We start from the raw sequence: 59,298 nt of genomic DNA on the forward strand, positions 1-59,298 counted from the left end.
TACCCTCCTCTTCCTAGGTTTAGGTAGTCTAGGGTTAAGTTTGGCCATGTTTCCGGAGCGGCGTGGCTCTGTCGACCTGGGCTGCTGCGGCTACTGCAAGCAACAACGGCGTGGATGCGGCCTTTTGTGCGAGTGGTGGATTCCCCGTCCTTGTGAGTGGCGGCAGCTTGTCGGTTTGTTGGTCTGTACCCATGGTGTGGTCGCATGGCTTCTTTTGTGCCTCGGCGGCGGCAAATGCTTGCTGTTCGGCGAGATATCTGTACTCCGAGGCGGCTCTGGCGATTGCAACGGCGACGGAACAGGTGCTGCAGGTCGGAGGTTAGTGGTTACCACTATCCTAAGAAATCGGGTCGGTGGTTTGCTTTCCCACCTTTCTGGTGGTTTGCATCCCCTTTTGGATGTTCTTCTCGTCGGCGTGTTGGAGTTGATGCGGCGTGGCGTTAGACCCCTGCTTCACCGGTGAAGCGATGGCCGTCGGCCATCTTTCTTGGTCTGTACGTTCAGCGACTTATTGGCATGTTGGTCTTTCCGGCATGCTTCTCTTGGGGCCACTTCAAACTTTGTTGCTGCTTCGTGGGATGGTGGTCGGCTGCAGGACGTCTCCTCTGGCCGCCGACGAGCAGAACGACCGGGATCTTCTTACAAGGACGTGTGTGTGTTTTTTCTTTCATCAAAGGGTGCCTTTGTAAGATGTACGATGCAAACTTCTTGAAATGAAATATAGACCCGGTTCTCTCTCAAAAAAATTCTAAGCTTGGACAAAAGTTGACCAAATGTATATATATTGCAACCAAATAGCATACTCCAGTATAAAGGGAACAATATTACAGATTTCTTTGTGGAAAATATGCAGCAACTCAGGTGTTTCCAATATAGCACTTGACTCTGTTATTGACCATGTGTATGCTATAGTTAGCGTGGCAAACTGATTGAGGATACAAATTCTTTCTCTAGACTGTAGCCGCGAGAGGTCTCTTCAGAAGGCAAAGGGGTAGTAGCATTTACAAGATGAAGCTGTGCATCAGAGTTTCTATCTTGTGGGCACAAAGAATGCTCAATCTCACCATTATTTCTTGGTAAATGATGTATTTTCCTGAGCCTCTTAGTTCTTATGAACTGCAATCTCATCTCAACTTCTTTCATAGTTGGTCTCTCTGCTCCTTTGGTCTTCAGGCATGCTTGTGCGAGTGAAGCAATATCATCAATTTCTCCTTTCTCTGCTTCTTCCACAATTTGTGGATCTATTATTTCCATAAGAGCGCCTTCCTGAAGTCCTTCAACGAACTAATGGGACAAGCTTTGTTTCATACCAGAATCATTGATGAAAATTGGCTTCTTTCTTGTTAGAAGCTCCACAAGTGTCACCCCAAAACTATACACATCACTCTTCTCAGTTAGTTGGCTTGTGTAGTAATATTCTGGATCTAAGTAGCCAAATGTTCCTTGGACAATGGTCACCACATGAGTCTCGTCAAGGGAAATAGATCTTGAAGCACCAAAGTCAGAAACCTTTGTGGTGAAGGTGGCATCTAAGAGTATGTTGGAAGATTTCACATCTCTATGATAAATTGGTATTGCAGCAGCTGAATGCAAATAAGCAAGTGCCCCTGATGCCTCTATAGCTACCCTAATGCGATCATCCCATGACAATAAGCATTTAGCATTGACATTGTCACGAAGGAGGTCATATAGCGTGCCATTGGATATGAACTCATATACGAGCAAGGGCACCTCTGTTTCCAAGCAGCAACCAAAAAGTTTCACCACATTGCGGTGGATTATTTGAGACAAAATAGCAACCTCATTGATAAATTGGTCTATCTCACTCTGCTCCACAAGTTTGGATCTTTTAATTGCTACCACATTTTGATCTGATAAAATTCCTTTATAAACTGTACCATGTCCTCCACGACCAAGCACACAGGTAGCATCGAAGTTGTTGGTCGCTTTCTCTAGTTCCTCTAAGGAGAATATCTTTGTTTTGTTTGTGGCGCTTTCATCTGAGATTAGTTGCTCCAACAAGAGGCCTTGATTTTTCCTGAAGTATGCTCTTCGAATTCTCTTCTGTTTGTGTTGCTCCCACTTGCGAGCGAGTATAGTTGCACTTCCACACAGTGCAAAAATTATGGTGCCAAAGCCAATACCAATTCCAATTCCAATACCTACACATAGAACATTGCATCAAGTATCCAATGCCATTAATTTTCTACAGCTAGATCATTTTGCATTTGGATATCTGAAACATAGATATGTAGGGTATAAAGTCACCTAAAACAAGATTGTGCCTCTAAGTTGGTCTGAAACATTTTCTCATATTTGTTGGCTCAAACACTTCACCATGGGGACAACTCGTGCAACTGTATCCTCCTGGGGTATTATGACATACCCCTTTGCAATCATTTGGCTCTAAGCACTCGTCAATGTCTGCAAATTAAATAAACGTGAATGAAGAGAACCATCGTCAGGTATTGAAATCACGGCAATGGGGCTCTGCAAATAGTACTAGTTAGTTAGAGATACATTCCTATGTTAATTGCTCAACGAATACTTCTTATCTAGAATTTTCTTGTTTCTCTAGCATTTGGTAAGGAGCTAAACAACGGATAAGGCAGACATATATCAGTACGAGAAAGCTAGAAAAGGCAGGTAAGGTATTCATGGTGAAAGACCGAAGGTTCTGAATTAAAAAAAATACAATAGCAAAAATAGACTACAGTTAATGGCAGAGAGAGACCTGTACAGCCATCTTGTACGTATGGATTCCCAGCAAAGCCGCTCAAGCACTTGCAACGGTACCCTAGATATAGTGTACCATGGGTGACTTTAACACATTGGCTGTGGGCGCTGATACATGCATAAGTTGTGGTCCTATGCGAGGCTGTTCTGCATGTTAAGTTGGCAACAGCCCACCTCATCCTGATGTCGAATTCTTGGGAGAACTCGATAAGATTTCTCATGGCTTCTCTTGGGATCCTGTAATCAAAGTCACCATTGGTGGTATGAACTACTACCACCTCGTCGTCATTGCTGCTTGAATCATTCAGCATGCTGGTTACACCCAGGTATCCATCATCTACTAACAATGTGGTCACCTGATACTTTGTGCCATCTCCTCGGTCAAGAACAAGGAACTTATCCGACACGCAACTAAGTTAAAATTTCTGGTGTGCAAAGCAACCTTCTTCTAATCCAAAAGGGAAAGGGATGGACATGTTTCCACATGACCTCTTACAATTTCCTTTAGGATGGGGGTTGTAACATGCTCCAGAAAAGAGTGATACGGGAAAATTATGAATGCATCAGAAAGAAGTACAACAATTAGATGGTGTCACTGATAATTAAGGTATGTTCATACTTATAGTGAAATAAAGAGGGGGGAAAGTTTTTTTTTGCTAAATTCAATACAGACGTAGTGTTTTTATGAATTGAAGGATTAAGGTATTCAGAATGCAACATTATCGTTTCCTTACTTGCAACTGCAATTTTGCAAAATCGTAGTTGTGCCACTGACAATTAATAAGAAGAGTGCAATTATTTTAGTTTTTTCAGATGGATCATTGGTGTCATGGAATGACATCTATGCCCCCATTTATCGAGCGCATGGAATTAACTACACTTCCTAAAAAATCATAGATAGAAGCTAATTTGAATATTCAAATCAAATCTGACAACTTAATTAGACAATAGGTTGTCCAATTCTTAGCATTTTCTCCTTTATATAATTTTTTCCAAATGCCAGAATTACACTTTTCTGGGGGGGAGTGTATAGTATAATTGCTAACTAAAGTATATCACAATGGAATAAACATATATTACGAAGTACGTATCTTTATGAGTATTCTATTAGAATTTTTAACAAACGAGAGAGTGAAAAGCAAGCAATTTTGATTATTAGCTATATGCGCCCTAGTTTCTTATAAATTGACAATATTTATATCCCTTAAAAACTATCAGAGCATGGGTTGATGCACGAGTAAATAAATATATAAAGACCAACGACCTTTAAAAGTTCTAATCCTTGTAATATAATAATCTAATAGGATGTCAACGACCTCCCACCGGCGCGGCCTCGGCCACCTGCTCGCCTCCCTGCCAGCCACACTGCGCGCCCTCGGCGGCCGGCTTGTCTTCCCACGCGGGCACCCGTGCTCTCCCACCGCCCTCCTCTGCTCCTTCCCCCTCTCCAGGCGCGCAGACGAGGTCGCGACTGTTGGCACGCGGGCCTCGCGCCACGCTGGCCGATGGCGGACATCCTGGAAGCCCGCTATTCCTATCGGAAGCGAGCTCGTCCGCTTGGGTTGCGGACACTTTCTAGGACGCTGCTGCAGGCGATTTTTCGCTATACGGCTCCTACCGGATCCTTTATAGGATACCAGTGCGTATAGCCTTAGTATGGCGGGAACATATCAGATGCAAACCAACCTCTTCGTGCAAACTATGGAAACTTCAATCTGGGCCATCGGATCAGCTCCAAAATGAGATCTTTTTACTATACAGAGGGAGTATGTTTTCATAGGGGTGTGAGTGTGCGTGCGTTGTGAATGTCTGAGTTGTTCCGTGTAATCTAAAAAAAACTTACACGGTGACAGGTAATCTCAAAAAAAAAAAAACTTACACGGTGATAGGCAAGGTGGCAATCTAGCATTCGGGAGTAGCAGCAAATAGTAGCAGAGGCTCCTGTAGGCTTTGAAATCTTCAAGCGATATATAGATTTTCATATAAACGCTCAATTCTGAATGGCCATGGTTTCTGGTCATTGGTCAACAACGCTTGTTTTCATCTCATGAATGGGCACTTGCTGGCTGCTGCGTTACATCCTCGATAGCTTAGTTTTGTAAGCACTAGCGGACAGTGCTGGTGCGATCAAGCTACGCCTAGACTCCGGTGGATAGATGCGAAGAAAGATATTGCATTGCATATGGGTTCTAATGGCTGTTCGGTTCAATCTAGATGCTCTTATATCAAACCAATTCCAGTTTCTGTGGACGAGTGCACGGCACGTGTGCAGTGTACTCTTATCTAGAATAAAAAGGACACACGTGTGTGGACAAATCGCAGCGTGCAAACTCCTTTTAAGCGGGGATCGCCCGCCACGGTCTGCACACGGCACTGCAACTGCACACCACATTCGCTGAGCGAGGTAGGCGCCACCTAGCAGACATACCTGGGTTCGCTAGCAGCAAGGCTGCTGCCTGCTGGCCGCGATCGATTCCACGCCCGACCATCAGGTCTGTCATGATCTGCGTATGGCATGTCTTGCTTGTTCAATACAGTAGTACCCTACTTGTTCCCCGTTCGTTTCTTTTCTCCTGTTTCTGTGCTGATGATGTGTTTGCACTGGACGTCTCGCAGGTATTGAGATCGTCTCGTTAAATTGTGCAAGGGCCGAGGCGCTGCTTGAGCGCAGGTAGCGTGTGAATGAAGTGTGGCGATTCACATGCATAATCACATTCGCAATGCTTCTATCGCTTGCCCTCCTGTTGCTGTGCCAAGGAACCGGCCACCTCTACGGCCACGGCCACAGCAGCCGTGACATGCTCGCGCTACTCGATTTCAAGAAGGCCATCTCCGGCAATAAGCCGAACAGAGCCTTGAGCTCCTGGAACACGAGCACCCCTTTCTTCCAGTGGAAGGGAGTCCTATGCTCGACGGAGCACCCAGGGCGTGTCGTCAAGCTACACCTTCACCACCAAGGCCTGTCGGGGCCTATTTCCCCGTACCTCGGAAACCTGACGCTGCTCAGGGAACTGAACCTCTCCCGCAACAACTTGTCTGGCCGGTTGCCTCCTCTCAACCGTCTTCACGCCTTGGAGGTCATTGATCTGGCAGAAAACTCGCTGCGTGGCACAATCCCGGGTAAGCTTAATCCCGGGTACGCTCGCAAACTGTTCCAACCTGCGAAGGCTAAACCTTGCCGGGAATCTTCTAGCTGGCGAGGTTCCTCGAGAGCTGGGTCTCCTCGCCAACCTAGTGCTTAGGGCATATACAACGCCCATAAATGAGTCGTCTTTACCTGGTTAATTACGATTATCGAGGTAAATGAGTCGTCTTTACCTGGTTAATTACGATTATCGAGGCTCTTAACTCCGGTTTTTTCCGCAACGACCCCGTGCCGTCGTCTCGCGAGACGACGGCAGCGGCCCGTGTCCCGAGCCAATGCAGACGGCTCGCTCCGCGTTGTAGGCAGCCGATGTGAGAAGGCGACGGCAGCTTCGATCCCATGCTCCGGCCGCGAAACAAAGGTTGAGGCAAGGATAAAGAAAGCGGAGACCGGCGGCATCTCTGTCCCTCTCGCACACCACTCTGTTTCACAGGCTCAGCACTGTCGCGCTGCGCACACCCTGCTAGCTCTGTACGCCAGAGCATCCCAAGGCACAGCACTGGGAGAGGAGGAGGACGACGGAGAAGCTGGGCCATGATCTCTTTTACCATTCGGCCCTTGCAATTTAGTAATACAATCACCGTAGAAGATAATTATCTCATATAAGTCTTTTTTGCAAGCAAAATGTCATGGAATAAAGTAAGACATTGTATAACAATCCTTCTAATTTACTTGTATTCTCTCCATCGGCCCGAACTGTGTATTATGTTTAAGAAACAACAAGATGGTATACAAAGATCAATTACATACTTAATCACCATATTTTATGTGCCCGTACATAAATTAAATAGCTAACAGACACACTAATAGACACCCCATTGTATAAGTTGTATATTTTGTTGTCTGTATACGGTGTTCGAAACACTCACAGACAGCAACTGTCGACACCATTGTACATGCCCTTAAAGGGAACAATTTCAGAGGAGCCATCCCCACAACCATCAGCAACATCACTGGTCTAAAACTGATAGTCCTGTCCTACAATCAGCTCAGGGGGAGCATCCCCAATGAGCTAGGGACGAAGCTACCGGGCTTGTTGGGATTGTACCTTACCTTTAACAACCTACGAGGCCATGTACCACCGTCCCTCTTCAACCGTTCCTCCCTTCATGCGCTAACCGCGTATGGCAACATGCTAGCGGGAGTGCTGCCACCAAACATTGGCAATGCCCTACCGAATCTTGAAGAACTTCTCTTTGGTGGCAACATGTTCGGAGGCCACATCCCAGCTTCGCTGGGCAATGCTTCGAAGCTAACGTGGATAGATTTCATGGACAACAGTTTCGCTGGTGTAATTGGCGAATGGATTGGAAAGTTGACTAACCTAGAATATATATATATATATGTATATATATATATGTATATATATATATGTATATATATATATATATATATGTATATATATATATGTATATATATATATATATATATATATATATGTATATATATATATATATATATATATATATATATATATATATATATATATATATATATATCTTGAAGGCAACAGCTTCAGCGGCCCAATCCCCTACTCTATTAGCAATCTAAGCCAGTTGAAAGTATTGGAGTTGTCATCTAACAATTTCTCTGGTACAATTGGAGAAGGGATTGGATAGCTGACGAAACTAGATTACTTGAAACTCGAAGAGAACAACTTCATCGACCACTGCCATCCTCTATTAGCAATCTTGTACTCAAATGCAGTCACTATCTCTAGCCAACGACAACTTTCGTGGTATCTTGCCTTAGCAAACAACTACTTCCGAGGTATCATACCGTAAGTCTTTTACAGGTTGAGTCCCTTTGGGATGTTACTCTGCCGGGACCTCCGATCCATTGCCCATCGATGAAGGTCAAGTCGACAGTTCTTACTGCCCTTCTTTGGAACTTGTGGAAATGTCGCAATGCTCTGGTCATCATCTAAACAAATGTCGCAATGCTCTGGTATTCTCTCATATTCAAGAATCCAATGAGGAGGTTTTCCGCCGTTGCGCGTCTGATTTGCGCTGTTGGGAAGGCAAACTTCGTTCTCCTGATGATAAAGTTTGTTTAGAGGACTGGAGTGTTTTTCTTCCTTTTAATCCCATGTATGTAATTTGTTTTTTTTTTTGCTCTTCCCGTCCCTTGGGCGGCCAGAACTCTCTTGTACCTCTGCTTGGTTAATATATGGTTCGGGCTGGTCCAATGGGCCCGCCGTAGTTCGCCTAAAAAAAATCATACTGTAAGTCCAAACCTACAATTTTTACACATGGAATAAAGTTTCTGCCAACCTTTTCCTGATGGGACGTTAATACATTATACATCTTAGTATCATATTATCTTGGTCTATGATGAAGCGGTCCCTTTCTTTTTCCTTCTTTTGAGCGTAGCACATGTTTTTTTTTTGCGAAGGGGAATTATATCCCGGTTTGTTACAGAACACCCCCTGGAAGGCGCAGTACGAGGTTGGTTCCCAGATCCAGGCCGCCCTCGACCGCGCCTTACAGCTCCATAAGACGAGGGATTTCCAAATCAGCAATGTAAGTGCCCTTCCCCAGAACTCGTCTGTTTCCGCTCACATTTATATATCTTCCGCTCACACCCTCGGCTGAAGGAAATCTCGCGCGACAAGAGCGCCGAGCTGGCCCAGCAGTACTCCAAGGTGCAATGGCTCGAGCAGTAGAACACCAATTTGATCGCGTGGCTGGGCGAGGCCAACACCTTGGTGTCCGATCTGGGGGCACAAGATCGTGCGCGGAAGGAGGAGCTGGCCCGAGCCATCGAGGAGCGCGACGCCCAGAGGGCCGCGGGGGAGCAGAAGGCCCAAGAGGTCGAGCTGCTCAATGCTGCACTGCGGCAGAAGGATGAGGCTCTCGAAGCGAGGGCGGCTCAGTGCGAGCAGCTGCAGAAGACTCTCGAAGCGCAGGCCGTCTCCCTTACGGAGAAGGATGCCCTCATTGAGATGCAGGGAAACGCCATCCTTACCAACGAGATTACCCTCACCGCTGCGAACGCGGAGCTAGAAGAGGGGAGAAAATGTATCGCGGGTAAGTACCACGGTTAAGCTTAGTGTACTTGATTTTGCCGAGACTTATCTTTTGCTTCTGCTCAGAGCTGCGGAAGAAGGTGTCGGAGGAGACCGCGGCGAAGGAGGCCCTCCAGGCCGCGTACGCGTCCGCGCAGAGGGACTACGATGACTTGGAGGAAGCCGCCATAGCCGCGTGCCAGGGTGCCGAGGGTGAAGGCGGCCAGTCGGGCAGCTCGCTGGTCAGTTGCCTGAGATCTTAGGGTGACCGGGTGACTGAGCGGCTCAAGGGCGCCCTCCGCCCTGGCGTCCAGATGACCCTCGGCGTTGTCTCGACACACTACGTCGTCGACTTCGAGCACTTGGCCATGGGCTACATCGTCCATGACGGCGATGATGATGCCAAGGTCGAGGCTATGGAGCAGGCTGACGCAGGTGCTGAGGGCGCTGCCACCACCTTGGCCGGGCTCTTCGAGGGCGACCTCTTCCCCGACGCCGCGGATGATGGAGACGGGGGCGAGCGCGGCGAGGGGGCTGGCGGCAACCTGTAGATGGCCTGGGCCTTGAAGCCCAAGTAGATAAGTTAGGATTTTGTCTTCTGTGTAGCGAACAAAAGTACAATCTTGACAATATGGCCGCTTGAGGCCTTTGTGTATATTCGTGTGTTGTTTTCTCCTACTTATTTCTTCGTGCTCTCGCGTGCTCGCGTGTGACTTAGATAAACTTCGGCAAGGATGATCGTGTTCATAAACTACTTAGGCGCAGGGAGGTGAGGGGGGATGCCGTATCTCGGAGGCGTAGGCAGTCCCTCGGCTCGGCCGATCCCACGCCCGAGTCGTTTATGCCTTGCGTCCATTTTTCTAAGTGTTCGAGAGACTTCGATGCGAAAATTTTTCGGAAAAAACGTGACATTTTGGGGGTTCCCCCCATTGTAGCCCCCGAGGAAGGCTCGGTTTTGCCGAGGGCAAAGCCGAGGCTCACTCAGTGTCGTGCGCGCGTGTTCGAGCCCCCGAGGGTTCGGGCGACTCCCGAGGAATTTAAAGGTAAAGCGTACTTCTTTATTTCCCCGAGAAATTTAAGATACAAGTACAAAGCATGTACAAACGACTTGGAATTTCAAGGATAGAAGCGACATAGCTGCTGGATGTTCCAAGCGTTGGTGAAGACTTCGCCTTTTTCGTTAGCTAGCTTGTAGGTGCCGGGCTTTAGGCCTTCCGTGATGATGTACGGGCCTTCCCATGGTGGCGTGAGCTTGTGGCGCCCTCGGCTGTCTTGTCGCAGTCTCAACACGAGGTTTCTCTTGCTGAGGTCACGACGTCGAACCCTCTACGCCTGGTATCATCGTAGAGACTGCTGGAAGCGCGCCGAGTGTAGAAGCGCCACATCTCGAGCCTCGTCCACCTGGTCCAGCGAGTCCTCACGGGCCTGCTGGTTTTGGTGCTCTTGGTAGGCTTTGAGCCTCGAGGATCCGTACTCCAGGTCGGTGGGGAGGATGGCCTTGGTGCCATAGACCAGGAAGAACGGGCTGAAACCCGTGGCTCGACTCGGGGTTGTTCTTAGGCTCCAGATGGCCGAGGGCAGCTCCGTGAGCCACCTTCGGCCAAACTTGTTCAGTTTGTTGAAGATTTTTGGTTAGAGGCCTTGTAGGATCATGCCATTGGCACGCTCCACTTGGCCATTCGTCTGTGGGTACGCCACGGACGACCAGTCCACACGTATGTGGAAGTCATCGCAGAACCTTAAGAACTTCTTGCCTGTGAACTGGGTGCCGTTGTCTTTAATGATTGAATTTGGAACCCCAAACCTGTAGACTATATTGGTGAAAAACTGCACGGCTTGCTCGGATTTGATCTTGGCGATGGGTCGAGCCTCGATCCGCTTGGAGAACTTGTCCACCGCCACCAGCAAGTGGGTGAAGCCCCCGGGTGCTCTCTACAGCAGTCCGACGAGATCCAGTCCCCACACGGCAAAGGGCCATGTGATGGGGGTGGTCTGCAGAGCATGAGCCGGGAGGTGCGTCTGACGGGCGTAGAACTGGTAGCCTTCGCATGTTCGCACGATCTCTGTGGCATCGGCGACCGCGGTTGGCCAGTAGAAACCCTATCGGAACGCGTTGCCCACGAGGGTACGTGGCGCCGCATGATGGTCACATACTCCGGCGTGGATGTCTCGAAGCAGCTCCCTACCCTCAGGGATAGGGATGCATCGTTGCAGGACCCCCGAGGGGCTGCGCTTGTAGAGCTCTCTGTCAATCACGACGAAAGACTTGGCTCTCCTTTCGACGCGCCGCGCTTGAGCACGATCCTCTGGTAGCACCCCTCGGTTGATCCAGTCGAGGTACTGGTCGCGCCAGTCTTGCGAAAGTGGAGCCTCGTCAATCTGCATTGCCTCACCCTCGTCCTCCGAGGATGCTTCGGTTTCTGTTTCCATGGGCTCGACCTCGTCTGCCGAGGGGTTACCGTCAGAGGGCTCGGCAGCCGAGGGGCCCGGTTCCTCTGGATCCTTGAAATTGACTGAGGGTTTGGCGATGTCGCGAACAAAGATGTTCGGGGGAACGGTGGTCCGCCCCGATGCGATCTTAGCTAGTTCGTCCGCATCCTCGTTGTACTTGCGCGGGACATGGTTGAGTTCCAGGCCGTCGAACCTATCTTCGAGGCGGCGCACTGCGTTGCAGTATGCCTCCATCTTCGGATCGTGACAGCTGGACTCCTTCATCACTTGGTCGATGACAAGCTGTGAGTCACCACGCACGTCGAGGCGTTTGACGCCGAGTTCGATAGCGATGCGGAGGCCACTGAGGAGTGCCTCGTACTCCGCCATGTTATTGGACGCTAGGAAGTGTAAGCGAATCACGTAACGCATGTGCACTCTGAGGGCGAGATGAAAAGGAGGCCAGCACCTGCGCCAGTTTTCATCACTGACCCATCAAAGTACATGGTCCAGCATTCCGCTTAGATTTGCGGTGGGGGCAGCTGGGTGTCGGTCCACTCAGCAACGAAGTCAGCTAGGATTTGGGATTTGACCGCTTTGCGGGGCGCGTACGTGAGGGTTTCTCCCATGAGTTCCACTGACCACTTGGCAATCCTACCCTCGGCTTCCCTATTGCAGACCATCTCTCCCAGGGGGAAAGACGAGACCACGGTGACGGGATGAGCCTCGAAATAGTGGCGCAGCTTGTGCCGAGCCAAGACTATTGCGTATAGCAGTTTTTGGATCGGCGGATACCGCGTCTTGGTCTCGGACAGTACTTCGCTGGTGTAGTACACCGGCTATTGGACGGGCAGAGCATGGCCCTCCTCTTGTCTTTCCACAACAATCACCGCGCTGACCACTTGGGTCGTCACGGCTACGTATAGGTAGAGGGGCTCGCCGTCCGTTGGTGGCGTTAAAAATGGGGGCATGGGTGAGAGACGCCTTCAGCCTGTCGAGGGCTTCTTGAGCCTCGGGGGTCCATGTAAAGCATTCGGTTTTCCTCAGGAGTTGGTACATAGGCAAGCCCTTCTCACCGAGGCGTGAGATGAACCGACTGAGGGCTTCAAGGCAACCCATGACCTTCTGCACCCCCTTCAGGTCTCGGATTGGTCCCATCCGTCTGATGGCCTTGACCTTTTCAAGGTTGGGCTTGATGCCTCGTTGGGAGACAATGAAAGCCAAGAGCATACCTCGAGGCACCCCGAACACGCATTTCTCTGGGTTGAGTTTTACCCCTTTGGCCCTTAGGCAATCGAACGTGATTTTGAGATCGGCTACTAGGTCGCCCGTTTTTTCTGGATTTTACAACAATGTCGTCGACATATGCCTCTACATTCCGCCCGATATGGTCCCCGAACACGTGGAGCATACACCGCTGGTATGTAGCTCCGGCGTTTCTGAGGCCAAAGGGCATCATGACATAGTAGTACATGCCGAAAGGTGTGATAAAAGAAGTCGCGAGCTGGTCGGACTCTTTCATCTTGATTTGGTGGTAACCAGAGTAAGCATCAAGAAAGGACAAAAGTTCGCATCCCGCAGTCGAATCAATGATTTGATCAATACGCAGCAAAGGAAAGGGAACCTTTGGACATGATTTATTTAAACTAGTGTAATCTATACACACCATCCAGCTTCCGTTCTTTTTCTTGAATAATACAGGATTAGCTAGCCACTCGAGATGGAATACCTCCTTGATGAATCCGGCCACCAGAAGTTTCTGCAGCTCCTCGCCGATCGCCCGTCGCTTGAGCTCGTCGAAGCGCCGCAGGCGTAGCTTTATCGGCTTGGAGTTGGGTCGGATGTCAAGGGAGTGCTCGGCGGCCTCCCTCGGTATGCCCGGCATGTCCGAGGGGCTCCACGCGAAGATGTCAGCGTTGGCGCGGAGAAAGTCGACGAGCACCACTTCCTATTTGTTGTCGAGGGTGGCGCTGATTTTCAACACCTTGTCATTGGGTTGGCTCGGGTCGAGGTGCACTACCTTGATACCCTCGGCTGGCTCGAAGCTGCCTGCGTGTCGGTGCGTGGAGTCCATGGCTTCGCTTGCCATCTTGTCGAGGGTGGCTGCGAGGGCCTCGTCGTCCGCCTGAGCTTCAGCGCGCTCGACGCACTCGACGTCGCACTCATAGGCGTGCTCAAACGTCGGGCTAACTATGATGACGCCCTTCGGACCCGGCATCTTCATCTTGAGGTAGGTATAGTTGGGGACCGCCATGAACTTGGCGTAGCATGGTCGTCCCAGTATGGCGTGGTATGCCCCACGGAACCCAACCACCTCGAAGGTGAATACTTCCTTGCGGAAATTTGAAGGCGTGCCGAAGCAGACGGGTAAGTCGATCTGCCCGAGAGGTTGAACTCTCTTTCCCGGCGCGATGCCATGAAACGGCGACACGCTGGGATGCAGCTTGTCCAGGCCGATCCCCATAAGCTCGAGAGTGTGGGCGTACAAGATGTTGAGGCTGCTGTCCCCGTCCATGAGCACCTTAGAGAATTGGGTGTTGCCGATGATGGGGTCGACAACGAGTGGGTACAGACCCAGATTTGGGATGTAGTCCGACCAGTCGAGGTAGGCTGGCATAGCCCTTGTGACAGAGAAGACCTCTCGGCGCTCTCGCTTGCGCTGCCGAGCAGTCATGTTTGTCGTAGGACCGCCGAAGATGAAGAAAACATTCTCCACCGAGGGGTAGCCATCGCCGCCCTTGTCCTCCTCGTCCTTTTCCTTCTTGGCCTCGTCCTTGCGGCCGAGACAGTTGAAGTACTTGCGGAGCATGTCACACTCTTTGAGGGTGTGATTGACCCTGCCCTTTTCATAAGGGCATGGCTTCTTGAGCATGTCGTCGAATAGGCCGCCGCCGCCGCCTCGAGGGGGGCCTCGAGGACCTTTGCCATCGGGGGTGACGATGAGGGCCTCATTGGAGTCCTCCTCTTGCCCCTGACTGCGTTGGTTAGACGGGCCTTTCTTCTTGCCCCGCTTGGGCTTCTTCGAGTTGTTCTTGGAATTGCTACCCTCAGCGGGCGCGTCCACCTTGCGCTTGACTTTGTCGCCGTCGAAGATGGCACCGACCTACTCTTCGCCAGAGGCAAAGTTGGTCACCACGTCGAACAGCTCGTTTGCGCTAGAAGGTGGGTTTCGCCCTAGCTCGCGCACAAGGTCCCTGCACGTTGTGCCCAGATGAAAGGCACTAATGACTTCAGAGTCCTTGACGCTGGGGAGCTTGGTGCATTGCTTGGAGAAGCGATGGATGTAGTCCCGCAGAGGCTCATTGGGTTGTTGTCGGCACCCTCGGAGATCCCAGGAGTTCCCAGGGCGCACATACATGCCCTAGAAGTTTCCCACGAAAATCTTGACCAGATCAGCCCAGTCGTGGATCTGGTTGGCAGGAAGATGTTCGAGCCAGGTGCGTGCAGAGTCTGCGAGATGCAGGGGATAGTTGCGAATGATGACCATGTCATCATTTGCGCCACCCAGCTGGCATGCCAGGTGGTAGTCGTTGAGCCAGAGCCCGGGATCCGTCTCCCCCGAGTACTTGGTGAGTGTGGTGGGATGCCAAAAGAGTGGGGGAAAGGAGCGGCGCGGATTTCCCGGCTGAACACACGGGTGCCCGGAGGCTCCGGTGATGGGCTCCTATCCTCCTTGCGATCATAGCGTCCACCACGTCGAGGGTGGTAGCCGTGAGCGGCACCATCCTCCCTTTTCAGGTTCAGGACATTGCGGGCGTCGCCGTCGTGGGCGTTGCCGCGCGTGTCCCGAAGTCGGTCCTTCACAGGAGTCAGCTTGACACGATTGTGCACCAAGGGTGCCTTTGCCCTATTCGCCGGTGGGGTATGCACCGAGGCTTCATGGTCCTGCTGCGCCACCCCATCAGCTCTTGCCGAGGCCACTGAGTGCAGTCGAGACGCGGAACTCTCGGCCTGCTGTACTGCAGCTTCCTCGAGGAGCGCATGCGCCTCTTTACGCAGGTTGCAGCACTCGGGCGTAGACGGCTCGGGCATTGCGCGGATCTGGAGTGCTGCCGCTGTAATCTTCTGGCTGGCCCTGGGTAACGCCAGGGGGCTTCCTGTGGCAGTACCGCCCTAATTAATCTGGCTCAAGTGCGCTAACCATCATCTTAAAGATAATCCCGGCTAACACGCACTTCAAACGGAGTAATTCGGCAGTGCTGTCGGGTAAAGTCCCGAAGAATCCACCTGAGCGTCACTGCAGCGGAAATAAAACGAGTTCTAAACGACGATACACGATGTCATGATGAAGCCCGTACATGACATCACTCGGCATTGTCATCGTTGGCAGCGGACCTGGAATCGCCGCCGAATATTCACTCCACCCCCTATTTGTGTCCGTCCTTATCCAATCCACCCACCCGTCAGCCCCTCACTAGTCACGCTCCCCTCCCCGCCCCGCCTGCCGTGCGGGAATAAGCGAAGGGAAGATTCGCCCCCGACGCGACGCCCCGACCCCGATTCCATTCCATTCCCCACTCTAGCCTCCGTGTCCTCTCCTCTTCATCTTCCTCTTCCTCCGCCCCCACAACTTTGTTTCACTGCTGAGTCGTATCCCACTCCACTGACCAACCAGGAGGGAGAGTACACGGCCAAGTCAAACTAGCAATCAGGTCCTCAAAAGTATCACCTGAAACAAAATTGAGCCACAAGCAAGGCTGAGTATACTAATACTCAGCAAGGCTTACCCGACTAGGATATAACTAGCCCTCTAACTAGACATGCAAGGCTTTTGGCTTGAGGGGTTTGTCTTTGCCGAAAAGCAATAAAGAGTAAGTCCTTATTTTCCGATTTTAGCTTTCAAGTTCTAGTTTGATTAACCATTCTACATTAGCATCTACCCTAAAGCATACATGGTGAAAAACAATTATTTTTCATCATTCAGTAATATTTCTCATCATCATTGTTCCACTTCTTACTCTATGTGGCAAAAGGGTTAAGCAGTCTCAATATCCGTGAGAGACGGACGATTCGAATCAAATTTGTTAACCTGGCCAGGCAGACCTAAACACACGCATGGGGAATGCAATCACGCACGCGACTTTTCCCCTTTTTCCCCGGGCATGAAACAGGCCCACCGCCCTAGGGTGCCCTGCACCCGTGCGTGACCAAAGACCAGACAGTGGGGAGTATGTTCCACGGCCGGTTCCATCAGGTACTTCAGCTTACCGATTACCATATTCTCGGCATGTGGTTAGTACGTTCAAACGCTTAACCACCACTACCACACACCGCGGCCTTATCCATTTTCACTAAACAGACGGGGTACCACAAGTACAACAACCCTGCCCGTAAATCTTATATTGCAGTGTGTAGTAAGCATTCAACTCCTATGAGCTCGCGAGTGACAGGAAATCACTCGACTTCTACCGAACCATTAGCATAGCCAACTAGCGACCTACACATACTAGTGTTCAAGTATAGGTACCTAGGATCATGCAACTAAGGTTCCAAACAATTCCTGCAACTTAAATGCACAAAAAAATTAGGAATATAAATAGTTGCATAAATTTAAAATAGGTAGGACATGCTCCGGGGCTTGCCTTCCTGAGCGTAACTAGCCTTAGGCTCTTCCGAAACTTGGTTCGGGTCTTCAGTGGCTTCAGTTAGATTCACTTGAGCTTCACGCTGCTCACTCTCGGACTCCGGCACCAACTCGTACGTACCGTCTGGGAGAGTAGTCGAATCTATATGAAATGCATAAGCGTGAGTTACTTTAGTGATAACGATTTATTCAATTCTTCATTATAGAGTTGTAATCCAACGCAACTCAAGATGATTTACAAAATATTCTGTTACATCATTTTGGGCAATCAATTATAGAGTAATAATCGTTATATCTGACTTCACAAAGTAACTAGGGTGGATTTTACCTTTTCTCCCTATGCAGCAAAAGAATGATTTTTCTCATTTATTACTAGGTTAAGCATGTCCTTATCATAATTAAAGTTACACAAAGATTCTGGGTTTGAAATTTTTATGCAAGGTACATATCTGAGTAACTTGCCTACTGTGAAATTTTCAGCCCATTTCATGCAGCCTATTAACCATGAAAAATAAAACAAACAGCTACTGCTAAAAACAAAACTGAATTTTACAGGTCAAACTATGCAAGTAATGGTAATGAAAAATAGAGCAAAGTACAACTGCCATAAAGAAAATTAATTTCCACAGGTAGTTCTAATGAGTTTCAGAGGTCAAAATTTTTCTAGCAAGATACAGCACTAAAATAGCAGCTCTTCTAAAAACATCAGATATTTCTAGGCAGAGGAACTATTTTTCTTAGTTTAGTGCATTTATTCATTGCATAAAACAATTGAGCATGTTCTGCTTGGGTAAAAAGTCCCTACATTTTTCTAGAGCATCCAGGTAACATCTCAGAGGCACTGAAAAAGTTTCATCTTGTGGTTCAAGGTGGAACAACTTGGAAAAACAAAACTATTTATACTAGGCATACATCAAGATTTAAATAAACTGATAGCTAGGAATGTCAACTGTCCACGAAACTTTTACACAAGGTTATACATCTAACATGTACCCCACTGACCAAAAATGGCTAACAACTCATGCTTGTAACTTGAGATCTAATATAAAGTACATTTTCTTTGTATTTTAAATGAAGTAAAAACTATTGAGAAAATGAAAAAGTGCATGTATAAAAAGTTGTAGATCTCTTTGCAAAGATTCCAGAACAGTTGAGTTTGAATTTTTCCGATTTTTCTACGAATTTACATCGATTTTACAAGTTCACTGGAAAAATTAGAAAACACAAACACAGATTCGCAAAGGGGCCCCTGGAACTTTCACAAAACCCCTGGAAATCTAAAACTAATCGCGCCGGGGTCCCTGGCCGGAGGTAGGAGACAGAGGAGGCGGCGGCGGCCCGTTTCCCGGCGAGGGAGCTCGCTGGAGGTGGGGGAGATGGGGGGAAAAGGGAGAGGGGACCGAGAGCTACCCCGTGGTGGGTCGAATCGGGGTCGGGGTGGCTGGTGGAGGGCCGGCCACGGCGAACAGGGAGCGGCGGCGGCGGCTGTAGTGGGCGGCGGCGCTCCGGTGGTCCGGGGCGGAGGCGAGCGGGCCTGGGAGCTTCACGGAGGCGAGTAGAAGCTAACTAGGGGGTCCATTGGAGGCGAGGAAGAGCGGGGAAGGGGGCTCCGTGGTGAGGGGGGTGCTCGGCGGTGGCAATGGCGTGGGCGGCGGCGTTCCAGGGCGCGGGGAGCGGAGTGGGGGCTGGGCTTGGGGTGGAATGGAGAGGGAAGGAGCGGGAACGCGGGGTGGCGAAGCAAAATGGGGAGGAGAGGGCTGCAGAGGGGAGCTCGGCAGGGGAGGAGTTAAGGGCGGGCGGCACTAGCGGCCGTCGGCTCATCGCGTCGCCGTCGTCGCGGAGTGCCAGCACTCTAGCAGGGGCATAGCGAGGGCGGGCGGGCACGTGAATGCGGGCGCGGGGTCAACGACGGGGACGGGAGCGTGGTGGCGTGGCCGGGCGGCGGGGCAGTAAATGGCGCCGCGGCAGGCGCAGCGAGCCCTGGTGGCGAGGGTGCCGTGCGGGCGGGTGGCAGCGAGCGGAGTCCGGGCGCGTAAGCACTCGAGCGGGGGTGGGGAGGTCAGCGGCGCGGCGAGGTAGTGTGGTGGCAGCAGGAGCAGCGAGCTCGCGGCAGTGGCGCAGCGAGCACACGCGCGGCACGCTCAAGTGCCTGCGCGCGCAGAGAGGGGAGGGCCAGCGAGGGAGAGAGAGAGGAGAGAGGGAAAAGGAGTGGAGAGAGAAAATAAAAGTCAGTGGTTTGACTCAGTCCAAACTCAAGATTTTCAATTGAAACTCGAAAAATTTTGAACACGAAAGTTGTTCAAAATTAAATTTCCTACAACTTTCCTTTCAGGCAAAATTCGTTTGAGCGATGATTTGAAAGTTTAGAATTTGAATTCAAGTTTAATGATCCCGCTAGTTTTTCGGGGTTAACTCCAAATTTCATGTTGTAACTTGAAAAACTTTGAACATGAAAGTTGTTTATCTTGTCAAACTCTACAACTTTCGTTTTGGGCAAAAGTTTATTTGAGCAAAGGTGCGAGAGTTGACTTTTTGGTGTATTTAAACGGAACTCGGTTTTTAAGTAATCACCAAAATAGGGTTTACTGTGTCATTTGATGTTAATGGCATGTTTAAATAGTGCTAAACACCGGAGGTGTTACACTTCCTTCGCGGCCTTCCGCCAGGATCCGCTCCCGGGCAACACGTCCTGACTCCCGACCTCCCGTTCAGTGGCCAGTGCATCCTTGCTCGAGCGTGTGGCACAGCTTCTGCGTTTGCCGACGCTCCTCGTCAAGCTTGGCTTCAAGCTCTCGGAGTTGCGACAGCTGTGCCTGCTGCTCTGCCATGTTTGCTGGGGTGGATGGGCCAGGCGCTGCAGTCGGTCCCGCCGCGGCCGTCGCGGCGCGGGCCGCGTCAGCCGCAATGTTGTCATCGTCGCCGGGCTCTCTTATCACAGCGACGAAGCACTCCCGAGTTGGATCGTAGTCCTCCTCGCTGGAGTCGTCGGAACAGGCGAGGCAATAGTCCGCCGCATCCTGAAATGATAAGAAAGCTTCAAGATCACAGATCCCGGAGTAATCCCTCTCCGGGTTCATGCGACCTTACACGGGGATAGACTCTTCGTCTGAGGAGTCAGGGTATGAGCTGTCAGGTGTTGATGCGATGAGGTTGCGGATCGAGAGTAGATGATGCCCAGGAAAATCCTCGTACGTGCTCATGTCGGTGCTGACAGATGACGCGTAGGTCATGGCAGGGGACCGCATCCCGTAAGGGAAGAGCGGTGGCCTTGTCGCGCCTCCTGTCAGCGTCACTGTCGGTGTTGATGGCGAAGGGGCGGTGTCTCCCCCTGTGGCGCCAGTTCGTGGCACGCTCGCCTCGACCCGCGCGGGGGGGGGGGGGCCAGGGGGTGCCACTCTACTCCGTTCGATGTGCACTTGCTGTGCGCGCCGACCTGTGCACCTCTGGTGTCGTGGTGGTGGTGGTGCCGGGACGTCGGAGCTGACTCTGGGTGGGAGGCGCTCCATGAGGTAACCGTTGCCGGTTGCCCGAAACTCGAGGCTCCCGAACCAGATCACATACCCAGCTGGGAACGGATCCGACACGCCCATCGGAAACGGGTTTGGTCTGCCCGCCATCTGGAGATCAACTGGGAAACAGAAAAGAGTTGTCACGCAGCGCCCCCTACCTGGCGCGCCAACTGTCGATGTCCGGACCCGCGGTCTAGCACCAACTAGTGAATATGCTGCGTGTCCCGGTCTCCAGATGGTTGATGCAAGAAGAAACACAATGACACTGGATTTATCCTGGTTCTGGCCGATGAGACCGTACATCCAGCAGAGGAGTGTGCACTGTATTACTTGCACCGAAGTACTCGTAGTAGGGGGTACAAGCTGAGGCGAGAGAGGGAGAGAAGCTCCCAGGTCTCTAGGTGTACTAGGAGTGATTGATGCGAGTGCCAATATCGGTGGAGCGAGTACGTGTGTTCTCGTTGTTCTATCCGTTCCCCCCTCCCCTTTTTATAGGCTCAAGGAGGAAGGGTTACATGCATGGAGGATCAGTGAGGCCGTCTACTTCTCCCCCCTCCCCCCCTCGTGGTCCGGGAGAGAATAGTTGGTCTTCCCTGTCGCCGAGCGCTGTGGGGCATAGCGCAAGTCATGGTCATCGTCCTTACGAATCCTTCCGCCTATGCCCGGAGCGCATCCTTGTCTTGTGGCGCCAGTCAAAGGTGTGGCGATAGCTGTAGAAGTGCGTAGAGCCCCGCGTCAGATGAGGTGGGGCGTCGAGGGTGTTGAAGGCGCCGGCCTTGCTTCGGTCGAGGCTCATACTGTGTTCGAGGGTCATTGCCCATGCCCTCCGAGGGTCCTGCAAGGGAGAAAGGTACAAGGGGTAGGTAGCACAGTGGTGGGAGGTGTCAGGCAAGTCCGCACAGGGCTGTGCAGACCCGCCCTGCGCTGGGAACAGCGGCACAGTAGCGGGCGCAGGCTGATGAGTCGCCGGTCATGTCCGCTGTGTGGCATGGTGGCCGACGCCAGCTGACGCCTCCTGACACCGCCTGATTCCCGCCCCATGCCATGGAGTAGTTGGCGAGTAAATGTGCTCGTCCTGTCGGGTGGTTGGGCCGCCGCTCCAGTCCGCGGAGGGCGGTCTCGAACGAGGCGGAGATTTCTCCTGCGCCGAGGCCCCATAGAGGGCTCGGCTGAGGGAGCCTCGAGTGAGACGGAGTCCGTCCTCGCATCGAGGGGCCCCGACGGGCGACCCTTGAGCGAGTCGGAGATTGCCTTTGCTTCGAGGGTTCTCGGGAGGAAGCCCTCGAGCGAGGCGGAGATTGCTTCCGTGGTCAGCGAGGCCTTTGGGGTCCGTATCGTGGTGCTGGGCCGTGGGCCGAGCGTGACTTGGGCTTAACGTATCTGAAGAGGCTTCGGGCATCCGAGTTTGGGAAGGATCCGGCCCGGGTGCCGAATCCTGTTTTGCGCGTGTTGAGGGTATTTTAGCCCAGAGTTAGGGTGCCCCATAGTTATGGTACCCGACAAATACCGACTTTCGAGAAGCGGTACTAAAATAGTGTGATACCACTTCTTCTGTGGATCAAGAAAATCTTTATCTAGATACTAATACAAGAGACCAACTCTATATGGGAACTCAACATAGTACGACAAAGACTCTTATACTTTTTTGTGGCTACCCTACCATGACACTACTAAGCTACATGGCAACCTTGTCATCTCCTAATTGAGATCTCTTATGCCATGGTATGGCAAGAGGGGAGGGGAGCACCACTATTTATAAGATTCCATGACTCATATGATTTTTTCATATATCCATTTTATACAAACTTTTTACAAAATAGTTAACTTTAAAATTTTCCTCATACTTATCTAACCATACAAATATCTAATCTCTAGAGTATTCCATATTTTCACAGTGGCATAAATCTCTAATTTTCTAGAAGCTTCTCATAATTATGTATTTCTACTTGAACACCATGCATAAATCTATAAGTAATTTTGCATATAAATATGAAATCAAGAAAATTTCATGTACTGAAGTATGTCCTGGGCTTTATTCCCTCGTTACATCGTCGACAAAATACTAGGCTAGTTTTGTAAATGATGAAGTTTAATACTAACTAACAATAAATAAAAACTAATTATATAGTTTAACTGGCTAAATAATCTTTAATTTAGCGGCTATAGTGGAATATAGCCGGCTATTAGTATTTTAGAGGGAAGAGATGGATATCATAGCATTTTTCTCTCCCAAAAGCTATAGCAGACTATAGTGGTGGCTATAGTTGGCTATTTAGAACTTTGTTCTGGAGGAGTTTTGGAGGGGGAAGAAACTTGCAGATGCATAAGAGGCCTAGATCACCTCCACCTGGACATGGGCCTCGGCGCCCGCTTCTGTGCGTCTCAGTTGTACCTGGACGACGCCGAGATCATGCTACAGAAGCTTGAAGCTGCAAAGAAGGCGCTTCATTACTACATGTTCGGCAATATGGATCTTGTCAAGAGGGCCAGTTGTCTCAGGAGCACTTTGGTTGCCTCCGCCCAGCTCCTTCAGGCTATTGTCGATGGTCTGAAGGATGACCTGATGAACCGGGATGCACTCAGATCCCTTGAAAAGGAAAAAAAAACTTGATCGGTGGGGAAAGCCTACCCCACAACTTTCTATTAAGAAGATGTCAGTTTGACCCAACCAGCACCCCCCCCCCCTCCCCCTCCCCTCCTGAAACCCCAGCTCTTTCAGGACTTGGGCCTGGTGACACTATTGCAGCCAGGCCGGGTCTGCATACCCAGCCAACCGTAACCCAGCACTGGGTCGCATAGCCTAAGCACCTCGGGCGCAGCGAGGGCGAGGGGAGGGGGCGTTCCCACAAGCGGGGTAAATCTTCCTAAGGATGGAATCGGATCGGATACGCATGGAATCGGATTCGGATATCATTTTTTACCACATTTTAACTCGTATACGGATACAGATTCGGATGTTGTCGGATACGATGCAAAACGGATGTCTCGAATTCGAATACGGATTCGGATATTTACTTGATTTGGAACATAGTTATACTATTTGTTTGTTTCATTCATTATAAACATATTTCGAAGGTATCGCTAAGTCATTATACAATAAGAATTAAAGTATGTAACCGTTGTAGTTAAGAAAAAGACATCTCATCAAAACATATTTATCCATAAATATTTAAATAGTTAATAATATAAAGATATAAAATGCAAATGAATAAATATTTTAAAGGAAATATCAATAGTTATAAAGAATAAATGGAATAAAGTATATTTATAATTTTATCAATAAGTGGATAACCCAAAGTAAATTAAAATCAATATGATTATCCATATCAAAATATAGTTAATTAAATTGAAATTAATTAAACTTAATCTTTATATATCATTAGTAATATTAAACCTAGTAGCACATGTCATTTATTCATGATCACTCTTAAATAGTTCCACTAAATACATTATTATTAATACTAAAATTAATATATCACTAGTCATTAGTTATATATATAATTTTTTAATAGTTTTCTATGTGCTCATTCTTATTCGAATACCGATGTTGCAGATATTATCGAATACGGATGTGGAATCGGATAGAGAAAAATGAGGAAAAACAGATTCAGATATATCCACTTTAGTACCACATTTCAATCAGATACGGATATTCATATTAGGTGCGGATACGGATACAGATGCAAAAAATTCGGATAACAATTTCCACATTCCCACCCTTAAATCTGCCCCATCGGGTCTCGAACTCCCACCTGTAGGGTGCCGCCGGATGCTTCAGACCACTCAGTCTAAGACTGACTCCAACAACGTAAAGGAAAATGCGACAGGCATTCGCGAGTTTGCATTGCTCACAGTGTTTGCCTCACGCACACAAAAACTCCAGTCTCCAACAGCGCGGAGGCAAAATCCCGTCGCCACCCCATCCCTCTCCTGCAGCTGCCGCCGGCGGTGGGTCGTAGGAGGCACACGGTGTCCGCCCCCTCCCCTCCTCCCGCCGGTGTACGCGGCTGCGCGGCCGACATGGTGGCGGTGCCGCCGCCCCCTCCCCTTCTCCCGCCGATGTCCGCGGGCTGCGTACACCTCGATGAGCCGCCGGCGCGACGCCGTAGAGGAGGAGGCAAGGTCGGCGCCGCCGGTGTGGGATACCGAGGGGCAGAGCAGGCCCGCGAGGCGGCACTGCTCGCGCGCGGAGCTGGCCCGCCCAAGGCCGCGGCGGCGCTGCCCGTGCGCGAAGCTCGCCTGCGGATCACGGCTAGCAGCGCTCCGTGCACGGGACGGCAGCCGAGCGGCGTGCCATGGCCGTCGCGCCGAAGGAGGAGGCGGCCGGCGGCCGAGGGAGCAGCGAAGGGTCCTGCATGGCCGCCGCCTGGCTTGCACGTCGTGCGGGGAAGAGGTAAGCCCCAGGGAAGGAGGAAGGCCCCCGGAGCGGATCCGCCATGGCCGCCGCGAGCTTTGCCATGCCGGCCGCCACGAGCTGCTCCGCCGAGGGAGGGGGCGGCGCGGCCCTGCTCACCATGGCTCGATCTGCCGCCGGCATGAGGCTCGATCTGCCGCCGGCATGAGGGTCCATCTGCTCGCCATGGCCGGATCCGCGCGCCATAGCCGCCGCCGGCCGTATCCGCGCGCCATGGCTGCCGCCGGCCCGCACCCATGGCCATCGTTCCGCGCGCGCTCGAGGCCGTTCCGTGCACGCTCGTTGTCGTCCCGCGCGCGCTCGGCCGCCTTCCTGCGCACGCCTAGGGATGAGGAGGGCGGCTCGGCGGTGGGTGAGGAGAGCTGTGGCTGGGGGCTAGAGAGAAGCGGCGGCAGGCAGGCGAGGCGAGGCGTAGAGGAGAGTCCCGCAGCAAGAATGTGTCGGAGGAGAGAGGGAGCGCATTTTTCCATCGCCTCTCTCCTCCGAGGCAGTTTGCCTCTCCGTTTGCGTTTCTTTGCTGGAGACGGTTCCCCACGCTACAGTAGCCCTGGGTGAGGCAAAAATGGAATTGCCTCTCCCGATGCCTCACCTGTTGGCCTCAGTCTAACATCGTTACGCAGATCCCGGACAAGTTTCTGAGTTTGGCAGTGGGACAAGGTGCGGCCTTCAGCCACGTAAGGAAGGAAGTTGTTCCAAGCCTCATGGAGCTTGTGGACTAACCTGGGGCGTTGCAGGACCTGCCTATGCCTCTGTGCCTCCTGGCGATGCGGAGCACAGCCTTGTCTCCGCCCTCAACCCTCTGGTCAAAAATGCTATGCGGAGTGTGGAGGCTTGCTGGGGCATCAGCATTCAGTATCCAGATGATCCGATGGAGGTCTTCGTGCCGAAGGAAAGGACCACCGGCATCTTCAATTAGTACTACTTGGGCGTGGAACTGCTGTCGTTTTGGATGTCTGTCTTCAGGTCCTATCCCTAAGTCGTCTGGTTGTGCTCATGAAACAATGTTGTAGTCACCTGGTTTAATCGAATGTGATGATTGTTGAACAGTGAATGTCATTTTAAACCTGTTCGTTATGGCTTTGGATATTTCTTATGTGGTATTGCCAGTATTTCTAGAGTGGAAGCACCATTCTTTGGTTGTGCATTTGTTTCTGCATTTTTCTTGTGATGTGATGATGCTCAGTTTTTATGTGAATTGGTTATGCGATTCGTGTATAACGATTTGGTCTGGTATTTTGATTCATCGGTCTGTGGTTGTTTGTAGGGTTATCAGTTTTTTTTTTCAGTAACTTTGGGGTCTCCGATGAAGGGATTGGCACTGCAGGTTAAGATTGGCAAGCAGCTTTGCCTTATCAATCTAGATTTGTTGAAAATCTAATTCATAGATTAAGGAATTTGGAACACCAATCTGGCGGTGTGGCATCCGCGGCGGTTGCAGCAGTTTGTACTCTTTCTGCTGCTTTCTTTGATAGTACGTTATATGTACTGTGGAGCCAGATTATCTTACTGCTCCCATTAATTACAACGGCCCTGGGACGCGTCCGACGATGCCCGAGCGGTGTTGTGACTAGGGCTGGACAAAAAACTCGTGGCTCCATAACTCGCTCGAACTCGCTCATTAGTGGCTCGGCTCGGCTCGTTTGAATTTTGTTGCGAGCTGAGCCGGTGTTCTAGCTCGGTAACCAAACGAGCCAGCTCGAGCCAACTTGCGAGCTGGCTCACGAGCCAGGCGAGCCAAAGCAGCAGCCCAGGCGGCAGGCGCCTAGCCACCAACCCACCACAACAACGGCCCATATAAAAGCCCACAAAGGAACCCTAAGTAAAACTGGACACCGCCCGGCCGCCCTCATCCAACAGTCCAGCACTACCACGAGAGACCCCATCGTCCTCACGCCGCCGCCCCAAACTCCTCCCGCCTGCCATGTCCGTCCTCTACTCCGCCGGCCTTCGCTCCGCCCCCATCCTCGACGCTCACATGCCCCACGGCTCCGCCCTCCGCCCCCGCGGTGGCTCCGGCCGCCGCTGCAGCTCTGCCCTCTGCCACGTGCCGCTGCGGCTCCGCTCTCCGCCCTCCGCCCGCATGGAGGGAGTTGTTGTAGAGGAGGGAGCTCGCCGGTGCAGATCTGAGCAGGGGCGGCGGGCCTCTGCTCCTGGCGGCGGGAGAAGGCAGGGGCGGCTCGAGCGGCGAGGAGAAGGCAGGGGCGGCCCGCCTCCGTCCTCCATGGCTCCGTCGTCCATGGGAGGTGAGAAGGAAGAGGTCGGGGAGTCCGTCGGGGAGCCCGAGCGCGCCTGTATTTTTTTTTGTGCTGTGGCTCGTGAGCTAAACGAGCTGGCTCGAGCTCGTAAACGAGCCGAGCCGAGCCGGCACTCTAGCTCGGTATGTTAACGAGCCGAGCCGAGCCAGCTCGAGCTGCACCGAGCCGAGCCGAGCTGGCTCGATATCCAGCCCTAGTTGTGACTGTAAGCACCTGTGCCCAGCGTACATTCAGGCCTTGTTTAGTTTCCCACATTTGAAGTATTAAATATAAATTAATTACAAAACTAATTATAGAACTGTCTGTAAACTATGGGACTAGTTTATTAAGACTAATTAATCCATCATTAACACATATTTACTGTAGTTTTATTGTAGCAATTTATTATCTAATCATGATCTAATTAGGCTCATTAGATTCATAATTTACAAGCAAACTGTGCAATTAGTTTTTTTTAAAAATTTAATACTTCATGCATGTGCCGCACATATTCGCTGTGATAGTTTTGAAATTTTGAATTTTACATTTAAACCAGACCTTGCTCAAAACCTGGCTCTCCCCACCGTCGACAGTTTCGTCGGCACCGAGCGTCGCCCCGGCCCACGCCTCAACGGCAGCTGCTGAAATTGTCATCGCATAGATGGTTTCTGCTATTGTCTGATGTAAATGTTCTGACCGGATTACTTCCATATGGATTTTCCCAGTCGTCGTTGATTTAGATAGCTATTTGATGTGGCCGCTTTAAGTTCCACAGCAGATGCAAAATACTCCCTCCGCTCCAAATTATAGGTCATTTGACTTTTTTAACTGAAGTTTGACCAGCTGTCTAATTAAAAAATTTGTGCAAAATATTACTTCTTCTGTTGTGGCTTGTTTTATCAATACAAGTTCTTCAAGAATAACTTAAATTTAACTATATTTGCACAAATTTTTTGAATAAAATGAGTGGTTAAATTTGATATAAAAAATCAAACGACTTCTAATTTGAAACGGAGGGAGCCGTAAACATATTAACCACTTCTCCCATTTTTCTCTTTACGCAGACATTTTGAAGATCAGAGAAAAATCTTGACGGCAATGGGGCAGTAGATTCTTGAGGTCTTCAAGATTGTAAGCTTCATTCTTACTGACTCTGTTCCAAATTATAGTTTGTTTGACCATTTTGACGCTAAGTTTGACCACTCATCTTATTCCAAAAAAAAAATGTGTAAATATTGTTAAATTTAAGTCATTTTTGAAGATCTTGTATATAAAACAACCCACAACAAAAGAAGTGATATTTTGCACAAATTTTTAAATAAGACGAGTGGTCAAACTTGAGATCAAAAAAATCAAACGACGTACAATTTGAAACGAAAGGGGTATTAAATAGTGTGTTATGAGTGTATTTGATGATGTGGTAAAGATTTAATGGAGAGAAAAGAAATAAGTTCCATAAGGATGAAATCATGTATAGTTAGCTCTGCAACACCCAGCAACGAGTACTGGAAGAGAACAGAAAAGAACACCCCATCAGTTATGAGAGAAAAGTGTTTGGCTGGCTGGTGCAGATTTGCTAGAAGAGAAAAGTACTAGCCGGTGCTGATTTGTTAAGAGAGAAAAGTACTGCTAGCTAGCTGGTAGCTGATGGCTGGTGCTGATTTGGTGTGAAAGAAAAGCACTGCTAGCTCGTTGGCTAACAAACAAGCCAATCAGAGTAGTTTCAGCCTCAAGTACTTTTCAAAGTAAAATTTTAGACGCCATGAGACCCTAGTTTTGATTATATACAATAATACACCATATTAGTTGACCTCTAATATCACAATGAACTTGACCAAATGATCATAGGTTAAGCAAGTAAACATCAGAACAAGCCACCAAAACAACCAAAATGATAAGAGCAAGTCTCCGATGCTTGGAGACTAATGCAGGTAAGCAGCATGTTACTTCTCCATCAAGGCAAGGTAGCTAAATTAATCTCACGCGGCAGCTTCGACCTTATGGGCCTTGTTAGAATTCTTCTCAGAATCGGGGTTTCTACCACGCTTCCCACTGAACTGCTTTCCTCTGTAGTTCTTTGCGGCCCTACAAAATTTAAAAAGAAGAAAGTTAAGCCCAGATACCTTCTTCTGCAGAAGAACACCTGATAAGGAAGACTTCTTTCAACATAATTAAATGCCGTGTAACTGAGCATTGACAGGTTGATTATCAAAAAACCATCAGATTGCATCATTTTGTAGGAAAAAATTGCTGTCTAATTTGTACTCCTTGTAGGGAGTTTTCCCTTAAAATGTGGTGCCAGTAGTTTCACATCAACAGGACTGCAATTTACTCTAAACTAATTTTACTAAGTAAAAATTCCATTAGAAGAGGATTTTTGCTTAAGAAAATACATAGCAGATAACACATGGTGGATTTTTATTTTTATTTTTTGTAAACTTTCTGAGCTAATGGGGGGCAGAACAGGACATATACAGATAAAATAAAACCGAGTCAACCAAGAACAAAATAATACCTTCCTTTGTAGCTTCTATTGTCCTTGTATTTCTCTTGACTGCCACGAATTGTGCTCCAATAATCCTTCTCAGCTTCACCTGCAGAAACAGATGAGTAAGAACCAGTTTATGGTTGCTGTGCGCTGTGGCGTGAAGCCCTATGGAATATGTTATGGAATATTAGTTAGTGCCCCCCTTTGTTTTTAAATATCCTAAACATCATATATTTAAAAACAGAGGGAGTAAGATTTTCGTTACGGATCTTAAAAGATGCCCCCTAAAGTAACTCTCATCCAAATCTACAAAGAATAAATGCTTTTGATAAGGCACCACAATGGACAACAGAGCCTGAGATCAGCAAATATAAATATATAATTCCTATCTGGTGCATTCAGTTACACTGCAAAAATGAACAAAAACTGATCCCTCCCAGAATTGCACCATCCAATGGAACTACAACTTCTACAGCATGTGAGCTATGGATTAATTAGCTATGCAAAGAAAATCACCAAACAAAATTATTAAAAATTATCTCTGCCCAAGTCAATAAGTGTGTATATGCAGACAAATTACTTGGACTTTTACCAATGATGTCTTTATGGATATCAAGATCAGCCATACAATAAAAATACAATAGAACAGAAACTGCTGTTAAAGTTGACTTTTCGAGCCTCATCAATGACCAAAGGGACACTCATCTTATACTAAAGTAAGCAACAGTAAAAACCAGATTCAAGCTTCACAAAATCAATGAGTGATAAAAGAAAGCTGAAATTCTTACCGGTCACAGGCTCCAAAGTAATAATGTGGTCTTTTATTATCAAGCCACCTTCATCGGCTAGTACAGCAGCCATCCGAGCCTTTTCAGCTGCCTTAGAATCTTCAAAACGAAGGAATCCTGAATCATCCCCGATGCTGAAGTCCACATACTTCAAGAGGAAAAATATTGTAAGAAAATATTCTATATTGATAGGTCTCAGACAGTAAATAAGAAAAACAATCAACCATGCAGGAATCTTTGCTCGTTGCAAGATAGAGTACCTTGAAATATAAATTTTCATCTTGTAGTGGTGCGGCCATAAATTATCAGGTTAACAAAATTTCAGAAGCAAATTTCCCAGTAAATAGTCAATTGGTCCTAAGTACTTTACATCTTGAAAGGAAAAAGAAAGTACATGGAAAATAATAAAAAAAAGATCCTCATATGGCACCAAATAACTAGGTTCCATAACCTGCCAGTGAAAAAAGTGCCTACACGTCGCATTACATCCATTTTCAAATTTTGTTCCTTCATACAGGCGTGCAGCTACTAAAGATTATCCTGAATGGCCACCAGCCACTAACATGATTATCAAACAACAGTCAACAGCAACAGCAATGGTGACCTAGCCAGTACCACCCCTACCAATCACCTGGAGCTACCACTCCGAGAATGAGAGAAATGTGAGAGGGAAGGAATACAGGGAGGGAAAATACATTCTAGCAGCACCAAGACGAGAGTCATAGATTGGGTAAGATGCTTCATCTAATTACTTGTGGTCTTGTGGAGCATTCATGGGAACCAACAAATATAGATAGAGCTGAATGAAAGAATGGCATGAACAGAGTTTGTTAATGAATGGTACTGGATGATTAAGCATTTTAAGGGTGGATCACAATCGCATAAGCAGGAACCAACCCGCAAGCTGAAATTTGAGCTCCCTGCTTAATTTGTGGAGCATATATGAATTCAGATAGGTGGCATACTTGCAAGTTATATCTACATGAAAGCAAAACGAGACCCAAACTTCAAAGCTGATAAAATAGAACTATAACTGATGTTATACCTACAAAAGCGAAATCCAGAAAGTAGGGTGAATTATTATTACCCGAACAGTTCCAAATTTCTTGAGTGCTTCTTTTAGATCCTCCCTCGAGATTCCATTCTTCAAATTGCCAGACTCACTATCTCCACGCTTTTCGCTTTCTACCAAAGCATCACCAATGCACTTCTCAGATTCCGTAGCTTCACTAATGTTTACCTCCTTCTCTTTGGTCATGTTCTCCGAGGACTTCTCTTCCTTTGAATCACTGCTCTCAGCAATCCTCTCTTCCGATGCCTCGCCTGATGGATTCACCGTTGAATTAGAAGTTTCTAATTTGGTGGCAGAGTCATCCACTTTGTCTACGCTATTTTGTTGAACCACAGGATCAACCTTAGTCTTCTCCAGTTTGAAGGCCACAATTAGGCCTTTTGGATAGCTGCAATAAAATTTCCAAGACTCTTAATTTATATTTGAACTAAATATACACAATATCAATAATCCAGATAGGCTGTGAGAAACCAACCCTTCATCCCGACTATCCTTGACAGGGTGTGCCTTTTTGTGTTCTTCTTTTTTATATTCCTGTTCAGCATCAAATTCCTTCCTTCATAATTCAAGCAAAGGATTTATAAGTTACAATATTAAAGGCATCGATTAATTTACATACATCAAGACGTGTAAAAAATTAGTACGAACCTGTGGAAAAATGTTTGTTTGAATTATAAATAGGTAATAAATTGTGTATCAAAATACTGTGGCTTATTTAGCACAATCCATTTGGAAATTTCCACTAATCAATTTTAGATAGACAGCAGCATTATATTTATGGCTGTTGCGGCAATTCTTCTGGTACATCACAATATACTCTGCAAATGCCCAAAAGGATGTTTTCCTTAAGATTGACCAACACTGCTAATTTTTCTCTCTTGCATACTCGAATAACTCCCAATATTAAAGCCGGCTTCTAGTTGGCAGGTCTTTAACTTTACTTATACTGCAGCAACCAACTATTTCACTCAATCAGCATAAATTAACCTGTTTTGCACAGGCTTTTGTCATTAGAAAGAACCAAGAGACCACTTAGTAGTTTGTACTTTAGGTACAGTAAACATCAAGGTGCCTTAAGCCTACAACTAAAAAAGTACAAGTGAGTACAGCTGAATTTCACATATTTTCATCCCAGTAGCACTCAAAAGAAAGAAAGGTGAGTTCATAACAGCAGCTAGCAGGAGGTTTGATCATTAGCCAACAGCTTCCCAGTCAACAGAGGGGACATTGATCAAAACTTCATTCAACCTGATGAAGGTATTGACTGATAAAACATGCATTTTGTGCACATACAGGAAACCATGCACTATGCTAAGCTAGTGGGCTTACTTTGGTCTTATTTCCAGGTTTGCCCCAGCAAAAACCAAACTATTCTCGAAAACCTTTTTTGCTTCCTCTTCTTCAGAAAACTCAACTAGAGCAGTGCCACAGAAGTGCTTTTTGTTTGCAATATGACGTGGTAGTCTCACACTGTTCACCTGTAAATTTAAACAGAAGTACATAAAAGAAATGTTACCATAATTGTTATTTGCATGATATAATTCATGTATTGCACTACAATAACTATTTTTCATGACATCTAAGAAACACCAGATAACTATTTTACTACATAACCTAACAATAGAGAAAAATGAATCCCAATAGAACAGAATATATAATATATTCACTCCCATTTGAGGATCTGAACACAAAATAACACAACAGCAGTCTGACCAGATATTTATATTGTGGTATGCCAAGACAGTTAGTCGTGAAGCTCAAAATTTATCTATAGAAGTTATTAATTGTGTGATGTTAAACATACTAACTGAACCAATGAAACTTGGCTATGCCATTCTCCACATTGTATTTCAGTACTTCTTTTAACCAATCGCTAGAACACTGGCTGCATGATTGGATGAAAAAAGACTCACACCTTTGCATATTGGGCGAAGAATGATTGGACGTCTTCTAGCTTTACATTGTAAGGCAGTGGTGACGCAGCCACTGTCCTAGAATCCACTTGCGCTATTATCTCATCTGGCTCCAGCAGCTCACTTGCTCTACCAATCTTCTTTCCTGCATTTAAAAATATGAAAACAAAGTTGCCATACATTTTACATCAATGGAAGTGATCGAGTGTAGCTCTATCCCAGTTCAAACGTCAAAGCAAATTATCCACTCTGTAGCATCATCATGTCTCATGACATCTTGTCTCGTGGCATAATAGAATATCACAAGCAACTTGGCGCCTAACAGTATGTTTGATAGAATGGGCTATTCCATTAGCACTATGATGGGTACTTACAGAATAAATGGCATGGTTGTCCGCACTGAATAGCTGATATTTATAGGTGCAACAACATGTGCAGACTACAAATACAGCTATAAATTTTGCATTACCTAATTTGAATTGAAGCTACAAATTAAACAGCAAACAAAGGAGTGATGATCACAATCAAGTGCAGAGCCCATCCCTTCCTTACCACTGTTTATCAGGAGTATGAAGAGAAAGCACCACCATTGAATTGAGAAGCTGAACGTCTAAGAAAAAAGGGAAGAGATTGAATTACCATCCTCTGATACACGGAGCACCGAAGAACGCCGAAGCACCTCAGCCACCGCGAGCACAGTCTCCTCCGGCACAGTCTCAGGCTTGACAGCGGCGTCGAGCCCCAGGTGGGACTTCATCCGCGAGAAGGAACATATCAAGGCCAAGCTCACCACTGCACAGTTCCCAAAAAATAAAAATCAGCAGATTGCTGACAAAAACAAATAAAATACAGTACTCATCGACGAGTAGATGGAACGGCGTGATAGATCGTTACGGCCATCGTCGCTCTGCTCGACAGTCTCCCGCAGGAACTTGTCGCGGGGGAGGTTGCTGTCGCTGAAGTAGAACTCCACCTGCGCCAACGAACCAAATAATTTCTTCAGAAGAATCGCTCAAAAAACAAAAGACGACCAAAGTCCAAAAAGAGGATTAGAAAAAACGCAGCGGGGTAGACAAGGCGGGATCGCGGACCTGGCGAAGGACGCTCTTCGCCTTGGCCTCGTCGAGCGGCGCGGCGGCGGGGGCGGCCATGGATGCCTGCGCTCCGGTTGCGATCGAGCTGGAGATCGGAGTCCGGAGAGGAATCGGGCGGTTAGGGTTTAGGTGGTTTTTTTTTTATAGCGGTTTAGGTGGTTTTAGGAGCGGCGTTGGCGAGGAGGCGTGCTGTGGGCTGTGGCGTCGGCTTGTTTCATTTCACTCCTCTCGAAGGTGTTTTGTACCGGCCCGGCCCACATTTCCAACCAATGCTTACAAAACTGGCCTGCTTTCTCTATGAGTCCAAGACCAAAGCCACTTGGGCTGTAAGAGGCCTCCAAGCCTAATTCAATCAGCGCAACCCTCGCCCCTCGCTTCTCTTCCGCCTTCGTCACAGTCGCAGAGCCGTGGCAAAACTGTACTACTGAAGTCGCCGCGCACCGTTCCCCGACGTCGATGCGCCAAATTGTCCTGACTCCTGACCTCCTTATCCGTGCGTGTATTTTCTCGTGGTGTCTCTTTGATTTGGATGGAGTCCGGATAGCGATAGCGTCTCCACTTACGTGCCGGGCCGTCTCCACTTGCGCACGCACACGCCTCGCTCTAATCGCTGGGTGGATGGACCTCTACATATTAGTCGTCTTATAAATTATCTTATAATAGTGATGCAGAGGATGATAGAAAAAAATGACAGAAAGTGGTGATTGTTTCACCACAGGAACCGCTCCTTGAGCTAAAATTTATGATTATAAGATTAGTCTCTAATTGTTGTATGAATTATTGATATCATGCAACATGTAATAGTTTTTTCTATGAATTAAGTTTATTATGAGACGATACAAAGATAATTAATTGTAAAGATTATTTATTAAATCATCCTAAGATTACATATTAGTACTTGAGATAGTCTTCACGATGACTTGAAAAAGCTGCAACTGGTCCGTGGGCTCCCACTCAGCAATCACTCGCTATGCCGACTGGCTGTTGCTTGGGACCTGTTTGGTTTGTTTGCGATAGGACAAAGGCACCTCCTCTCTTCCCTGTTCATTCGCATTCCAGTTTCCAGGCGCTTCCTAGTACTCTCCTTCCTTCTTTGAAGAGAAAACCTGTTCCAGATTTTTTTATCGCCCTAAAAAAATTATTCATCACTTTTAATTAAAAGGTAGTAGCAAACTAGCATCAAGCCATCAACATCAAGCTTCTTCCTCATGATCCCACAATAGAGCCCTGATATCAGTTATTTGTCTGTCCCTAGATCCAACACTTTTTTAATTAAAAGTGTTTTGATATCTCTTCGGATAAGCATGTTCTCCTTGGCATCTCTCAATTCTGCACTGGGCTTGGTCCATCCCGGAGCCGAGATCTGTCACACTCCAACGGTTCAAGTCATTAGTTTATCGGCTTCGGTTATTGCTTAGTATTTAGTATATTCGACCTGCTTTACGTCTCTTGTTTCCCCGCACCCGACGGTCGTTATCTGTTTCTTGGAAATCCGAAAGCTGCCCTTCTGTTGGGATGATAGCGGTATGCAGTTGCATTAGTACCAGAATTTCAAGTAGTTCGATTTTCTAGACTTTCCGAGATTGGACACCTCATGTGCTGCTAGTGGCACACTTGTGTCTCGTGCAAACAACAATTTTCTATGTTTGTGTTCGCTTGGTCAAGTCTAGTGGCACATACATTGGCATTTCTTTTTTCTTTTTTTAAAGTATAAACACATTATTTGCGTTTCGTGGAGCCATTTTCAAAGCACCTTTTTGTGCTACCGTAGAGAGACAGACGGGCCAAGAAAGAAAGAGACGGGGTGCCGTGGGCCCGCCAGACAGCGTTGCGCGGCGAGACCAATGAGGGCCCGGGCCTAGCTGAAGGATCTAGATCTCGCCTGCGATTCGTCCGCCGGGGTAGGGGGCCGCCGGCTCACCTGGCGCCCCCGCGTATCCGCAGGCGATAAGCGCCATCGCCCCGGCGGCCAACCGGGTCGCGCCAGCTGGCACGGGGCAGACGGCCACGGGGACTGTCCCCGTCGGCCGCAGCTTGCCTGTCTCCTTGACGTGTACCCATCCGTATCCCCGCGCATTTGGAACCCATCTCGCTCCCCTCCAAAGCTCAGCCAATATGATTTTTTTTACAGTCTCTAATCCCACGCCACGAGATTGTGGAGTCGCACTCCGTCATCCCGTCGGGCTATCCAGATCAATTTTGGTTTCCTTGTCGCCTTCGTCGAGCCGAGATCACCGATCGAGGTGGGATAGAGAGCTGGGCGGTATATCGATTAAGGCATCATGATATTCAACCTTGCTGGGTTCGAATTGGTGATGCAGGAGCTTGGGACATCAACTGCTGCGAATAAAGATCACGGTCTAGCCTTCATGGACCTATTAATTATCAAGATTTGGAGCTTTGCCCCTCCATTAATTTCTGCTATCCTGTGGTGGTAAAAGAAAAGAAAAAACAAGTTGACGGTTCCGTTATCTTGTCGTGTGGGATTAGCTACTGTAAAAAAACGGACGGCTAGCTCTGGAGGGGAGCGAACGGATCTGTTCCACTGCACGGGGATACGGATGGGTACATGCGAAGGGGACAGGCAAGCTGCAGCCGTCCCCGTCGCGGTCGCATCCGTCGTCGCCCGTTCTCCCGTGTCGCCCGATGGCGAGACGACGAGGGACGGTGTGTGACACCAACCGCCTCTTTTTCCGGCGCATCCAAAGCTTTTTCTTCCAGACGAGGGGAAAGGGACGTGCAGTGTGAAGGGGATCTGCGGGCACGGGTAGCGTGAGCGCGCTGGACTCATCACAATCTACCGCGCATGAAAATTTGTGCCGAGTGGTAGGAATGTAAGTGGATATCTATTGTTATTTTAAGATTTATTTATTATTTTAGTTTTTTTCTCAAACTAATTACGTAGCATATTATTTTAGTTCATTTTATTAAATTTTGGGTCAACCCAATGATAAAAAATGATGAGATTTGCATCCTACTCACTAGGCAACAACTATTTCTTAAACTTTACCGTCGGTACCCTGTAGCAGAGATACCCACTCCTACTGCAGCAAGGCAGGACTCGCGAAGTCATCCGTAACTACGCCATAAGGGGCGGAGCAGCCGGGCCCCATGGGTCAGGCTCCTACCTCACCGGGCCAACGGCCCCGGACCCGCTCCCCGCTCTGGGACGGGTCCGGAAACGCCACGCGTCCCTGAGGAGGGGAAGCTCCGAGCCAACAGCCGAGGCCACGGACCCCCCATAGGGGTCCGGGTCCTCCCGCATCCATCCGGACCTCCCACGTGTCCCGCAGGCGTGGGCGCGGGTGCGGGTCTTCCGCTGGAAGACTCGCCCACCCACCGCATTCAATGCGGGTGGTTGAGGCGTGCTCTGCAGCCGCGGCACGCGAGGCGGCCTTTGTCAGGTCTCACTGTAGACTGCATATTACCGAGGTACACAGTGCAGCCGCATCCGCGCAGAGCCCGTCTGCCGCATTAAATGGATACGACGGCACGACACTTTTCCATCATGTTGCCTACGCCGCAAGCTACACAGCACATTCAGCTACGCTGCAGGCAACGCCGCAACCTACACCCTGGCGCCGTTTCGACAAGACAGCGCATGGGTATGCTGGACGGAGGATCTTCACGGGCAGAGCAAGGAAATCCAGGAACGAGATCTCCTTCGCCTGCAACGCCATAATGTATGAACAGTATGTTATTTTATACTACATCAATTGGGCCCACCTGTCGGGGACCCAACGGCCATGTACGCGCCTTCCTTGAGATATAAAAGGGAGGCGCTCGCTACAGATGGACGGACTCACACTGGACTCAGCACTAGACACTCCAAGCTCTCACGCTCTCTCAGATCCTCAGACTCAGCTTCACAGCACAAGCAATACAACACACAGTGGACGTAGGGAATTACGCTCCGGCGGCCCGAACCACTCTAAACCCGCTGTGTTCATCGTGTTTTTCCAGCGAGATCGAACTAGTCCTAGCTAACCCCCGAGTACTCACCCTCTGGGCTTAGGCGGGTGCACTACGCCATCCGGTTGTGGGTTTCCACTCCACAACATTTGGCACGCCAGGTAGGGGCATTTAGCTGGTTTCAGTTCTTCTCTTGCTCGTCTCCATGGTTCGGGTGGCTGACCACTCCCACCACGACGACGACGTGGAGATGACGGAGGGTGTGGCGTCATCCGCGCCACACGCCTCTCGCCTTCCTACTCCAGGGGGCAACCGTGCCCGCGGAGCAGCCACCGTCGGCGGCGGCGCGCGCTGCACGTCGGCAAGAGTCAGGGCGCCCGTCAAGGGCCCCCTCACAAGCTGCGAGCGGCGGAGCATTGGCGGCAGCTAGGGAGTTGCTTCGCAACCCTCCGGCTGCTGCAGCCTCGCCAGACGCCCAGAGGTAGTGGCGGGATGACGTTGACCGTCTCCTCCATCTGGCTCAGGCCTCCCCCAGTTCTGCAAGGACTGGGCAACGACCTCCGCCTGGCAATGCGGTGGTACCCTACCACCGGCGCCAGGGCGGTGCGTCGGCGTCAGTGCGCTCCCCCACCATGAGGGGTGCACGAACAGAAGACCTGCGGGCGGAGCTCAACCGCAGGCGTGCGGGTGAGGACGCCCGCATCTCCGTGGAGAGGGCGCGAGAGCGCCGCCTCAACATTGAGGGCCGCAACCTCAATGCCGACTTGGACGCAGCAGTACCCAAGTCTCCGGTGAATGCCCGGATACAGGCGGATCACCTCCGCGCGGTGGCATGGCCGTCCAAGTTCCGCCCGCACCTGCCGGAGAAGTACGACGGTACCACTAACCCATCGGAATTCCTGCAGGTGTAAGTTACCGCCATCATAGCGGCTGGTGGTAACGACGCTGTCATGACGAGCTACTTTTATGTAGCCTTGACTGGGCCAGCCCGGACTTGTCTCATGAACCTCACTCCTGGGACGATTCAGTCCTGCGAGGAGCTCTGTGCGAGGTTCACAGCGAACTTCGCTAGCGCGTAGCAGTAGCATGGTGTGGAGGCTCACCTCCACGCCGTGAGGCAGAAACCCGGAGAGACACTCCGGGCATTCATCTCACACTTCACCAAGGTACGGGGTACCATTCCTCGTATCTCTGATGCATCTATTATCCCTACTTTCCGTCAGGGGGTACGTGATGAGAAGATGCTCGAGAAGCTGGCGACGCACGAGGTGGAAAGCGTTACCACAGTTTTCTCCCTGGCAGACAAGTGTGCCAGGACCGCTGAGGGCCGTGCATGGCACTCAGTCCCCCAAGACGGAGACGCCAAGGCTGGTGGCTCCGGGGCTACCGCCCAGGGCGGTGGCAAGAAAAAGAAGAACAAGAACCGGAGTCGCGGGGAGCCACATCCCGGCGCGCCAGTCACTGCAGCGGCGGCACCAGCTGCTGCAGCAGCGGCTGGGGGTCAGAATGCGCATGGCAAATGCCCGCGCCCGCAAGGTGGCAGCGGAGGTTCATGCCCAGTGCATCCGACCGCTCGCCACAGCGCCGCTGACTGCCGCGAGATCCAGAAGCTCGCGAAGCGGGTCAGTGGGCGGCGTGAGTAGTCCTCCAAGGATGGCTCACCCCCTCCTCGCCAATGGTCTGGCAAGGAGAAAGCCTCCGACAGCGAGACCGCTGCCGGGGAGAAGGAGCTGGGGTACCAATCCCCGGCTAAGGAGCTGAAGGGCGTTTACCGCCACGACAACTCCGACTTCAACAACGAGCAGCGCTGCAAGAAGCTGTACGTAATGTACGGCAGAAGCTAGGAGCTTGTCTCCCGGCGGGACGTGAATACCCTTTGCCGAGAGGTCCTTTCGGTGAAGCCGGGGGTCCCGAAGGCGGCGCCGCACCACAGGTGGATGAACACCACCATCTCTTTCGGGCCATCTGACTGCCCGGAGAACATGGCCGGGGCCTGTGTACTACCTCTAGTCACCGCCCCTGTCATAGCCAACATCAGGCTCTATCACGTGCTGATAGACGGTGGGGCTGGCTTCAACGTCATCAGCTATGCAGCGTTCAAGCAGCTGCAGATCCCGGAGTCCAAGCTGACTCCCTCTCGCCCATTCTCCGAAGTGGGCCCACATCCGGTGTTCCCTCTGGGGAGCATCACTCTACCGGTCACGTTCGGGACCGAGGAGAACTTCCGCACAGAGAGCATTCAGGTCGATGTTGCGGAGGTGAACCTCCCATTCAATGCCATCATTGGCCGGCCGGCACTCTACCGCTTCATGTCCATTGCCCATTACGGCTATTTGGTCCTGAAGATGCCTTCCCCTGCCGGTGTCCTCACCGTGCGGGGTGACCGCACCGCTGCCGTCGCTTCAGTTGAGAGACTGCATGCTCTGGCGGCAGAGGCTGCACGTTCCAAGGAGGACCCATCCACCTCGCAACCCAGGGCGCCTGCAAAGGCACCTAAGGTTCAGCCGTCTGATCCGGACAATGTTCCCGTGAAGACGGTGAAGATCGGAGCAGACTCCTCCAGGACCACTCGCATCGCGGGAAACCTGGAGGAGAAATAGGAAGACGCGCTCATCACTTTCCTCCGGGCAAATGTAGACGTGTTCGCCTGGGAACCGTCACAGATGCTCGGGATCCCCAGGGAAGTGATCGAGCACAATCTAAGGATTTACCCCGACGCCACGTTGGTACGCCAGAAGCCTCGGAAGCAGTCCGTGGAGCGGCAGAACTTCATCCGTGAAGAAGTCCGCAAGTTGTTGCACGCTGGCTTCATCGAGGAGGTCCACCACCCTGAGTGGTTGACCAACCTGGTCATCGTCCCAAAGGCCAACGGGAAGCTTCGGATGTGCATTGACTACACCAGCCTCAACAAGGTATGTCCTAGAGACCCCTATCCTCTTCCACGTATCGATCAGATCGTGGACTCCACCTCCGGGTGTGACCTTTTGTCTTTCCTAGATGCATACTCTGGTTTCCACCAGATTCAGATGTCTAGAGAGGATAGGAAACGTACTGCTTTTGTAACCGTGGATGGACTATATTGCTATATTGTCATGCCATATAGTCTACGGAATGCCTTACCCACATTTGTATGAGCTATGAACAAAACTTTCTGTAATCTAATTAGATATATTGTTGAGGTGTATGTTGATGACATTGTGGTCAAGACTAAGGTAGGGTCAACACTAGTTGAGGACCTGTTCCTCGTCTTCGACCGGCTACGTGCCACGCGCATGAAGCTGAATCCCGAGAAATGCATCTTCGGCGTCTCGGCAGGGAAGCTGCTGGGTTTCCTGGTCTCACATCGAGGCATCGAGGCAAACCCAGCCAAGATCAAGGCGATCGAGGCGATGAGTCCTCCTGGCTGCATCAAGGACGTCCAGAATCTTACTGGATCTCTGGCCGCTCTTAGCCGCTTCATTTCGAGGCTGGCTGAGAGGGCCCTCCCCTTTTTCAAGCTATTGAGGAGGTCCGGTCCATTCTCTTCGACCGAAGAGGCTGAACAAGCCTTCCAGGAACTGAAACAGCACCTCACCTCACTGCCAGTATTGGTGGCTCCAGAGCCAGATGAGACGTTGTTTCTGTACCTTGCTGCGTCTGCAGAGGCGGTCAGCATGGTGGTGGTCGCCGAGAGGACAGAGCAAGCTCGCCAAGGGGACACCAGGGTCTCCCCGGCCAAGGATGGTGAGCCGGACCATGGACATGGGGGTCCGGCAGCCACTCCTCTGTCTGAAGGTTCGTACCCCGGACAAGAGGGTCCGGAGGAGCCTCGTCCTAGTGGGAACCCAGAACCGCTAGGGGCCCAAGGACCTGACGTGGTGGATAAGGGCGAGCCGGACCCGGTCGTCAGGGTCCGGACCATCCAGAAGCCAGTCTACTACGTCAGCGAAGTCCTCCATGAGACAAAGGCCAGGTATCTTGAGACGCATAAGCTTATCTATGCCATACTTATTGCGTCCAGGAAACTGCGCCACTACTTTCAGGCACACCGAGTTGTGGTAGTGACCTCTTACCCGCTAAGAGCGATCCTGCACAACTCCAACGTCACGGGCAACATCGCCAAGTGGGCAGCAGAGTTAGCTGAGTTCCAGCTGGACTTCCAGCCTCGCCATGCAGTCAAGAGCCAAATCCTGGCTGATTTCATAGCAGAATGGACTCCTTCCGTTAGCAATTATGGGGGTCTAGACCTCAACGCCGGACCCCCGGAGCCGGAAGTCAGGACACCAGTCTTCACCGAGCCCCACTGGACACTCTTCTTCGACGGGTCCGTCCGCAAGCAGTGGGCTTGAGCTGGTGTGGTCCTCATCGACCCAAACAGAGATCAGCTGAAGTATATGGTGCACCTTGAGTTCAAGGCCACCAACAACATGGTGGAGTACGAAGCTCTGATCTTTGGCCTGACACAAGCCCTGTTTCTGGGGGTCCGGCAGCTTCTGGTAAAGGGAGATTTTTACCTAATCATCAAGCAGGTCCGAGGGGATTGCAGCTGCAAAAATCCCCAGCTCGCAGCATACCTCATCCACGTGAGGAAGCTCGAGAAGGACTTCGACGCCTTGAAACTGCAACATGTTCCCCGCGAACTCAACTCAGCAGCAGATGATCTCTCCGCGATAGCATCTACCTGGGCATCCGTGCCCGAGGGCGTCTTCGAAAGACGGTTGCTGAGACCTACCGCCCAGCCTGCCGAACTGGGTGAAGGGGATCAAGCTAGCACCTCGAAGCTAGCGGTCCCGGCGGCATTCCACATGTGGTGCCCGCCCTGGGTTGTGAGCTCTGTAAAGGATCCTGGAGACCCCATAGAGCCACTCCCACCTGCTCAGGGAGCTCTCGATGCATGGATCTCTGAGATCCGGGACTACCTGAAAGACAATATCCTTCATGATGATGATGCATTCGCTGAGCGCATAGTACGATTGGCTAAACGCTACGAGGTGGCAGAGGGGTATCTCTACCGCCGTGGCGCCAATGGTATCCTCATGCGGAGCATTTCCCAGGGAGAGGGTCGCGAGTTGCTCGCGGAGATCCATGGAGGCGAGTGTGGATCAAAAATGAAGATCCTCTGCAAATGATCCTGCAAATTGAAAGTGTCCATCAAAAATGAAGATTCAAGACTCAACCATCTACCCAAGTCCAACTCTTTGTATCAAACCACAAGCGCTTCATATGATTGCCTACAAGGGGTATTCAAGTGGTAACCCTATAAGTACAAGAGGTGCAACTTCAAGTGGTAGCCATTGATCTTCACATGGCCAATTTCATGTGGTTTCAGCCCTTTTTATGGTCATTGATGACAAAGGGGGAGAGGAATGAACAAAGATATGAATTATCCTTGGATGACAAAGGGGGAGATGAGATGAGAGTGCGATCATGGACATGGATCAAGAGGAGCAATATTAAGGAGGATCAATATTCTTGGACAAGAGGAGCACACAACTAGGGGGAGCAAGCTCATGAACTTAGTTAGGGGGAGCAAGCTCATGAACTTAGTTAGGGGGAGCAAGCTCATGAACTTAGTTGTTTGCATTTGATATGTGCATATTCATGTGCTTGCTTGCATTTGCATAAGTTTTAAAATTTATATATGCATTGCTTGTGTGTGATGTATGCTAGTCATAGAACTTGATTGATGATTTGATAACTAGCATGCATAGATTGTAGCTAGACATTTTTTTTTACAAGTGAATCAAGAGTCTTGCTAATTTTGTTGATCTTATGAGGTATCTTGAGTTTTTGATGAATGTCAAGTTACTCATTGATGCTAAGGAATGAACTTTAAGGATGCAACTCAAATTGGTATCACGCTTCAAAGGTTTATCCTATATACCTTAGCATCACTTAGTAGTGATAACAATCCCACAAATTTCATATTTATGCATGTGTGTGAGTTTAAAACCAAATCTCTTGAGCACACATGTAGGGGGAGTTATCACTACCAAGTCGGATTTTTATGGTGCTTATCCAATCTTTTACGAGTGGTCTTAATGGTGGATAAGAAACATAAAATCTAAACCAAGTTAGCTATTTACACATGTGTGAAGTGCTAGCTTGGAATATGCTTAATTTACATATCTTTGTAGAGTTGTCATCAATTACCAAAAAGGGGGAGATTGAAAGGCCCTTGTTTGGTTTTGGTAATTGAGTGACAACTTAGGTGGACTAATAAGTGTTTATGTTGAGATACACAGGAGATTAGTCCACACAAAGACACTAGTATGAGCAACATGTGCCATGGAGGAGAAATGGCTAAGGGTTGATGCTATGCTCATATAGTGTGATCGAGGAGCTCATTGCATATGAGACATGACATGGAGTTATGTGACCAAAGTGGAGAAGATCAAGACAAGACTTGTCTTGATGGACCGGTTGCAATGGAGAAGGGCAAGTCAAGGCTTTGAAGCGAGGGACCGCGAGGCGGTGAAGCTTGGGCAAGATTTGGCGCCGATGGACCGAGGCAACGGTGAAGAGCGAGCAAGGTCAAGATCGATGGACCAAAGAGGTCATGTGATTATATAGAGTGGATCATATCAATTAAAGAAAGATCAAGCCAAGTGTTGACTCATGATGATGATCAAAGGGCTTGATGGAGTTTGGTGCTTGTGTGGCATTAACATTTGGGAAGATGAAATAGAATGCGCAAGGCAAAGGTATGACTTGTAGGGCATTTCATTTCACCGGTCAAAGGTTGTGTAGAGAAGTGCATGACCGGATTTAGGATAGATGGCCGTACTATCAAGAGGGGCAAACTTGTTTGCATATCGGTCATCTAGTACCACTTGAGCGATCTAACATTGCGATGTTGCTAGGATCGAGTGGCGTGGTGAGATCAAGTGAAAGTTTTTTGAAAATGATTGTGAAATGCTAACACACATGCACATGGTGTTGTTCACGTGGTGGTGTTGGCACATTTGTAAAGAAGAAAGAGTTGGAGTTGATGTTTATCAACTTGGGGAAGCAAGAAAGGTTTTTCGGTGTTCTTCGGAGATTAGGTTGGCTCTTGAAGTGAAATACTGCTTTGATCCATTGTGTTTTGGATCAAATATTCAGTTGGGTTGTGTAGCCCTCTGAATAAGCTTTCCATAGAGTCCAAGATCACCAAATTTGGACATCGGAGCTAAGAGTTATGGCCGTTTTACCGAGGTACATTTCTGCTGGAAATAGACCTGCGGACGGTCCGCCGTTATCTCGGTTCTGCTCGTGCAGAACCGTTTTTGGCTCTGTTGGTGGTCCAAAATGAACTGTGGACCGTCCGGTCCATGGGGGCGGACGGTCCGCCTTTAAAAGCTGAAACGGGCGCAGAAACTTGGTAGTTCTGTCTTGGGTGTCCAAATTGTACTGCGGACGGTCCGGCCCTTGGGGGCGGACGGTCCGCCTCCTACTGAAAATTCTGGGACAGAAACACTGTGATTTCTGTGTGTGCTGACCTTTTGAATGGCGGACGGTCCGCCCCTAGGGAGCGGACAGTCCGCCGGTCACTTCCAGATTTAGTCAGAGACGTTTGCGAATCGGTTGGTTCGAAGTTTTGAACCGCGGACGGTCCGCCCCAGGTATGCGGACAGTCCGACCGGGGCTCTAACGGTCGACTCTGACACATAATCATTGCAGTTCTAGCTGTTGGTTTTGAATGGCGGACGGTACGGTCTCTGTGAGGCGGACAGTCCGCGAAAACTCTGTTTTCACGGGTTTTGAGTGTAACGGCTAGTTTGGGGCCTCCCTCTATAAATAGAGGGTGTGGCCGGCCATTTGAGGTTGCTGAGCACCTTGGGGACTTGGTGTCCATGTGTGAGAGTGCTTGAGAGCCCTCTACTCACTCTAACTTGATAGTAATCATCCGATCGAGTGAGAGAGCGATTCTAGTGCGATTGCTTTGAGAGATTGCATCGAGTGGCACTAGGTGATTGTGTTGCAATCCGGTGTGCTTGTTACTCTTGGAGGTTGCCACCTCCTAGACGGCTTGCTGGCAATAGGCTCCGTTGAAGCCCGCAAGAAGATTGTGCGGTGCTCCGGAGAAGAGATTGTGTGGGGTATTGTGCTCACCCCGCGGGAGCCGCGAAGAGCAACTCTAGTTGAGCGAGACGTGAAGAGCAATAAGTGGTCCGGCCGGATCATGTGCTAGAGCTCGGTGTGAGCACTCCACGTGGGAGAGTGTGACTTGAGAGTCACCACTAGCAAGAGGATCGGCGGCAACCTTGGAGCTTGTCTCAATGGGGATTAGCTTGGTGGCAACCAAGTGAACCTCGGGATAAAAATCATCGTGTCAATCTTGTCTACTCTTCTCGGTGTTTTGCATTCTCCAAATCATAAGCCTTGTATTTATATTCATCTATATCTTGTGCTTGTGTAGTTGCTCTCTAGTGATTAGTTAGCTTGTGTAGCTTGCTAATCATCTTCTTGCTTGTGTAGCTAGAAGTAGAGATCCTAGTGTAACTAGTTAGCTTGTGTAGCTTAATTAGTTGCTCGTGCTTAGATTGTGTAGCTAAGCAAGTAGAGCTCTTGGATTTGGATTGTGTATCCTTGTCCTTGAGCATCTAGTGAGCTTAGGTTTGGTTTTGTGCTTTTGCTCATTAGAATTGTGTAGGAGCTCCCCCGGTTTGTGAAGTACTAGTGCTTAGCCTTGTGTGACTTGGCATTAGATTTGTTAGGAGAGCTCTTACTAGCTTGGCACTCCATTTGCTTTGTGTATATTCTTTTTGGAGGTGCCTTAGAGTCATAGTTAGAGGGGTGAAGTCTTGGCTAAGCGAATAGTTTCAATTCCGCATAAGTTTCGGTTAGGCGGCGCAATTAGTTTTAGAAAGGACTATTCACCCCCCCTCTAGTCCGCCATCTCGACCCTACATCCGTGAGTACTATGGGGCAACCGGACCACACCCAGCCGAGCCACCGGGGAGACTCCATTCTTCCTGGTCTACGGGGCTGAAGCATGCCTTCCCCCGAAAATTCACCTGGGCTCACCACGGGTCCAGGCTTTTGACGAATCCATGCAGGAACAGCTGCGGCGTGACGATGTGGACTTCGTTGACGAGCGAAGGTGGCGAGCAGCAATCCGAAATGCACGCTACAACCAGGCGCTCAGGCACTATCATCAACGGTTCGTGCACAGTAGGGAGCTGTTGACGTTCACTAACGCCCCCGATTTGTATACCGCAAGCGCACGGTTCGTGGGAGCTTTTCCCTTAGAGTATTCCCCCAAGGTTTATCAATCCGTGGATCGACAATGAACTTCTAGGGTTTTCCATCTAATCTAACGGATCTATCCTAAGATGAAGCATTAATTGCATATAAAAGGTGAACCTTTGATAGATATGAGTGATGTACGAAGGTTGATCTCATCCATGAACATCGGTAAGGATAAAGCATGACCGAAGGCATGACTAAACCTATCACACGCATTCTAGTTGTAGTTCTAGCTAAACGAGTAAGCTCAACATGCATCTCATCCAAAGCCTCTTTAAATCAAAACCTCCAATCCGATCCCTCGATACCTAACCTACTCTGTGGAGACGGCCTGTCACGACGCCCCCCTTTTCAACGGGATACCCTGAAGCAAGTCGAACCCCCTTTGGGTAGATCCGGTATGAACTCCTAGCCACCATAGGTACAAGAACACCCCATGCAATCTATCTCGAGAATAGATCTAGGAATAAGCGCACCCAAAGCAAGAACGAAATCAAAAGAGGAGAGACATGATCGCTAAATAGATCGGATGACATGAAGACATTACTCACATAATAGATTCGTTTGGATCGCCACCACCGCGTATACACCATTGACGACTCCAACTAGCTCATGAACTCCACCATGACACAACCACGCAGGGAGGCCATGGCGGCTAGGGATGGCCTAAGCCATCTCCTAAACAACTTCGAAGAATTGCGGCGGCTGTCGTCTCCCTCTGGTCTTGGCCCTAGGTTTTCGTCGAGTTCTGGTTGGATGGATGCCTCGAGTTGAATAAGGTGCGAGCTATTTATAAGCCGAGGAAGCCACCGGTCGAAGGGGAAGGCAAACCGCCTCAGAAAAGGGCTGGGCCGGCCTGCCCCATGGGCCTAGGCCGGCCGGCCTACCCCTTTTCGGGATCGCCTCGGTCTCATCTTTGGCGTGTAGACTCCTCGCATCTTCTAGAGTTTCTGTCCTTCACGATTGCACCCCTTTAGACGTCGTTATCTTCGAGATTTCTTCGAGGAGAAGGATAGGATGGAAAATCCTTCCTTAAATATCTCTTTGCTTTGCTTGATCCCGAAGTATCTTGATCTCATCTTCGTGGGCTTGGTCCTTTGGGCTCTCTTGGAGGATGGATGTGCATGAACGTGCTTCGAATCAACATGGGCTTTGGTCCTTCCTTTGGGCTTTGGCCTTCGTCTTTCTCCGTGTTAGCGCTTGATCACGGGCCTCGTCATTTCATGCTCCAAAATAGGCCCAAAACCTGCAAAAACAAAGTTCCTCCAAAATATATGTGCATATGTGAAAATGACCAATAATTAGGCCGGGGTTAGAACGGTTAGTGATTTTGATATTGAATTCATGCCATTATCAAGGATAAACAAGGGATAAAACGGATACTTAAGGAGCGCCAACATTCCCCCCATGCTTAAACCTTGCTCGTCCTCAAGTAAGTCCAGGAGCTTTGCTTATAAAGAAATCAGCGTTGCCCCTCAATGTCCTCTCTGCACTTAGTCATACATAACAAGACATATTGCTCTCTCAAGTATTTAGCATTTAAGTTCATGTTGTGACCGGCTACTTTTTCATTATGGAAGATAGACTAGCAATTAAAGAACAAGCCACAATAATAAATAAATGCAATGCTCTCAAACTTAAGCGAACTTCAAACCTTTACCTTGTTTCATTGTGAAGAGTTTTCAAAAGAATGCATATCAAACATAAGTGAGGTTCTCTTGCAAAAGATCATGGAAATACTCATCTCATCAAGTCGCTCAAGCCTACATTAGATTGTTTTCAACCTATTCTACTCATATATAAAAGTGGAATTCTTATGTGGAGCTTGGTAGGTAAAAACAATCCTAGCAAAACATTATACTTGAAATATTATCAAACTAAGAGAGAGATCTAATGGAATTACCGAGACTAGTCAAAAAGGCCATTGGAAAGTAATGTTGGAGAGGAAGAAAGATGAAACACACATTTAGATAGGTGGACATGTGCAAGTGGCAAATGGATGATCCCGAGACACAAATGAAGTTCTCGTTATCGGATTGCACATGGTTGGAAGATTTGAGTATGGAATAATTCTTCAAAGTAACTTGGAAAATTAATGAAACCAAAAAGAACTAAGGAGCATTTTATTCTTCTCTCTTTTTTTTCTTTTCTTTTCTCCCCTTTTTTCATTTTTCTTTTTTTTTTCTTTCTTTTCGCTCCTTAGAACTTTTAATAACATAGAATACTTACCCAGCCATCCCCCCATGCTTGAACGAATGCTCGTCCTCGAGTATGAATAGTGGGAGAACCAACTAACTAGGGTAAGTATCTCAAATTCACCTTCTTCTTCGTAGAACCTACTTGAATCTCGGGGAGCCTTGTCTCCCAAAACTTTTCTTTATATGATGCCCTTGATTCTTTTGATTCCGTCGAAATGATAATCCATACTCAAAGTGGGTTGTGGTCAAGGAGGTAATCACAAAAAGATATTTTTGGTTTAGGGTGGATATCCAACGAGGTTTGTAAAATTCCCGAAGTAGAAACTCACAATGCATGGATAAATAGGCTAGCAAAAAGAAGGTTACACACAAAAAAAAACGGAATGACCAGCTTCTTAGTCTCATACCAAAGAAATCAATCTTAATCCAACTCATCAAAATATATTTTTGCAATCTAAAGGTTTCATCATGAAAGAATATGTGTGTATAGGCTTTGGTAGGTAGAACTTTGCAAGAGATTCACAAATGTAGATAGCATAGGAATTAAGTTTTCAAATTAAACAATCACAAGGTGTAAGGTCATCGGTAGACTTAAATCAAAGAGCAACATATAATATGTGGGTTTAGAATTTAGTCATTTAACCTCCACAAATAAAAGAGCCGGTATTTAATCATTTTAATTCCATTTAATTGAGAGCAAATGGTCAAGTCATATACAACATAGCGTAGGTAAAACAAAGCAGCAACTTTCATCATTTTTCCATAAGCATAAGGCATTGCCAAAATGTATCAATGTGGTGAGCTCAAAGTGATGGTGATCCTACACTTATTGAAAACAAAAACAAAACTAGGTTGTCCTCCTAGAAGCCATGTGATAGGTTGAGAGATATATACAAAGGTTGCATCTATGGTTGAAGGCATATATGTACAAGCATTTAGAAAAAGAGAAAGTTGAGGAAGAATTACCGTCCTTCTCGATGCTCGTAATGAAGTGTAGCGCGGCCTCCCCCATACTTAAGCATTGTGCTAAGCATGGAAGAAGAATCATGAGCATCTTGTGGCAACCGTGATTATCTTACTCCATGAGATCTTTCTTCCTTGTCCACGAAATCCACCCATGCTTAGCATGATGCTAGGCGTGGAAGGAGAAGATGGACCATCTTGAAATTCTTGAAGTCCTTCCCTCATGCTTATGAATATCATCTTCAATGTGTCTTCACCTTTGTTGCCTCAATTTCCTTCAACTTCTTCTTGTACTAAGTCATGGTCCCAATCATTGCTTCACGTCGTCGTCGCCACCTTCAATTTCTTGTTGTCTCATTGCTGCCGCATCTTCACGAATTTTTCTTTCAATTTCCAGAACAGAACATGTACTGAAACATTGCTCCATTGCGAAGTGCACGAATTTTCCTTTCCAACGAGTCCTTATTCTCCCAAAATTGATTCCGAACAAGAGAGTTGTGTCCATTTTATCCCAGCGCTGCAATCTGCCCGACGCATTTCAGAACGTGCAACGTCCAATGTTCTTGCCATATCTCCTTGTACGGGTCTTAAAATTCATTGATCTTGAATGCGTTGGAATGAGAATTTGATGGAGCTTCTGAATGTAAACTTTTTGCTTCTTGTACAGCTCTGAACATGTTCTCAAATTGATGAAAACAGCTGCGTCCTTCTCGGGTTTCAACGATGTTGACGATCTTGATTGAAATTCTTTTGGTCTTGAAATCATGGGAGCGCTTCTTCATGCATGCAAAACATTTTAAACACACACTACCCCCGGGGTGATGGTCGGGAGTAGAAACAAATGCCAACAAACCTATCATTCCTAAGATCTCAATTTGTGACAAAGTTAGCTTAGCGAAACTAGTGAGTGTACGTGTGTGCTAGTGTAAATGCAAATGAGAGGAAGGTATATAAACAAAGACAATGTTTACACCTAGTTCTAAACACCATGTTTACAACTAGATTGCCGAACTTCTCCATAGCCACAAAGACTTATTTAACCAAGGTCAAAACACCATGTCTATCCCAAGATCAGTAGGCCTTCATAGCACAAGAAAAAATAAAGCGCATTGCAAAGCTTATAAACCAACCAAATGCAACCTCATAGCTTGGTAACTAAATGATGATGGTCTTCAATCATGTCTAAACACCATGTTTACACAAGATTACAAAAAGGGAAAGTGCTCACGTGAAGCATTAACATGGATATGAAATCTTTCATCAATAAAGTTGAGACCAAGCTGGCAAAATGAGTGCATGAACAATGGAATGGACGCAAAGTGCAAATGCAAAGTTAGCAAAAACAAGTGTTAGCAAGGTTGAAAGGACCTTTCGATGTTGTTCCGCAACTAGCTTATTCAAAAACAATTGCTAAGAGTGACAAAAAGCCTTCACGGCACTTCATAAGAAGTGAGGCTTTTGTCAATGAAAAGGTTATTTATCGAAAAAGGATCAAGCAACCGAGCTAACAAGGTTTTAGAAGTAGGTTTATGGGTTTCCTATATTTTTGGCTTAAAACAAAAATTTTGAAGAGAGAGAGAGTGTTGGGTATAGAAATTCTATCTAAGGTGGTTTCAAAAAAACTAGAGAGAAACAAAAGTTAGATTTTTTTTTGAATGAAAAACATACCTTATGGTTTTAGGATTGCTCTATGAGTGGTTTTCCTAAGGGTTTTAGGATCTCAAAAGCGAGGCTAGTCAATGTTTTTAGAAAAGTTTTTTTTTAAATGCAACATGCAATGCAATGCAAGGGTGAGACGAACAAAATGATATGACATGATGAGGTGGTCTAAAACAAAACAAAAAGTTAGCCTAAGTTAACTAGCCACAAGTTTAGAATCAAAGAGTGGTGCAATGCTTCATAAATCTCTCTAAAAGGGATAAAAAGAAAAAAAACTCTAAACACTAATAGGCACACAAAAAGGTCTACAAGTTTCCCAAGATCAAATAACAAAGTGCTCCCTCAATAACATTTAGAATGAACAACATGAAGTTGTGGTTTTTATTAGAGCAATGGTAACAATCACGCTCCATTTAAAGTCATAGAGCTCGACTTTCTTACATACCTTCTCATTGATGCGAAGCCATGGTCCTTCATGCAAGAGGTGAAGGTGTTCCATGCAGCTCTTATTCCATTTCCCATGTTGGACATGATCAATCACGCTTAATGGAAAACTTGCCCAATCGTCTCTCACATCATGGTCACCTCCTTCTTTGTTGTCCTTCATCGCTACCTTTCTTTTCACGGATTTTCCTCTCTGTCCAGATTGGAAGTTGCACCAACCAATTGATCCAATGCAAGGTGCACGAAATTTTCTTTCCAACAAGTCTTCATTTACCCAAAACACATTCCAATTGAGGGAGTTATGCCCCTTTTTCCCGTCACTGCAATCTGCCCCGTGCTGATTTCAGCACGTGCATCTCCGATGTTTGAGACATAGCTCCTCCCGTGGGTCTTCAATTGTTTTGATCATCGATGCGTTGAACCGAGGACTTGATGGAGATCCTGAATATTCAACTTTCTTGCATTGTAAACCTCTGGACTTGTGCACAAAATTGATGAGGCTTAGCGACGTCCGTTCTTGAAACTTGAAGATGTTGATGATGGTGTTCAAAATTTTGGGCACAATTTCCCTCCTCATCATTTGAGTTTCATGACCTGCATGGTTAGTGAAATTCGAGGCTTCTCCCGACATGTGCTCTTTTAGGGTCATGAGCTTGACCAAGCGCAAAGCAAGATCGAGATTTGCAATTATTTGTAAACATATGCAACATAATCACATCCTCAATTAAATTTCATCAACAAGGCATGGTGTAATTAAATGCAGCATGTGTTTCTTGCATAGCGCGGAGCTCATTATTAGGCAGAGGTTCTTTAAGCATGAAATCAACATTCTCAAGAAACTCTAGCCTATCATCATGAAAAGAATAAGGCATAGAATTTAAACTTTCATTCCGACTATCGGTTCGAGCATGAGATTTTTAAAGATTATCAACAAAACCAATAGAAGCCTGAGAATTCAGTGTATACCTTAGCCTCGGAGCTTTTTCATACACAATGGAGTTGTGGTGTTGTTATCGCCATAAATTAACAGGGTTAATTTATGGGCCGAAATCAAGATGGGCTTAAAGCAAAAGATGAGGAAGGCTTGTAAATCGGCTCCTGCGTGAGCGTCTGGGCCACATTGGCCGTGTATCCTTAGATTTAGTTTAAGATTAGAGATAGAGTCCAATCGGGACAAGATTAGTTTAGATTGTTTCACAAGTCTCCGGACTATAAATATGTACCCTTTGTTATTCATGGGAGAGCATCATCACGACTCGCAAACAACAACTCTGAGCGCATCGCCACCCCTAATCTTAGGGTTTCATCCAAGTAAGTGCCATGCTGCCCTGATCGCTTCTTGCGATCAGGGCAGTATTGTTCTTGCTTTTACCTTGGTATTACTCGTACTGAAGCGTTTTTGATGGCGAGTAGTACTAGTTATCTTGATGTTCGTAGCATGGCTTTTAGTAGATCCATTGTGCTTTGTTGCTTATCATCTACGAATATCATGTTGTCTCTGTGCAATCATGTTTCAATCTCTTACTAGTTCTTATCGCATAGAATTAGTCGCACAGGGACAACACCCTGCTTCTTTCATGTTTAGTAGATCCAATCTGTTATGGTTTACTCTTATCTTAAGAGTTGGCATAATATCTGCTAGGTTAGGCCTTGCAAACGGATTGGATGATCCGGTGGCGTAGTAGATGCTTTATCTTAGCCTTGATAGGGATTGTTCCGGGAATCGGCTCTTGCTAGTTCTTAGGCCTCTGTTTTAGGTTGTGGTTTAGTTGTCTGTTACGTTCGCTAGGCCTAGTCACGTGTAAGATGTTCCGATCTAGCAGTGAAGCTGTTACCATCGTGGGTTAGATCAATTAGATTTGACTGAAGCAGTTTTATAGTAATTTGCTCTATTTATCATATCCGGATACAACCAGATCTTGTCTAACACCGGGACTCGATCGGCTCTTCAAAGCCGATGCAAGAGTCGTCCCGGGGAGCCGACCACGGCTCGGACTTATGTTTACACATGTCTTTGTATGCAGGAAACTGTTCGGAGCACGTCTGCACCCTCCTGATCGGGAATAGGTCAGGTGGCACGCCCGGTTTTGACACCTCCTCCGGGCGCGTGACGGAAATTGCAGGCCGTCGATGAGGGAGCAGTGCCTCTAGCGCCCTAGCATCCTCCCGGCTCTTCGTGTTGCCCGTCGTTGCTCGCCGGTGGGTTTCGGTCGACAACACATTCTGGCACGCCCGGTGGGACACTCGGCAACAACATCCATCGCAATGATAACCGGAGCTCAAGATCAAGAACCCGCTTCCAAGCCCGTCACATATGAAGAGCTTCCTCCTGAAGACAAGAAGAAGTATGACGAGATCAAAGCTCTGCTGGAAGCCGATCTCATCGGCTCTTTTGAGAGGACTCGCAACCATGGTATCAAATGGAAGGGGTTCTCACCAGAAGGCGCTCTGGACAATGTGGATCTGTCTGTACCATCTGAAGAACGCACCAGAGCCCTGCGTCAGGAGATGAACTACATGGTCGCCCATGCGCTTCATCGGCACTCTCAGAGCCTGATGAACGAGCTTGAGCGCATGGCACACCGCGTCATCCAGGAGATAATCAAGAACCAGTACTCTCCGTCGGGGCCAACCCTGGGGAGTCACACAGAGGAAGCTACACTGCATTCTAGGCCGCAACTGCCATTCTCATTTGCAGCTCCCAGACCGCAGAGCTCGCCGATCTACGTCGTCCACAAGATCGGCGGTGATCCTGGAGAAGGCCAATTCCTCACCGAGCCACCCAAGGAGATCCCGCACGGCTACACGTGCGCCTACATCCCAGACAGCGTCAGTCCAGCACGCTCGGTGCAGATGGTGAACCCAGGAGCTTCTGGAGCAGACGCGGAGAAACAAGCGTGGCTGGCAAAGTACACTACTGGGCCGAGTGCTGAGCCATCAGCCCCAGGAGTTCTTAGTGTGGAGCAGGTCAGTGCAATACTCAGAGAAAAACGATCGGCTATACCAAGCCGTATCCAAGCGACTATGACTTGATCCCACTGCCACCCAAGTACCGGCTTCCTGAGTTCACCAAGTTCAACGGATCAAAGGGAGCCAGCTCCATCGAGCATGTGAGCCGATACTTAACGCAGCTTGGGATGATCTCAGTGTCGGATCCATTGAGGGTCCGGTTCTTCGGCCAATCCCTTACAGGCCCAGCCTTTGGATGGTACGCGTCGCTAGCTCCGGATTCGATTCGGACATGGAGGCAGCTTGAAGATCAATTCCATACCCAGTACCACTCGGAAGATGCAGAAGCCGGACTCGCCGACCTCGCTCAAGTCAGGCAGAAGCGAGGAGAGACCGTGTCAGAGTACATACAGCGCTTCAGGGAGGTCAAGAACCGATGCTACTCGTCACGCATCACAGAGAAAGAGGCAGTCGATCTGGCTGTCCTGGGACTTGCTAAGCCGATCAAGGATGCGGCTTTCCAGTTGGAGTTCACATCTCTGGCTCACCTTGTGCAAAAGCTTACCGCATATGAGCATTATCATCCCGAGCTGTACCAGGACAAGTTCAAGCGCCATGTAAACATGGCACAAGCTCAAGAATCTGACGACTCGGGTGAACAGCAAGAAGTGGCCGTGGCAGAGTGGACTCGGGGGGCAAATCCTGTCCCATGCAAGTGGATCAAGCAGCAGGGGCTTGTGAAGGGTCTCGACTTCGACATAACCAAAACAGAGTAGATATTCGACCTGCTCCTCAAAGAAAAATAGATGAAGCTCCCAGAAAATCACAAGCTGCCGACGGCACAAGAGTTGCAGGGAAGGCTATACTGCAAGTGGCACAACTCGTTTACTCATGCCACTGGCGAATGCAAGCAGTTGCGTCACCAGATCCAATCGGCCATCGAGCAGGGCCGATTAATCCTGGCTCAGCACACTATGAAGGTGGACACGAAGCCCTTCCCACAAGCTAACGTGGTGGAACTGTCAGACTTCAGGTCCAAGGGCCAGGACTTGGCATTCCACATCAACATGGTGGGACCTATGCGCCGCCATGACAAGCAGAGGAGAGAGGCCGTTTCTGGCAAGCGGCCGCAGAAGGAACACGAGTTGGAACAGCAGCATGTGACCGAAAAGCAAGTGCGTCACATCCGCAATCAGCTTCCAGCTTCTAATCGGCTTCGGAAGAAGACGAGTATGAGCACCGCATGGGAAGGACGTTGGGAAGGCGCCAGGCTGTACGAGACCACTGGCACTGCCCGTTCTTCAGGTACTGTTGGAACTCCGGCATGAGCCGATTACCTACTATAGATGATTGCTTGGAGTGCAGGCCGCGAGGGCATCAACAGGACAAGACATCGGTGTTCCGGCGTTTGGGGCCCAGGACACGTCAGGACAATCAGGTGAGGCGACCATCCAGAGGAGATTCCGAGCCAGAGGAAGAAGACAGGTACCATCGCCCACGGTGGTGTCCTGACGGGCTCAATCGGTCGCAGAAGCGCAGAATACAGCGCTTGCGCAACCTCGAAGACGCAGAAGCAAAGTACCTCGACGTGCTGAGGAAGGCGCGTCCGGATCTCGCGGAGCAAGTCAGGCGACCGCAGAGGGAAGAGAGGCACCCCCGAGGATGGAGTGGCGCCCCAAGCAGACAAAAGCCGATGAGAAGCCATCGGCTGACGTGAACATGGTGTTCGTGCTCCCGTCGGAGTTTCGAGCACCCCGACCGGAGGAATTGGCCATCGCACAGCTGGATCTTGGCCCACGGCCAATCATTTTCGAGAAGCCCAAGGAGAAGAGCTACAAGCACCTGAAGGGGTTATATCTCAAGGGCTTCATTGACGGCAAACCTATGAACAGGATGTTGGTCGACACTGGTGCTGCAGTTAACCTGATGCCATATTCTGTGCTGCGCCGATTGGGTCGTTCTTCTGTCGACTTGATCAAGACCAATGTGATGCTCAACGACTTTAATGGACAGCCATCGGAGGCGATGGGGGTTCTTAATGTGGAACTGACAGTGGGCCGCAAGATTCATCGTTAACAGCAAGAGCACATACACGGTGCTGCTTGGAAGAGACTGGATTCATGCCAACTGTTGTATCCCTTCCACAATGCACCAGTACCTCGTCCAATGGGATGGCGATGAAGTAGAAGTGGTACCTGCAGATGATTCCAGCGAGGTCTCGGTCGCAGATATGAACGCCTGGGATGCGGAAGGATAAGAGCCGATTTCCGGGATCGCCCTGGAAGACTGTGATCGGATTGAGGCGACAAAAAACGGATTGTGGCTGGTCTTATCCACTGGCCTCACAGAATAGATGCACTCTGGCTGGCTATGGGGTGTAAGGAAAATAGAGAGGCCGATCCCGGCGATCGGCCCTGAAAAATAGAAAAATTCTGTTTTTGGTCGAAATTGTTACATCATATACGCATGAAGGCCTCCTGTAGCAGTTGGCTATCTATTGACTATTTGGCTCTGAGAAATAATAGAAGTATAGAAGCGGCCAGCCCGTGCGGTTGGCCAAATAATTTTTCTCGTCATCTCCCTGTGTTGGCTGCTGACATTGTGGATAGTGAGGACTCGCTCGCATTCGCGGTCGATTTTTTAGATGACGGTAAACTCGGATATGGATTCACATCAGCTGATGTGGAAGAGGTTGACATCGGTCCTGGGGATAAGCCACGACCGACATTTATCAGCAGTAAGTTGGATCCGGCTTTGCGAGAGGAGATGATCACACTGCTAAAAGAATACCGGGATTGCTTTGCATGGGACTACACGGAGATGCCTGGATTGGATAGAAGCATAGTCGAGCATCGGCTCCCGCTCAAGACAGGGTTTCGGCCGTTTCAGCAACGAGCACGCCAGATGAAGGCTGAAGTCCTAGAAGAAGTTAAGAAAGAGGTGGAGAAGATGCTGGATGCTGGGTTCATCAGGCCGTGCCGGTATGCAGAATGGATCTCCAGCGTGGTGCCGGTACAAAAGAAAGATGGCCGATGGCGTGTCTGCGTTGATTTTAGATATCTCAACAGGGCAACTCCAAAGGATGAATATCCAATGCCTGTTGCAGAGACGTTGATCAACGCCGCTGCTGGCCACAAAATGATGAGTTTCATGGATGGCAACGCCGATTACAACCAGATCTTCATGGCCCCAGAGGACGTGAACAAGACTGCGTTCAGAGTACCAGGTGCAGTTGGCCTGTTCGAGTACTTGGTTATGACTTTCGGACTGAAAAATGCCGGTGCAACGTACCAACGTGCTATGAATTACATTTTTCATAATATCATCGGCAAGTTGGTAGAGATTTATATTGATGACGTTGTGGTCAAGTCCAAGTCAGTTGCGGGGCATTTAGAAGATCTGCGTCAAGTTTTGGAGCGGACTCGAAGGTTTGGGCTCAAAATGAACCCAAAGAAGTGTGCCTTCGGTGTATCGGCCGGTCAATTTCTGGGATTCCTAGTCCATGAAAGGGGAATCGAGATCGGCCTAAAAAGTCAAGAAGCTGTGAAG

General features: G+C 48.7%; 2 protein-coding genes, 1 long non-coding RNA gene and 1 pseudogene across 3 annotated transcripts; 2 read left to right on the top strand and 2 right to left on the bottom strand.

Moving 5' to 3' along the window:
- Positions 1-754: 754 nt before the first annotated feature.
- Positions 755-3,513, bottom strand: LOC120708073 (annotated as a pseudogene).
- Positions 3,514-5,235: 1,722 nt separating this feature from the next.
- On the top strand, positions 5,236-8,182 carry LOC120708078 (receptor kinase-like protein Xa21). Its single transcript, XM_039993186.1, has 2 exons — positions 5,236-5,856; positions 7,677-8,182. The coding sequence occupies exons 1-2, from the start codon at positions 5,457-5,459 to the stop codon at positions 7,679-7,681; spliced, it is 405 nt and encodes a 134-aa protein (XP_039849120.1). The 5' UTR covers positions 5,236-5,456; the 3' UTR covers positions 7,682-8,182.
- LOC120708085 lies at positions 5,863-6,565 on the top strand. The gene is made up of 2 exons (XR_005689220.1): positions 5,863-6,035; positions 6,077-6,565. It is a non-coding gene; the product is annotated as an uncharacterized LOC120708085 (long non-coding RNA).
- Positions 8,183-28,727: 20,545 nt separating the features above from the next.
- On the bottom strand, positions 28,728-34,545 carry LOC120708091 (la protein 1-like). Its single transcript, XM_039993204.1, has 10 exons — positions 34,412-34,545; positions 34,215-34,293; positions 33,960-34,112; positions 33,323-33,465; positions 32,737-32,885; positions 31,883-31,963; positions 31,423-31,795; positions 30,336-30,483; positions 29,575-29,653; positions 28,728-29,144 (listed from the first exon to the last, which is right to left on the bottom strand). The coding sequence occupies exons 1-10, from the start codon at positions 34,469-34,471 to the stop codon at positions 29,039-29,041; spliced, it is 1,371 nt and encodes a 456-aa protein (XP_039849138.1). The 5' UTR covers positions 34,472-34,545; the 3' UTR covers positions 28,728-29,038.
- Between the last annotated feature and the right edge of the window lie 24,753 nt (positions 34,546-59,298).

This window comes from Panicum virgatum, chromosome 1K (genome assembly GCF_016808335.1).
Source record: "Panicum virgatum strain AP13 chromosome 1K, P.virgatum_v5, whole genome shotgun sequence".
Classification (NCBI taxonomy): domain Eukaryota; kingdom Viridiplantae; phylum Streptophyta; class Magnoliopsida; order Poales; family Poaceae; genus Panicum; species Panicum virgatum.

Bases quoted from the DNA above. Each gene is read 5' to 3' on its own strand.
- LOC120708078 (XM_039993186.1), top strand. From the start codon at position 5,457: ATGCTTCTATCGCTTGCCCTCCTGTTGCTGTGCCAAGGAACCGGCCAC.
- LOC120708091 (XM_039993204.1), bottom strand. From the start codon at position 34,471: ATGGCCGCCCCCGCCGCCGCGCCGCTCGACGAGGCCAAGGCGAAGAGC. The intron at 32,886-33,322 runs GTGTGAGTCTTT...TTAAATTTACAG, and splicing joins TCTTCGCCCAATATGCAAAG to GTGAACAGTGTGAGACTACC. The intron at 29,145-29,574 runs GTATTATTTTGT...TAAATTTTGTAG, and splicing joins AATAGAAGCTACAAAGGAAG to GGCCGCAAAGAACTACAGAG.